Source organism: Vulpes vulpes, chromosome 15 (assembly GCF_048418805.1).
Source record: "Vulpes vulpes isolate BD-2025 chromosome 15, VulVul3, whole genome shotgun sequence".
Taxonomy (NCBI): domain Eukaryota; kingdom Metazoa; phylum Chordata; class Mammalia; order Carnivora; family Canidae; genus Vulpes; species Vulpes vulpes.
Window position 1 is genome coordinate 73,596,038 of NC_132794.1, and position 70,139 is coordinate 73,666,176.

Here is a 70,139-nt window from a genome sequence, read left to right on the forward strand (position 1 = left end):
CGCTCTGCATGGAGGGGCAGCCTCTGTGTGTTCGGACTCCGGCCCATGGGCTCCCAGGCTCCCCCTTTCCTCTCTCACTCTCAGTACCTGAGCTCCTGCACACCCCTCAGGGGAGACCCTAGAGGTTCTCCAAGGAGTAGCCTCTGGCCCCAGCACAAAGACTTGCAAAATATTCAGTCATCTGGGAGCAAACTAGCTCAGCACTGCAGAGAGGCGGGCAACTCACAGACCAGTGTGTCCAAAATGCCTTTCCTTTTCTCAACCTACAACTCCTATGCAACCTTAAACACCCGGGACAAACATGATTTCTGAAAGCCTTCACGGATACCCCCGTTTCTGGGCCCTTGTAAAAGTCGCCATATCCCCCCTTCTCATGACCCCACAGTGTGCTCTCTAGGCCACTATTTATTAATAACATTGTTTTATAATTGTTCCCATCATTTGTTTTCCCCACTTGAGTGCATTGCTTGAGGGCACAGACCGTTTATCTCTATATCCTTTGTCTCTAGCCTTGGACACTGGGTATGTCCTGTTTCTATTGAATTTGTGGATGGGTGAATAGTTGGCTTAAATTTCAGAGCTAATTTTCAGATTCCGTTCACTCTACTTTTCTATTTAGGGAGAGGAAAGTTTTCCTTGAAAGCATCACTCTTTTAGGTATTCAATAACTATTTATTAAGCACCTAGCAGTGACAGTTACTTTGTTAGGAGCCAGGAATACAAAATGAATCAAACTTGATCTCTGCCCTCAGGAAGTTCACAGTTTGGAGAATAAGGCAAAGCAGCAAATCGATAACAAGGTAAGGTGTTGAACCTGGTTGTCACAGAGTTGTAGGCCACCCAGAATTTAACCCACTTTGTAAGAAAATTCAGATAGAAGATCAATGAGGTGAAGGAAAAACATGCAACCTTGAATTTGAAGTATCAGTAGATTTCATGATGTATTTTGTCTTTTAACAAACACACACCCAACTTCTTAGCTCTGCTACTGAAGGGATCTAAACACAATAACTAAAGCATTAGGACTAAGCACCCGAAGCCTCCAGATTATGGTCTCTAAAGAACACTTCCCTCTAAAAAGAACTAGGGCTCTTTGGAGTAATGGATGACTCCAGATTTAGGAAAGAAAATGTACAAGGTGAGTCAGGAACATTGTCTTATATCATGAGAAAGCAAAAGAGGGGCACCTGGGTGGCTCAGTGGTTGACCATCTGCCTTTGGCTCAGGTCATGATCCCAGGGTCCTGGGATCGAGTCCCGCATCAGACTACCCCCAGGGAGCCTGATTCTCCCTCTGCCTATGTCTCTGCCTCTCTCTGTGTGTCTCTCATGAATAAATAAATAAAATCTTTAAAAAATATATGTTTAAGCCCAAGTTTACAACAATATTTTTTAAAAAGGAAGACCTTATTTGTCTTCTACCTTATTGGTAGATACTAATTTTACTTTAAAAACTGGTAAGTAAAGTGAATGAATCAAACATTTATCCTGCAATCAAATTATACTTCAGGATAATCGTATGGTTGATGAGGGGCAGTTTCTCTTTATAGGAGCATTCAAGCAAATAGATGAAGGTGTGACAAAATTAAAGTATCACCATTTTCTAGCCCCTAATGAAATTCATGAGTCTAAACAATGATCATCAGTGACTGCTAACATACAAAAGGAGAAACATCTAGACAGTATGTGCTTCCTCCTGGATCAGTGAAATATTCTTGACCCCCCCCCCCAAAAAAAAATCAAGTGTTGAGTTAATCAAGCTCCAAGATCTAACAATTTAGCAATCAGCAAAATCCAGACTGTGAGAAGCTCTAAGGAAAAATAATTTTCTTAATAAATAAATAAATGTGTGTGTGGGTGTGGAGGGAGAGAGAGAGAGAGAGAATAAGACATGAAAGAGCAACCTAATGGATCTTTTTTGGATCCTAATTCAACAATTTTTTTAAAAAATTATGAGACAATTGAGGAAAGTTGAGTACAGATTGGGTATTTGATGACATTGGAAATTACTGTTCATTTTTAGGTGGGGATTTTAGTATTGGTTAATTAAATGATGAGGTATCTGGAATGTGCTGCATAATACCCCACTGGTGGTGGTGGCCGAGTAGAAATGAGTGGGGTAAGATAAAACAAGATTAGCCCTAAATTGGTAACTGCTGAAGCTTGATAATGGGCACATGGAGATTCTCTATACTGTTTGGTCCACTTTGTATCTGTTTGGCATGTCTCACGATGAAAAGTTAAACCAATTTAATTCATGTTGTCTCCGCATGAGATAGTTGCCCTTGCACCCCTAAAAATCATTAGAATCACAAACATCCAGGCTGGAAAGGAGCCAGGGATCATCTATCCAGCCTTCAAGCATCAGTCCATAGATGAGAAGACCGAGTTCTGGAGAGGCCCAGTGACATGGCTAAGATGATGTGGTGACATGAGGGCTTTGCTTCTCTGCCCCTGGGCATGTGAATCCCGAACCCAGTCTCATCCCCCCTGCTGCACCCAATGAAAGGTGGTTTCACATCAGGTCCTGAGTTGTCTGGCCTTCTTCATTTGATCTCTAATTATAAAATATTCCAAACACATAGAAAAGATCAGAAAATAATATGACATGACTAAAGTCACTATCCATGTTTTTGAAATGTGAACATTTTCATATTTTTTCAGATTTTTTTAAAGGTAGTAAAATGTGATAGGTATAGCTGGACTCTCACCTGACCCTCATCTCCCTCCCTCCCTCCCTTCCTTCCCTTCCTACTCCACAGATAACCATTGTCCTCATGGCATGGTGTGTTCTTTCCACTCATGTTTTTATATTTTGGCATATCTTTACTTGAATTTAGAATTGTTTTATATTTATATTTGACATAAGTAGTATCATATCATGTATTTCCTTTTGCAACTTGCTCTTTTCACACAACATTGTGTTTTTGAGACTTATCCAAGCTGATACATAAAGATCCAGCTCATGTATTTTAATGCCCACATATAATTTCATTATAAGAAAATGCATAGATGTTTTTTCTTTATCCATTCCCCCAATAATGGACAGGTTATTTCCAGTTATTTCTGCCACTCCAAATAACGGGACAATGAAAATCTCCATATACATCTCTTGGTACTTGTCTAAGAATTTCTCTACGGTATATACCTGGAAGTCTAATGACCAGGTCATAGGGTTGTGTTGCGCCTATTTTACTAACTATTGCCAAATGCTCTGCCAAGTAGGTGACACAAGTATGCTCCCACAAGCGGTATTTGACAGTGCTACACAGACATGGGCTGAGGCCCTTCTAGCTACGGATATGAGCCTAAGTGAGCTCCTTTTTCTTAAGGAGAGCACCAAGTAGGGGATGGGATTGGTCCTTGGAGGTTGACAAGACTCTGAGTACAGTGTTTGCTCTCATGCACTGACTTGCAAGCATTGGTTACGTATTCAAGATACCACTCCTTTGTCATACATCCTGCATTTATGACATGTCTTTTATTTTTTCATGTCTTATAACTTTATGGCATCTCTTGATATACAGGTATGTACTGATTTATTTTTTTTAAGATTTTATTTACACATGAGAGATACCAGAGAGAGAGAGGCAGAGACATAGGCACTGGGGGAAGCAGGCTCCCTGCAGGGAGCCCGATGTGGGACTTGATCCAGGACCCTGGGATTACACCCTGAGCTAAAGGCAGACACTCAACCGCTGAGCCACCCTGGTGTCCCTATATAGGTGCTTAAAATTTTAACATAATCAAGTTGACCTTTCTTTTTCTTCATTATAGCTTTCACTTCGTGTGTCCTGTTCTATAATCCTTTCCCTCCTCATGCCCCTAAGGCTGTTCTCCAATATTTTATCCTACAAGTTTAAAGACTTTAACCCCACTAGAGTTTATTTTTGTGGAGGATATGAGGTAGGGATCCATCTACTCTCCATAAAGATGGCCTGTTGTCCTAGAACTACCCGCAAATGCTTTTCTCCACTGACACAAAATGCCACGTGGGTCATAGTTGGATTCTTATTTATACGGGGGTCTATTTATGGGATTCATTATTTTCCATTGGTCTGTTTGTCTCCGCACCCACCAACTGCTGACTGTAGCTTTACAATGTCTTAATCTCTGGAGGACAAGTCCTCCTTTCTTATTCCTCTTCAAAATTATACTTGCTATTTTTCAGACCTTTACTCTTCAGACAAATTTTAGTGTCGGTGTATCCATTATGTAGAAAACATCCTAGTTGGATTTTGTTCAATGTTGCATTATAGGTTTCTGGGAAAGACAGCATTTGAAATAAAATTGGATTTTCTCATCAATGAATATGGTATAACAAATGATCCATGTAGGTCTTTTCAAAAATATTTCCTTCAATAAAAATTTACATTTTTCTTCATAAAGGTCTTGTGCAGCTTTGCTAAGATCTATTCATGAGTAGGTTTTGTTGCTATTGTAAATACATTCTTTTATCTTACTTTTTCTAATTGGTTATTGCTTATGAATAGGAATGCAGTTGATTAATGAATATTTATCTTGGATCCAGCAACTTGGCTAAACTCTCTTATTTAATTGTTTGGATATGTTTTATGTATACATCCATATTATCTGTAAATAATTACAGCTTTTTAAAAGTTATTTCACTCATTTTACCTTGTTTACTCTTTTATTTTTGTCTTATTACGCTGGCTAGAGCTTCCAGAACGATGTTGAATAGAAGCAGTAATGATTATTCTGGGTTTTTTTTTTTTTTCTTTCTGACTTTAAACCAATACTTTTAAAACATAACCACTATTATTGGGCCACTGGTCTGGTTTAGCTATCCATTGTCAGATTAAAGACACTTTCTTTCATTCCTAGTTTGGTGCTTTAGGAAGAGTCATGGATGGGGATTGAATTTTGTAAAATGCCTCATCTGCTCCTTTGATTGATAAAACTAAGTCTTCTGGGTGTGCAGGAAAATAATCCAAGTTCTTCAATAGTTGTAGGGTTTGATGGCTCAAGCTTGCAAATTATGCTGTTCGCCTCTTCTACATCCTTATACATTACTCTTGGCTTGATCTACCAGTTTCTGTTAGTGGGATGTCAAAGGCTCCTGTTCCTCCTTGTAATTTTGTCAATTTTTGCTCTATGTAATTTTAGGGAATAGTTCTGAGCTTGGGAGCTCCCTACCCTGCCTTTAAAGCTTTTAAATTTATGACATTAAAGGATTCCCCTTCCCTCCTTTCTTCCATCGTTTCTTCTTTTCTTTCTTCTTTTTAGGTTAAGCTAGTAAAATTGTTTCAGTTTAATTTTATCCATCATGTCTCTGTGTCCCCAAAGTTAAAGGGAATCCTTATTAGCCTGCTGTTTCATTTGCTGGAATTGAAAATTCCAGGCCTGCTTTTATCAAACCATGTAACCTGTTGTCAGCAAACGTTTGCACCAGGCAGCTATAATATCAAGGAGAAACGAAGCCCCGGTCCCATCTGACTTTCATCTGGCATCTACAGTCCAGAAGGTCCCCAGAGCCCACTTCTGAGCCATCAACCTTGCCCTCTTTGATCTGCCTGGGAGAGAACGGAGTTGGAGTCAGGGTGAGCACACCATGTTTTCTGGGCCCTGAGTGAGGTCACCGATCTCTTCCTCTGCCCCTGGTATTGCTTCTTTTCTACCTCTGGCTGAGAAAGTTCTGTGAGGGTAAGCATTAGGTCTTACCAATCTTTGCATTCCATCACCTTGAACCATGCCTATTATATTAGATTCTCACTACAAATATGTTGGTTGGATGGATGAGTGGAGACAAGGATAGCTTGACAGACGGGTGGATAAATGGAGGAGTTCTAGGTTCTCAAGGGAGGAGGCTGGTTTCCATTTTTCTTGGCTATCTCTTTCCATGAAAAATTTTTTCACCCATACTGTTGAAGGAGCAGCAGCCCTCACCCTCTGGATTCTAATTCTCCAAACATCATTCAGTTCTGCCCTCCCCAAGAGTACGCTAGGGTTTTAAGGGTAGAGGGAGATGTGATTTGGGTCACTCATGGTCTCTTGCCCTTTCTGGACTTAATTGTCCCATTCACAAAATCGAGGGCTCAGTATAGATACCTCTTCAAATACCAAAGGTCCAATTTTTAGTGTAATGTTTAAAAATGCTGAATGAAGGTGACACCTGGGTGCCTCAGTCAGTTGAGCGTCTACCTTTGGTTCAGGTCATGATCCCAGGGGTCCTGGGATTGAGCCCCATTTTGGGCTCCCTGCTCATCAGGGAGACTGCTCCCTCTCTCTCTGCTCCTCACCCTACTAGTGCTGTCAAATAAACAAAATCTTTTTTAGGAAAAAATATTTCGTGGGTACTGGAATTTTTCTAGAGTGCATTTTACAGTTATCCTAAGAAAAATAAAATGGTGCATAACCATGTAAATTGTTAAAAGGTTTAATCATGTTTGCAATACTTTACCTTATAAATAATGTTCATTTTCAAGCATGGTGTTCTTGAAAAAACAAAAACAAAAAGTATACTCCATCATCATGAAATAATTTGGTGGCCAGGTTATAGTATTTAGCAGTCTTGCTAAGGATCTGTCCAGCTACACTATCCAGAGATCTGATCTCTATACCTTCTCAGACACCCTAAGATTAGGAGCGTCACTGCCTGTGCTGCAGTTGAGCAGCTTATAGGGAAAAGGGGACGGGCAGGGACTCAGAGAGGCCAGGAGGGGCGGCCTGGTCAGCTGTGGCCTGGAATGACCTGGACGCCTGTACCTAATCTGACAGGGACTTAAAGCATGAAAGCTGCCTTCTCACAACCATGCCCTCCCCATTTTGAAAAACAGATCTTCCTGCTTTGACCAAGGGCAGAGTTGAAAGAACTCGGTAAGTCTGTTCACTTCAGGGCTTCATTTATGAGCATCCAGATGCCCTGCTGCCAGAGAAACAGGATCAGCTGCAGCAGGGGAAAGCTCAGCATTTATTCACCAGGACCGCCCAGGGCCACCGATTTCCTGAGCGCTGCCCTCCCGGGAAGCTAGTCTAGCGAGGCAGATAGGCAGGTGTGGCGAAGTGTGGCCAATGCCAGGATTGATCGGGCCTGCGTTTCTGCAGGGAAAGGTTAGTGGGGACGTGGAGAATGCTGTCAAGGGGGTGAGGAGGAGACAGAAGTGACCCTGGGGGTCCTGCGGAAAGAGGCAGTCCCTTGGCTGTGAGCGGACCCCTCACCTTGGACTAGAAGAGCGCCTTACAAGTGTGAAAGTGCCCAAGTGCTGAGGGATCAGCAGAGGGACCCGTGAAATGCAGATTCACCTGCAGTGGGATGGAGATATGGGGTTTCTCACCAACTGGGTGAGAGGCAGAGGAGGATGCACGCAGGACAACCTGCCTGGAGAGGCTTGGCGAGTTGTTATAAGGGACAGTGGTGGTGACAACAGGCAGCAGGCGAGGCGCTTGGGGCTGGTGCCCAGGGTTGTGTTGCCACCAGCGCTCACACAGACAAACGAGGGGCTGTGTGGTCTCCCCACCCTCGACTGTGAGCATCTATGATCGAGACCAATTCTTGGCCGACTCTACCTCCTTGACCGTGCCCGGGAATTCTGGGTACCGCTTTCCAGAAGTTACCCCCTCTTCTCAGAAATGGTCGTAGCCACCTCTGCGGGACAAGACTGGAGGTGAGCGTTCTGATAGGTTCCTATTCCTCTCATCGAGGCCTGCAAGCCCAACTCCTATCTCAGCACCGGTGGGCAATCCCCGGGCGGGTCCTGGGCACACACAGAATTTTCTGGCCAGAGCCCCCCCATCTGGCCCTCTAGCCCTCGGCTTCAATGCATAAATGTGGAGAGGAGTGTGATGTTTTACTGAAGTCCACGCAATCAATACAGAGCTGTTAGCCACACTGCGGTCTCAGATCAGCATTCTTCTACCTGCTGGAAGCTTCTCCTCTAGAAGCCTGAGTGGACATCTCCGCCAGGACAACCCCTCTGTGCATGCGGTCCAGCTGTCTCCCTAGACTAACAAAGACTGTGCTTTTTTTCCAACTGTAATTCCTTTTTTAAAATGTTAAGTTATCCCTTTTGTGTGTGTGTGTGTGTGTGTGTGTAATTGTGATTTAGAAGGACTTTGACCAAATAAGGAGCTGGAAACCATGTCAGTCTCCAGCTTTAGGAGACAATTCTCTTAAGGGGTGCAGGAAATCCCAGAGCCTAGGGAGCGCCCTAGCCCAGCCCTGCCTCCCCGGGGGCACTGGCCTGCATCTCCTACCGTACCCCTTCTGCAAACCCCTTTGTGAACTAGAGGTTGAAGTTCTCCTTACAACATCTAACTTTAAATTTAAGATGGTGTAGGCTTCCGGAGTCCAGATGTTCACAGACACTTGAAGTTCTTTCCATCTCATATTTTGCCAACAGATTTTGCACTGATGGCTGTCTTAAGACTTTGGTGGACACCTGCGGTCCTCGCCTCTGGGAACGTTGTCCTGCCCACATGTCCAGAGGAAATCCCAACTCCTAACCGCCACTCCTCGGAGTTTGGGGAGGCATGGAGCACAGTCCCCGCTCACCATCCTGCAAGATCACACCTTCAGGGGTCTTGATCAGACTTTTAGGGGTTGGGGGCAGCACGGGAAGTGCTTTGAAATGAGAAGAACTCCTGTTTAGGGAGGACACAGGACATCACCCAGAATCCAGGCAGGGCATGAGGGTGACTGACAGTGGCCCCAGGCCTCTTCTTGGGGAGGACTGACTGACCAATGGGTGTGTGTGTGTGGGGGGGGGGGGGGTGGAGGCAATTAAAACACAACAATCAAACCAACCTTTAAATAGCAACTTTTAAAAATATAAAAACAGCTCATTACAATGACTTTTCATTTTCTTTTTTTCTTCAGGAATCAACTTTCTTCTACCCTCACCCTCCCTTGTGGCTAGAGCCTTAACAAGACACGGCAGATGAACATCTGAGACCCAGAGAAAGACAGAGAAATACTCTAGAGGGCCCCTCCCCAACCTCGGAAAGGTACACGGTGCCCGGGCCAGTCTCGGTGGCCTCTGGGTCACGACGGGGGAGCTGCTCGCCTGGAGCAAGATCACTGAAGACCAGCAGTTTCCACTGGGGCCCCTTCCTTCCTTCTCACCAGAAAGAATCACACATTATAAAATAATCCATAAAAATGCAGTATCAAAATTATCTTCCATATGCTACATCCATGGAGAGCCCACCACCAGGACTCACACCGGCCTTTAGCTTTTCCTTAAAAGAAGAAGAAGAAAAAAAAAAAGACCGAGAAAACGGGGGTGGGGGGGGCACGGGGGGGAAACAAACCAAACCCAAATCCTAATACCTCGGAACATTTTGGTACCAAAAGAGACAAAGCACAAGGAGTGGCCACAGTGTCAGGATCGGTGTCCCCACCCGACCCCCCGGGTCCCCTCGGCCCCACTGTGCTGCCCAGGGCCGGGCCAGGGGAGACCATCCCTCGGGACTCACAACCCAAGTGGGATGATGACACTCGTCCCCTCCGGGGAGAGAGGAGGATGGGGATCAGAGGCAGGAAGGGGGGAGAAGGCATTTTATAAAGGACAGCGATTCTAATTCTTTTTATTCAAATTAAAAAAAAAAAAAAAAAGCACCCACATCAGTTGCTAGTTTGCTCTGGTAGCTCCCTGAGCTGAGTCGCTAGGCTTTCCGCTAACTTTTTTGTCCTTTTCAGGTTGTGTCCGAAGATCAAGAAGGGCCAGAGGTGGAGCTCCTTTGCACCTCCACCTCTCATCACCGTGACCAAGTGCGCACCAAAGAGAGAGAGAGAGGCCAGAAGGAAAGAGAGAGAGAGAGCGGGACCCCTGAGAGAGAGCGAGGGGAGTGCAGGAGGCCGCAGAGGATCCAACCTTCGTCAGCCAGGGCTGGCCCCGCACATGCACTGCCCGGCCGTGGGTGCAGCCCCCGCGGGTCCCGACAGGCCCTGGGCAGCCCCCCCAAGTCCGCGGGGAGCACAGGTGCCGGGGGGGGGGGGCCCTCCCGCTCAGTCTGGTCACCTGCAGTAGCTCCCTTCCTCTGCTCCTCCCCCCCTCCATTGGGCTCGCCCTCCCCGGCCTCCCCTTCTCAGATGGGGATGTCCCTTAAAAAAAAAAAAAAAAGCCACCACCACGAGTGGGTTACAAATACAGCAGGCGAAGTACACGGCTAGCGCTTCCCGCTAGCGTTCTCGGTGGGAAGGGGCCTCCTCCCCCACTGACCAGTCCGAGATAGACAAGTCTGTTATTTACATTTTTCACAAATGTTGTGCGCCGCACAATCGGGGAAAATGAGGTCCCCCCCCTCCCCCAGCACAAACACGTGGTCTGCTCCGGTGTCCCCGACCCAGGGCGGGGTAGGGGGGGCCAGAGCCCAAGAAACGGGAAGGAAAGACGGGAGATTCACGAGGGGGGCGTCCGTGGGGGGCTGCGGCCCCAAGCCTCCAAAGAAATCTACTTGTAGCATCTGCCAGGGTTGTGGACGGGGGAGGAGAGCCATCCCTTGGAGTCCGTGCCCGGGGGCGGGGGTCCAGGGCGTGGAGGGCACGCCCTCTCGGCCTGCCGGAGCGCAGCCCTGGACCGCCCAGCCGCCCGCCGCCAGCCTCCGCCACCTCGGGCCCCCTCGCGGGGTGGCCCTGTCACCGCCGAGTCCGTTTCTCCCGGAGTCTGACAGCCCTGTGAGAGTCCTGCTTTAGTAGATGACCTCATAAACCGTGGCCTTCTTGTCACCAGAGCCTGTTACAATATATTTGTCATCCGCCGAAATGTCACAACTCAAGACAGACGAGGATTCCTTGGACTGGATGGTGGAGGCGGCGAGGACAGGCAGGAGGGTGGGGGGCGGGGGGGAGAGAAAAAGGCAGGAATTCACTTTCTTGGAACTCAGCACGATTCCCGAGCTATCTGCGTTTCACCCCCTCCTCTGTAGCTGGCCCTGGAGCTCCAGCCCCCAGCGCACCCAGCAGGGCCTCCCAATGCAGCCTGCGGAGGCACTTTCAGGGACAGATGCCCTGTCCTCCTGCCCTTCCACCAGGGAAAGCTCATTAACGGGACCCTGGGTATCTCAGAGTGGTATGGCTGGAAAGAGGACACCGGAACACGGCCTTCTCCTTGGCGTTTACCTACAGACAGGTAGGAGCACTCGCGAGCGGAGCGCGGGCATCAGTGGGACCGAGCCTCAGCCTGCCGAGCCAGGGAGAGACCTACACCCGACCCGAAGCATCCAGTGTAACTATGGAGACTCTGATGGCTACACGTGACACACTAGACGCCACACACACTCCCACCCAGTGTGGACCCCGAAAGCGGCTTGTCTGCTGGGAGCACACGAGCACGTTGTGTGTGCACTGTGTGTGCGGTGTGTGTGCGTGCAGTCAAGACTGTGTCTGCGCGAGACAGAGCGTTATGTGGGGACCCAGATCCTGAAAAATCATGAAAAGCCTCTTCCCGCTCTCCCACCTCTTTCCAGACCCTTCCTCTCCTGCCCCTCCCTCACTCCTTACATTGAGGTGTTGAGATGAAGCACAAACTTACTTGAACATCAGGTAACACTGCTCTGAAAAGAGCTGACCAATGCACCTATGAGTGCTCAGCGCACAGGCCAGAGCCAAGAGCATGACTCCCCCTTGCTCTAGAAATCCTACAAGCAGCACCCCTCTACCCACTTAAAAGCTCTTGCCCTATGTGTCAGACGCCACGGGCAGCAGCGTGTGTCCCACTGTGTGTCCAAGGCCTTGGCTCTGGGGAACCCCTTCTGGACCCCCCATGAGGTAGGGGCTGGAAGGGCCCAGGGCAAGTCCTGCTTTGCCTCCCACCACCCCCATCCCCATGGGCAGAGCTCTGGGGCGCCCGGGTGGTGTGTGGTACCTGGAATATGCTGGCTCCGTACGGCGTCCTCCAGGCATTGAGGAGATTGTCTTTCCCAGTGCTCACGAACCACTTGCCTACAGGCGGGAGGCAAAGGGAGGCAAAGGGAGCGTCAGCTTTGTGGCTCGCTGCCCTGGAGATGTGGTGTGAACTGCCAACCAGCGCTGAGCTGGACTCTCGGCTGGCAGGGGGCATTTCGCAAGCGACACCCCTGACTCACAGACACCCACAGGACGCCTTTCTCTGTAATCACGGGGGAGGGGAGGCAAGGGCGCGGCTGGGATGGGGAGAGGGAGGATGTACAGCTAATCACAGACATCACGCTTCCCCACAAGGTGCATTTTCGAGCCATCAGTCCACTGACCCTTCTCGGTTTTGCTACGGGAAGGCGGCAGAGGCACTAGAAACAGCAGCACCCTGAGGCCTGGAGAGTGAGCTGCAGCTGGGGGTCGGCAGGCACGCTGCCAGGGCTCGGCTTGTGCTAATGCGCGCTGCCCCCTCAGAGCCACGGAGGGGCCCGTGCCCGGGGTTGCACAGCCGGTCAGCGGAGGAGAGAGCCGAGCCTCCCAGCAGCCTCAGCGCCTGGAGGAAGGGCCGGGAGGCTGAGCGCTCGCTGTTCCTCTGCCCCAGGCCAGCAACCACTGGCTCTGACCTGGCCCCCTGGGCGTTTGGTATCCCCTGGATGCAGACAGGGGGGCAGGGCGGGGGGCATGACAGCGGTCGGTTGGGGTCAGGAGGCTGGATTCCATCCAAGCCACGGCTCCCCCGGGTCCCTCCTCCACAGAGCGGGCAGGCCAGGCTGCCTGGGCTCCGGGCTCTGGGGCTCACCGCAGTAGGCGAACTTGAGGGACAGCACGCAGCTCTCATGCAGGTGTAGCTGGTACTTGTCAGGCTTGGTGTGGTGCAGCACCTCCACGTTGCTACTCTCCATGCCCACGGCCAGCCACTCCCCGGTGGGGCAGTAGCCCAGTGAGAAGATCTGCAAGGGGCGGCGCAGGCTCAGCTCCTCGGCCCCACACCCTGCCCCCCACTGGGGCCCCAGGGGCCTCTCCTCTCAAAGACCCCCAGAGCGCAGGGGCCCCTTGCCCCCCCATCACCTCCCCACGTGCCCTTTTCAAGGCCAAGCCCCCCCTTCTCCGTCATCCCCAGAATGCCTCTTAGGGGTGAGGAATTAGAGGTTCAGAGATTGCTGACTAGAATATAAGCGGCAGAGCCAGCCTTCCAACTCAGAGATGCCACAGGCATTTCTCTTTCAAAGTTACTGTGACTTTTGCCTTTCTTAAAAAAAAAAAACTGAAAAAACACTGAAATATTACACACGTACAGCTAAAATATTTAAATGAGTAACACAAACGATGACGGAGAATCAGGCTCCCTAATGCTCATAAGACATTTTCTGAGCCAGGCTATGGCTAAGGCTTCGAGAGGGACCACCTTAGGCGCTCACGCCAGACGTACAAGGGAGCTACTACTATGCCCATCCCACGAGGGAGAAAACCAAGGCCACAGTGCTCAACAACAGAGCCGAGAATCAGATCTGAGCAGCTGGGTCGAGTGCGCCCAACTCCAGGGCCTTGTCAGTTCTACTTTATTGCTGCTTCCTCCAGGAAGCCCTCCAAGCTGGCTGAGGTTGGTCTTAGGTCCATCTGCAATGTCCAGCTGTGAGGGCCCCCTGTCCCCTGACCCAGCCATCGGGACCCCCAAAGGGAAGGGAACAACACGCTGCCCTGGGGGAGGGGAGGGGAGCGCTCACCTGGGACGTGAAGTCATGCTGCTGCAGCTGCCGACCCTCCCGCAGGTCCCAGGAGCGCACGGTGTTGTCCAGGCCTCCAGTCCACAGCTTGGTGCCATCATGGGAGATATCTATGCAGCTGGCCCCATCCGTGTGGCCCTGGAACTGCCTACAAAGGCCAAGCAGGGAGACGGGGTGAATCCCATGGAACCAAATGCCAAGCTGGCAGCCATCCAAGGGAGCTGTGTCTGAGCAGAAGAGAAAACTGAGGCCCAGAACGGGGTGGACCATGGTGAGCCTGCAGCGGAGCCGGGCCTGGGTCTCCTCCCACAGGCAGGCCCTCTCCCCCTGCCCGGGCCGTGGGGCCGAGGCCACACACAAGCGGGATGCTACTACGAGCCACAAAGACAGCCAGCGTGTACCGACGGCCGACTCGGGGGCAGGCACACTGCCCTGCACGGCGCGCTAACTCTGAGGACGGCCTTCACCATGCCCGCTTCACACACGGGAAACGGAGACCCGGGAGCTGAGTGACTTGCACGAGGCTGTAACGGGGGCAGAGTCACACTGGGCCGCTGCTTCCAAGGCCCCACGATAACCACCACGTGACACTGCTCCGACCTGGTCCCGATGCCTTCCCTCCTTCCTCAGTCCTCCCCCTCTGCTTGTCTCCACTGCTCTGAATTCCACGCTCCCCTCTTCCCAGAACCTTCTGCAGCTCTCCTCCATCCTCTGCCCAGGCCGAGCACCCGACAGGTGGCCGCCCCCTCGCACAAGGCAGGCCAGGCTGTCTCTTCACCTAGGTGTCCTGGCCCACCCCGTTGTGGCCACCCCACAGCCATCAGCCCCTCGGATAGGCCGGTCCCCATTACGACCAGCGCAACCTTCCTGAGCACGAGCACCCTCTGCTCCTCATCGCAGCCTCACCTGACCAGGGTCTGGTTGTGCAGGTCCCAGACGGCAATGTTCCCGTCACTGCAGCAGGAGAAGCAGACTTTGGCGTCGGGGCTGATGGCCAGGGCGTAGCAGGCGGGAGCCGAGGACGTCAGCTCGGCCTTGATGCGGGGTGTGGGCGAGGCCAGGTCCCAGATGGTGAGCGTGCTGGCCTCGCCGCCCACGATGAGCGTGCGCCCGTCGGGGAGCAGCTTACAGGAGCGGATGTAGTTGTCCCTGTTCTGGAGGGAGAAGGGGGCAACGTTGAGTTCGGCCCACCCAGCGGCACCAAGCACTCTCCCCACCCCGGCTCACATCCGGCCCTCACTCACGGCAGGTGTCAGGCCGACCCCTCCCTCATCCACAACCCTTCGATCTTTCGTGCATTTCGTCACAAACCCCAGGAAGTTCGGAATCATCTTCACTTAAGGATGGTAAACCCAGGCCCGAAGAGGTCAGCCGGCTTGCTCTGCGGCCCAGCCAGGGCTGCCCCTCCGCCAGCCAGGGAGGCCTGTAGTCCTGGGTCCTCACCAGGCAGTCCAGCTGGGAGATGGGGCTCTTGCTGCCCGGCTGGCTGATGTCCCAGATCTTCACGCAGCCCTTGCCACCAGTGTAGACGTGCCGTGTGGGGTTGCTGATGGTCACGGCGCACACCACCTCCCCGTGGCTCAGCGTGTTGATCTGCCGGGCATGCCGTGGGATGCCGGGGCCGGCCAGGGCGTCGTGGGGGAAGGGCACGGGCTGCATCTGCCCATCGGCACTCACGTGGAAAGAGTACGCTCTGAAAGGGCGAACGTCCCTTGTGTCACCTCCGATCCGCTCAGCCGCCAGAGTCCTGCCCAGGTCAGACAGCACCATCCCGACTGGCCCACCTCCAGGCCCCAGTCCCCAAATCTTAGGGAACCCAGTAACCCCAACCTTCTTGGCCTGACTCTACCAGGGTAGGGGACTTGCTTATGATCCCAGGCTTGACTTCTGCTCCTGTTCACACACCCTCGGCTCCAGACCATGTGATTAGCCTCACATGTGCCCTGGAGTGTCCTTTCTTACCATCTACGAATCCCCCTGGGAAGGGTTCAGCTTGAAGGTGACCCTTTCCTTTACGAGCCCAGGGGTAAGAGGGAGGGAAATATGTCTGCTCCCCAAGGGTGAATCACGGAGCCTGGGGTGAACCAGCACCGTCTTCCCACTGTTTAGGGCACCGTGGGTGCCAGCTGGGGGTGTTTCCAGCAGCTGAAACCCAGAGGAGCTCCCGAGGCCAGGGCAGCTCACATCACTTGGCTATGGAGGCCCCATCCGATGCAGCGTTCCCCAACACCCTCGCCTCCCATTCAGCAGGAGCCCCAGGGCTGATGGGGAGTGTGGCCAGGCAGCCGTTTCCTGGGGCTACCACCTGGTCTGTGAGCACCTCTAGAGGGCAGACAGCTTCTCAGGTAGTGGGGACGGGGGTGGGGGATTGTGTGCTTTCCCCAGGCAGCATGCAGTGAACACAGACAGAACTTACGGTTTTCCACCAGGAATGGAGGCGAGGCTTGAGGGCAGGCCGGTGGCCCGCATGGGAGGATGAGGGTCAAAGCCAACCTGTAAGTCAAGACAAGGCCAGGCTTTAGTGAGGAAGGCCACCATGCGTCCCGCCCCCGGCCTCTTCCCTCACCACATCCTAGGTCCTGCCCACACAGAGCTGCCTCTTCAAGACCCGAAGACAGCCAAGCAGAGGAGGGCCTGTTTTCCCTCTTGCCCCGGGCAGCGGGTGTCTGGCCCAGGACAGGTGGCAGAGACAGGGGGCAGTCCAGACCCACCAACTCTGAGCCAGTATTCTTGATCCCCACACCCTCAGCTCTCTGGGGCAACCCCACTTCATTCCTGCCCTGGCGTTCAGTAGGCCCATCACATGGGGAGGAGGCGGCCCAGGAGAGAAACCGTCTCCTGGAAAAGAGCCCCTCTCTGCTGACCCAAAACTGAACTCATTCTTGGTATGCGAGCAGCCTCTTTTACCAAACCCAGGCTATGTGGAAGTCACTGGACTCATTTTGGGGTTCCCATCCCCATAGAGCCCAGAAAAAGAGGGAGCAGCCCCATTTCTCAGATGGAAAAAGACACCCCCCACCGGGTAGGCAGAGTGGGAGGGCTGAGTTGTGTGATGTCACAAGACGACTACCGGGGTGAGCAGGGGGTGGGGATCCAGGTCTACTGACCCCAAAGTCTACGTTCCTTTTCTTTTCCTAATAAACAGTCTACCCCAGAGGCAGCTGCCTAACAACCTCCACCAACTCCCCGCTTCTTGCCCAGTCCCCCCAAAAGGAGCCAAAAGGTCTACGTACAGCTCCAAAGCTCACCATTGGCGATCGGCCATAGGCAGCGGCGGCGGCGGCGGCGGCCGCGCTCATCTGCGGCGGGATGTTGTGCAGGCTGGCGTAGGCGCTCGGGCTGGTGAGCGAGCCGTTCATCTCGTGGTGGCTCATCATGGCAAAGGGGGCCGCGTAGGAGCTGGTGATGGAGATGGGCGTGCGCAAGGCCGAGGCTGCAAGGAGGCGGGCGTCAACCGGGGGGAGATCCTCAGGGGGAGCGTGCCCGCCCCTCCCGACCCGGACAAAGCTCGGGCCACCACGATGCCTCCCAGCCCAGCTGCAGGTCTTCTGCACTCGAAAGCTGCCTGTTCCAGGCAGTTGGACTGAACCCATCAACCTGGGACCCAGGTCCTCACAGTCCAAGAAGGTTCAAGCTGAGGGTGGTGCCCATCTCTTTTTACAGAGCAGGACACGGAGGCCCAGAGAAGGGTGTTGGCTCAGAGTCCTACGGAACTAATGATGCAGATGGGGTCAGACCATGGGGGTCCTGGCCCATCTGAAGCTCCTGCCACACGCCGAGTCCAACAGCGCCCCGGAAGGCCCTGCCACCAGTGTTGACACACCAGGTGTCCACGTCCTCCTCAAACCTGACCACGGAGTCCCCCTGGAGGCGGGCCCTGGGAGAGCCCCAACTCCCACACACTGCCTGGTGCTCCGGCCCGTCCATGCAGCTCCGGTCCAACCCGGGGCACACCCCCGCCCCCCCAGCACGGCGACCCAGCCCCATCGTGCCTACCCATTATACCTATCGGGTCCATGCCTGGAGGTTTGCCCGGCATTGACCGGAGCCCTGGGGTCGTGCTGGTGCCTGGAGTCGGGGCATCGTTCCTCGGAGTAGGTGTATTGGACTTGAGCCCAGGGGTAGAGGATTTGTCATTCTGAAGAGAGAAGACCAGAAGATTCCTTTCTCTCAAGAGCTGGGCACTTGGGAGCTGGCCACAACACCCAGTGCCAGCTCCAGTTTGCAATCTCCTGCCCAAAAGCCCCTCAATTCTCACCCAACTTTACGTGGCAGGGACTACGGTGATGGTTCCCATTTTACAGATGCGGTAACCGAGGCTTGGAAACATGAACTGGTACCACAGGGCCCAGCCAGTGAGTGGGGAAAGCCAGTATCTAAACAGGGGGGGTGGGGGGGGGGACACACCCCAATCCGTGTTCTCTGTACTCCACCCCTCTGCCCTCTAATTACGACCACTCCAGTTTGTCCCTTTTCTAGAACCTTCTTCCTCCACCCCACCTGCCCTAGCCCTCTGCTTCTGCGGTGCCAGAGGCAACCCCCACATACATGACCAAGGTCTTTGGTCTTGGAGGAAGGTGTGCTGCTGGAGGAGGCTACTGAGGCAGGGCTGGTGGGGGCATCCTTTTTCAGGCCTCGGGCCTTGTCCAGCCCATTTTCAGGAGGGGAGTGTGCCGGGCTGACCCGGGGCGTCGCTGGGTCCTAAAAGCACAAAGGGTGCAGAGATGCAGTAAAGGCAACAACCAGCCGGGAGCCTTCCCTGCGCTGGGGACGGGAAGGGAGTGCACACACTGATGGGGAGAGCAGTATGGCTGAGAGGGATGAGGGCCCCAAAGCGGGACGACTAGTTCTCACAAATCTGGTCTCACCCCTTCATCCCACAGATGGGAGACCGGGGCCTGGTGGGGGTGGGGGACGGTGACCAGCCCAGGATCAAACCCAAGTTCAGGACTCCAATCTGGGCAGTGGGGCCTCAGGACCCCTACACCCTCAAGGTCCCAGGGGGTGGTGGGAGAGTGGAGTGGACCTGGAGGACCACGGGGAGCAGGAGCTGGCCCTCGCCGGAGATCTTTGGGGCATGGTTGCGCTCTCCCCCCGGGTTTTCCATCCCAGGAACCCCAGCCACCATGCGGCCAAGCCCTGCCCTCCTCCTCCTGACCAGCCTGATGCCCCGACACCAGAGGCCTCGCCACCCTGCTCAGGCTGCCAACTGTTGGTACAGCAGCCGGGACCCAGCAGCTCTCAGTCAGGGGAGGAACCGCTTGAAACCACCCCAAACCGAGCATGCTGTAGCCTGGGCCCGTCCGTGCTCACCTCGTTGGAAACGTCCACCACCAGATCGTCACTCTTGTCTCCGTCACTGTCCTGCACCCCGAGAGAGGAGCTGGTCAGGGGGCCACCCTCACCACACCCCAGACTGAGCCTGAAGCACCCCCTGCTCCCACCAGCTGGAATCGGAAGCCAGAGCCAAGCCCCACAGTCCACGCCTTCTCCTCTCTGGTCTGGTCTATCAATATGGGCCTTCTGCTCGCCGAGCCCCCGGCCCTGTTCCAGGTCACCTCTCACACCTCCTGGCTGCCTCACCCACACCTGCCCCGTTATGGTACTTCTGAGCCCCTTTAACTTGGCTCCTTCCAGAAGCTTCACAGCCACCATTGCTGACAAGGAAATGTGCTAGCCTCGTGTCAGGGCTTCCACCACTCCGTGCAAGAGGCGTGATCAGCCTCGTCTCCCAGAAATGCAGCCGAGGCACTTGGGGAACCCATCTAGAGCCACAAGCGGCAACGTGGCTGGACGGGGCCTGGCATCACATGGCCCCCTTCCCTCGGTCTCAGCTCTCATGCTGCACAGGCTGACCCACTGTGGGGTCAAAGTGTGGGGGCACCAGGGACGGCCCACTGGAGCAGACCAGGGTCTGGGAGGGCCATGAGGGGAGCACGGGGCCGCCCTGCCTGCCTGTGCCCTGGCCCACAGCTCTTCCCTCAGCTGCTCCCCATCCTGGCTGTGGCCCCGGGGCTCACAGCCCGTCCTCCCCTGGGCCTCTGACTTGCACCCACGAGTCAGGCCTGTGGGTTGTCCCACATCCCAGCTCCCTCAGACCCAGCAGTGGCCACGGTGCCCCTACACGTACGTATCGGCTCAGACTATCCTTCTCCTCTGCTTTCCGCTTCTTGGCTTCCATGCTGTAGTCTGCAGAGCCCCGGTGCTTCTCACTGGCCCGGAGGCTTTCTGAGGGCGACACGGAGTTATTCTGGAAACAAGAAGGAGATTCAGCGTGAGCACTTCGTGCACATCGTCCCATGAGGTCAGTGGAGGTGTGTGTGTCCTGCTACGCTCCCCTCCATCGGAGCCTCGCCAGAGCAGCCTTCCCAGCTCTCCAGAATGGGCCTCCCTGGAAGGGTGGGCGCCCTGGGAGCAGCACAATTCTCTTCTGTAGCTATGATGCTGCCACGAAGTGAATGGACCTGCACCGAGCTCTCTGCCTTCTGGCCTGTGAGACTGTCTGTTCTGTGGGGGCCGGATCACAACTCCCTCACCGCCCACCTTGGGCTGGCCACGTATATCTGCTCAAAGAAGGGACAAACAAAATTTGCACCGAGTCGTGAAAGATGGGCCTCTGCGGACACACAGGGGCCACATGCCATCCTTCATCGGCTGGACCCTACTGGAATGGGGAGCTTGACGGGGAGCGGGGACAGTGGGCCTTCTACATGCAGGTGGGCAATTTGGCATTTTGCATGCACGTCCTACTGTTCCACTGCCCGACCTCCAGCCACTTCAGTGAAGCAGCAGGGTTATAAAGAAACAAAACCTGCAACTTCGTGAAGCCTCTCCCTCTGAAAGGTGGGAAAAGGCATAAAGGCAGGCAGGAGAACACCCCACAGAGGAGGCGGTCGGCTGGCTCGGGGTGCCAGGAACGGCGCATGTTGCACGGGGCTGCGGGGCCAGGGAGGGAGGAGCCGCCACTAGGGGTACCTGCCAGCAAACCCGTGCCCCGCAGGGCTGCAGAGCATCAGAAGCAATGCCTCTCTAGGTGCCTGCTGGGGGTTGCTTCTTTCTAAGAAACCACACTCTACTTCCACCCCCTTTTCCTGATCACCTCCCCTAGATCGGGCCTGGCGCTGGGGGCCAGGGATGGAGGAACGAGCCAGACCTAGTCTCCGCTCTGGGGGCTTACGATACCCAGACCGCAGGGCACGGGCAGGCTGGTCCAGCCACATCCCCACGCACACAGATGTGCAGGACATGGCCACGGCGGGGACGCAGCGGGACGTGGGTAGAGAAGGGCACCCCGAGGCCCCTCCCGTCTCCCCCACTTTCCTGGAGGCCAGAGCCGGGGTTTGGGGGGCCAGGGTGGGTGGAAGGGGAGGCGGTGTGGGAGCCAGCCGTACAACTTCATTTCCTTTCCTAAGCCGGTTTCTGGGCAGCCCTTCCCTGCCAGGTTTCTGCCCGAAGCAAATTAAAATGGCAGAGTTATCAAGCCTTGAAGAAAAAATGGAGCTTCTAATGGAAGCGCGGCCCGGCCTTCCCCGCAGCCGCGCAGGAGCGCTCGGCCGCGATTCAATTAGCCGCTGCGAGCCCGGCGGAAAAATCACCGCATTTCATTTCCTCCGATGGTGGCCACTGCGCTAAGCAGCAGGCTGGGCCCTCTCCCCTCTCCCCCTTCCCCTCTCCTCCCCTCTCCCCTGTCTTCTCTCCCCTCTCCCCCTTCCCCTCCCCTCCCCTCCCCTCCTCTCCCCTCTCCCTGGCAGGGGGGAGCTGCTCGGGTTTCTCCTGGCGACCCGGTACGTGGCTGGGAGAACAGCGAGCCCTTTCTTCTCCTGCAGTCAGGCTGAAAACCCTCGCTGCTACCGGAGAGAGTCATGTCAGGCATTTAGCGGCATCGATCCAGCCCGCCTCTGGCTGGCAGGCGGCCAAAAAACTAAGTATTTTTTATTGCTTCGGCGAGGCAAGGAAATATGAATGAAGCTACCTCTAATTGGACTCCAGACTAACCCCTCTGGGACCGCTTCCAGCCCGTCCAGCCGTCGCCCCCCCGCCCCCAACCCTGCCTGCCACCCCCTGCTCTGCGCGGCCGCAGCAGCCCTGTCCTTCTTGCGGGGGCCTCATCTGTTGACAACCTGGTTTGCAGAGGGCTGCTTACTGCAGGCTGCACGGCCTCCGCCACCAGGGCCACAGGCACACAGGCCCGCCGCTGCCTCACTTGCCCCGGGGCCCCGGGATGGATGGGGTCTGGACTCACTCTCACAGGGCTCTCCAGGGACCCCAGGGTGCCCTCCTCGGCTCCCAGCCCGCCCTGCATGGGTGTGGACCAGCGCTGCTGAGTGAGGAGCTCGGCTCTTGGGGGCTCCCCGGGAGGACTGGGGTACAAAGCTAAATGCAAACAGCAATGTGGAGGACGACAATGTGAAGACAGAGGGTGTCGGGCCTCAAACCCCAGTGTCACTCGGCAGCGGCTACTTGTTAACCGGGTCACCTCCTGATGCTGGGTTCTGCTACAAGGCTGGCTGGGCAGGAATATGCACGTGTCCCAGATACAGACACTGAAGCTCCGAGACCGGGCATCCCATGAAGTGGGTCCCCCTGGGTGACTAGACCCCAGGCCTGGAGGGGGTCCAGTCCAGCCCCCACTCCCACCGAGGCCGAACACCTCCCCAAAAATGCCACCTCCTGAGGATCAACATTTACTTAAAAGCAATCAAAATGGATTTTCAGCTTCAGTTTTTCCCTTCCCAACGTACCTAGCCATCGCCGGGCCCAAACGTGCACCCAGATTCCTGAGCACGTGGGCAGGTGGAGAGGGGAAGAGAGAGCACTGCTGCTAATTGGCAGGTTAAAAAAGTCAGCCTGGTGGAGGGCCGGGAGGGAAGGGGGTCGGGAGGGAGCTGCCCGAGGAAGCTGCCGTCTAGATGGTTAGTTAACTGCCCGACCTTCCAAGTCCTACTTAACACGAGGTAATAACCAAAGCCATCCTAACAGATTAGATGGCCCCAGATACAAGGACAGCGATGAGGAATAAAATAGCTTTGCTAATCGCTGGAGGATTTTTTTTATCCAGACTCCACTGTGCTTATTCAGAAGGCTTATTCACTTGAAACAGAACCTCTGAGCCTCAGTGTGATCAGAAAGATTTACAACAAATCTCAAAGCTGGCAGACACGCAGACAGCCTGGCCTTAATGCTTGCTCGCTAGCACTTTCTTAAACCAAGTTAAAGCCCAGAGCAAGGAGAAACCTCAGGCGTTTGGAGGAAGTGGGGAGTTACAGGATCATAGGGGGGGCGGCTGCCCACTTGGGAGGAGGGAAGCAACCCTGCCCAGGACACAGGGCCCTGGGCCACCCGGGGACTCCACGGACTGGCCAGCTGCCCTCTCTGGTTAATCACCTCTCCTAAAAAAGAGGGTTAGAGCTCACTTAAAGCTACCCATTTGCCAAATGATGGAAGGGAAGCCTGGAGAGATGACAGGTTCCCCCCAACCGAAGGTCACTCCCAGCAGGTGGCAACTCCTGTTTCATGACAACCACCACCCCACCCGCCAGGACCCCACGCGGTCCCCCCCCCCCCTCCTCCTCCCAGCACCCCAAACACACTCCAAGGCTCCCAAGTGCTGACACTTACCGCGCTGGATTCTCTTTCTTCAGGGACCGAAGGCCCGGACAGGAGGAGGGACAGGCCCCCCCAAGACAAAAAAAAAGACAAAAAAAGGGAAAAAGATCAGTCTCATGCAGCTGGCTTCTATGCTTTGCTAGTTCATGCATTTTAAAATGGGCAGCAGTCCTAGCCCTCTGAGTCATTGTGGGCCAGCCAAGGCAGGGCCATTAGGTGACGTTTCCCACTTTGAAAATTAACCCCCCCCATTCCCAATGCTCCCCCCTTGGCCAGCAGTCCCGGGTGGGGTGGGGGCCTGTGGCCTGGCTCTCCCTGACATGCCAAGAAGGGCATGGAGATTATCGGTCAGCCCTTTTTGCAAGCCACAAGTTTGGAAAGGGTAATGCTACGCAGAACACCTAGCGGATCTGGGGATTGGGATCTGGGGATTGAGAAAGAAACAAAGAAAGGAACCGTGGGAGGCGTTTTTGTTTTTTAACTAACACCATGCTGTAGGTCTTTGCAGAGAAGCCCCGGATTATTCTGCGCAGCCGAGCACGAGCTCCCCGATTCCCCTCTCTGTTGTGTGGAGACCCTCTTCCTCCGCCAAGTGGACATACAGCATGGTATGCTTCCCAGGTTCTGCTACCACCCTAGTGCACCCTGGCCTGGGCCGGATGGGGTGGCACCCGGGGGTCCTGGAAGGCACTGGCCCTCTGCCCTGGTAAATAGCTACGGGCCAACCAAATCATGGTGTACACCTGCAACTTACACAATTTTGTAGGTCTACTATATCTCGATAAAACTGGGAAACAGGGATCCCTGGGTGGCTCAGCAGTTTAGCGCCTGCCTTTGGCCCAGGGGCTGATCCTGGAGTCCTGGGATCGAGTCCCGCGTCGGGCTCCCTGCATGGAGCCCGCTTCTCCCTCTGCCTGTGTCTCTGCCTCTCTCTCTCTCTATGTCTATCATGAATAAATAAATAAAATCTTAAAAAAAAAAACTGGGAAACAATATCTAAGGGCAGGCCACATGAAGTGGCAAGTTTTGAAATCGGCCTGCGAGGGAGCCATGACGGTGTCCTTCCCCAACAAACCAAGCCCTCCTGGGCCCCCCAGGGTCCACATGGCGAGGGCCTGGTGAAGGAGGCTGGGGTCCCACTTCCAAGTCTTTCCAACCACCTCCCTGCAATAGCGTGATCACTACTTCTGCTCAAAGACCGTCGACTTGCAGCTTTCTACCCGAAGGCCAACTGTGTACCTTTCCCAAGGCACCCGCGTTGGTGGGACACATACGCTAAGTTAAAAGCCAGGATCTTGGCCCCTGTTCTTTGAGGACTAATGATCTCAAGGAGGATGAAACCTCCTCCAGGGGTAGGATATGGGAGGATGGCAACCAAGGGCTCATTCTGGGGAATTCTCGCTCTTCAACGCTGATGGGAATTGGAAAAAGGCCCCCAGCACAGACTGGAAGGTGTCCTGAAGGAACGGGATTGGGCTGGCCCTTTAAGGATGGGCAGCATGTAGCTAGGTGATGGGAGGGTGCTGGAGAGTTCTTCCGGAACAGAGACCGCCTGCCACGGAGCAGGGATTGGAGGGTGGGGCCCTGGTTTCCATGTTCTAGGCATTCAACAGATGGCACCTAATCTTTTGCTAACTCCTGGCCCCAGGCTGACAACACTTGCTGTGTCCCCTGGCAGGAGGACCGACCGGAGACCCCACCCCACCCCGAGCCCCAGCCCCGCCCTCTGCCCCAGCTCTGGGCCGCACCTCTGTGGTCTAGTTCATGGTGATTCTTCTCGTCCTTCACCGTCAGGTGGGCCTGGCTGCCCAGGGCACCGAGCGCCAGCAGCCCGGAGCTGCTCCCCGTCACCGGGGGGATCCCTGGAGGCTGGAGACCTGATGGGTGGGGTGGTAACTGGACCGGGGGGCCGTGCGTGGCGTGGGAGAGGTGCTGTGCCTGGAGCTGCTGTTGCTGCAATGAAGTGGGTGGTGAGCACAGCTGAGCAGGGACAGCGGGGGAGGCTGCTGGAGGTGGGGGCGGGGGGGCGGGGATGCCCTCCCAAACCTCTGCCCCCCAGCTCAGTCCACATGCTTTCTGGCTGAAGGAAGTCCGTTAACTGAGGGCAATTAAGGCACAAGATGTTGGTCTTCAAACTCTCCACCCATCCCCCCTCACCCCCCTCTCCCCAGTTTTGGATGAATTCCTCAGGGTGCATTTCCAAGCCTGAGATAAATACAGCATGCATTTAAAAACCAAAGAGTCATCAGGGCTCCCTCTCTGGGGAGGGGGGGGGTCCAATTTTAAGTCAGCCGTCACACTTGCTCATGCTTGCATGCCTTTGAACATTCACAGCCAGTGACTCCCAACCCTGAGCCCGTATCCTGGGAAGCCTCCCTAATTCTCAGGAACTCCAGACTGGCTAGCCGAAGCCAGCGCCAGGCCATAGAAGAAAATTTCCGAGGTCAAGGGGAGCATGGGGCCAGCAGAATGACAGCTATCTCGCCGGACATCAGAGTGGAGAACGGAGGAACAGGAGTGGAGGTTTGGATCTAGACAGCCCAGGATTCAAATCCCAGCTTTGGTAGTTCTTAGCTGTGTGACCTCAGGCAGGCTACTCAGTAAGTGATCTCCTAACAGCAGCTACCATTCACCAGAGGCCTTACAACGGGCCCTGCACTGTTCTAAAATCCCTACACCTGCATCAAGCTCTGTACAGTCATCATCACGGACATTAACGGTAACAATCCCCAGGCCAGGTTTCTGCTCCGCGGCTCCCTGAGCCCCCAGGTACCCCTAGTCACACTAGCCCTAGGGTATTTCTCTTTCCCCTCCGCATTCCACACCCAACAGACTGGCATGGGCAGCCTGGTTCCCTCCCCAGCGGCCGCTACAAAACGACCTTTATCTTATCGTTCTTAATTTTGTGCCAAGAACCACAGGAATTGTGGGGCAGGTTACACCGCAGCCAAATACTTCTGAGGAGTGGCTGGGGCCTTGGGTATGCTGATATTTACCTCAGTGAGCACAAGAGAAGGGAACCAACATTTACTGGATGCCCGAGTGAATGTGTGGCACTTCCCAAATATTCTGACCCTTGCACCCCAGGTGGCAAAGGAGGGTTTGTGCCCATTTTACAGATGGCAAACCGACACAGAGAGGGCTGGAACCAGCCAGGTTCAACCACTAGCGCGAGAGATCTGGACTCAAATCTGTCAACCGCCCCTCTTATCCAAAGCGTGTTCTTAAGGAGACCCCCCAAAGTAAGAAGAGCTGGTAGGGATGACAAAGAGTAAAAATCTGATAAGCTTGCCTGTCAGTATAAACTTGGCTCGGAGGCCACAGCTGGCAGACAGGAGAACACGGGGGAAGGTCTACAGTTCTGGTTGGAGGGGAGGCCCTAAAACGCAGTTAAGTTTTACAGTCAGGGGGTCCTAAGAACCTTACTCTCCCCTCAACTATGCTGCAAACTGCAAACCTGGGCTCACCTGCAAGCTAAAGCCAACCATGGCCACCACCACCCCCTGGCCCCCCAAGGGCTTTTCTTGCAACTCTGGGTAAAAGGCCAGGACCAGTGGCCATTGCTCAGAGCTGGGACAGCTACTGTTGGATGATTTATGGAAGCAGCTGGTGGGCACTGACCCCAGATCTGCCCCGAAATGCCAGCACAGAAACAAAGCCCAGCCAGGGGACCCCAGGCAGAGACCCAACCCAGCCCAGCCCAGCCCAGTGACTCAGGCTCTTCTTGGGACCCGAAGGCTTACATCTGAGCTCCCCTACCTTTTCTCTTTAAACAAATTATAATTGTTAGGTCTTACTACAAGAAGGAAAAAATGTGTAGTCAGAATATATCAAATATAATATGGATCAAAATATCGCTCTTAAAAAATTACCCTTCCATCCCACTCTCTAGAATTTTCCTTTACGAAAATCTACAAATGGTAAACGTATTCCTAAATAAATAGGCTCTTGCCAACCTTACTACTACTACTACACAACCGGATTTTCATTTGAGGCTGTTCTGTACAGATCAACACGTCCTTCCCAATGGCTACCCATCATTCCCCGGTGTGGGCCAACCATCCAACTCTATCTACACGCCCAGTCTTAAAAAATGGGTCTCCGCCAGCAGCACTGTGGTTTTAGACCAGTTGCTGACAGGCCCTTTAATTTTGCCAGTGTTAACTATTTCATACAATCTCAGAAAGCAAGGAGTGAGGTATTTAATCCACTTTTTACAGTACACAACCGGTAAGACCACTGGAGGGAGACGGGAGGAGGGGAGCTTCAGGGAAAGCAGCTGCAAGGGTAGAAGGCTGGCTCCCTCCACGAATAAATCTGATGCTCCCAATTTGTGCCCAGGGAAAGACGCAGTTGAACCATTCCAAATACCCCAATTCCTACCTTACCGGGGAAGCTCTGCTCTTACCCAACCTTCTGGACGCCCTGCCCAGTTCAAATGCCTCCTCCTCTGGAAGCCCTTGCCATCCTCCTGGTCAGCACCGATGTCTCCCTGCTGAGTCCTAACAGCCCAGACACTGGGGCCAGACAGGCTAAGGCAGGCGTCCAGCTCTACCCTTTATCAGCTGCGAGACCTTAGAGGAAGGAGTCAGTGGACCGAGTCTCCGGGCCTTGGTTTTCTCATCGTGCGAGGACCACATGCATTATGCTGCATGTCAAGGCCGAGTAGGTACTCAGTTAACGTTAGCAAAAACCGATGCATGAATCACAAATATAACCATTTCTTTCATCTTTATGGGATGCTTGCCAATTTGTGAGTTCCAGGAAGATGGGAACCTTGTATTTTCTGTCCTGGCACCTCCAGTGGCGGCTGGCTTGTTTGCTCACAGCACTTCCACTGGGTAAGTACGTGATAATGTCGGAAAAGGCAGACAAGGGAGAGAGGCTGGAAGTTAAGTCGGCAGAGCAGCTCTGTCCAACAGTGACCATCCACCTCCCAGATCTGTGCCTCTTATCCAAGGCCTGCTGAGACACAGCTAGAACAGCTCATGGGGACAAGGAGCACAGCGGAGTGTCCTGCTTCCTGGAAATGTGATCCTGCAAACCGGCATGAGAAACTCAGAACAAAGGCTATATTGGCCGTTTGGAGAACCGTGGCTTTCAAAGCTGCGGAGCTTCCAAGCCTGGGGTCGAGGGGGTAGTTTACTGCTGTAGTATGTCAGACATCAGTGTCTTCTTTGCAACAGAGGAAAAGGAAATTTCCATATACTTCTCATCTTCAAGTACAAAAGCACAACCAGAAAGAGGCGTCCTTTGTATGGTTTGAAGGCACAGTCAGGAGGGGCCGGCAGGCTCCAGGGAGTAGGGACATAAGAGCCAACCTCCAAGGCTTATCTCTTCTTGAGGCTAGGGCAGATGCCAGCGCTTGCTGGGCGTGGCGTCTGCTCATCACAGTCTCGGATGCAAGAGAGTGAAACAAAATTTTCTCCCCGGCAGGGCAGGGGGAGTTGGCTGGCAACGATGCACCTGCCTTGCTGTCCCATGTCATGGCCCCTGCCTCTCTGCGGGCAGGCAGGCGGTGCACGACCAGCTGTCTCCAGGCTGCACTTCAATCCCCTGTGGCACGTCCCTGACTTCAGAGGATGATGGGCTGAAATACAGCACCATGTGAGTGGGGGGGTGACAAGTGGGGAGAAATGGAATCAAATCCACCCTCCAAGAAGGGACTGAGCTAACCACTCTGCTGCAGCCCATCTCTGGTTTCCATGACTCCTTCCAATACACTCCTCCATCCGATGCGTGATGTGAAAGGAAGTCAACAATCTCCCCTTCTACCTCCAACCCCCAAAGAGGGGGCTGAGTGCCTGGAACCGAGCCCACCCGGGAGTACTGGTCCCTCCTGTAATATTTCAGGCCAGACCACAAGCATGGTCAAAGAATGTGTCCCACGGGCTCTAAGTGTATCCCCGTCTTCCACGCGTGTGTCAAGTGCCCGTGCCCTGTGCTCAGAAGGTAGGGCCTCTTACAGGAGAGGCTGATGGGGAGGATCTTCCTCCCAGAGTACGTGTAATTGGATTATGCACATCACGCTTTAATGCCTTTGCTGGCTGATTCAATGCTTCACTTATCAGGTTCATGATTTGGGTTAAACTTAGCGAAGTTGCCTAAGCATTTCCAGAGCCAAGCCTGAGGACTGAGGACACCCACCAGAGGAAGCACAGAGTTCTGAATGCATAAAATGAACAGTTCCTGCCCTCCCAGGAGCCCTGGGCCTTCCCTGTTCCTTCTACCTATGTGGCTGGTGGGCCCCACAGCCCCGCGCTGAACTGAGCTCTTGTGCTTTCTAATAGCTTTTAGAGCTCCCAACAACCCTTGCTACTCTATTTCGGACACGGGGATGCGCTCGAGGAGCCAAGCAGAGCCAGGACCCTGAGCCAGCATGCCCTCTCCCCAGTACGCTGCCGGGCTGAAAGAACCTGATGTATTCTGGAACATGCTCTCTCTGCCTTCTTCCTCGTGGAAAACTCAGTCAAGTGAATCCCGTGCATCTACATCCCAGAGTGAATGCAAAGCCCTCAGGCATGGCTTCAAAATACCATGTTGTCTGTGACAAGCTACAATCTCCCTCTTCCTCCTCCTCCTCACTCCACCCCCTAGCTCAAAAAAAAAAAAAAAAAAAAAATCAAGTCAACACTGTTACGTCTCCCACTAATAAATCTCCAAGAGAATGCAAACCAAACTGTCTGGGGGCAAAAAGGGTAAGAGTCCCTCCATCCATCAGGTTCAACGACCCTGGACCAACACAGAGGGATGTAAAAGAAGGTTCTGGAAGTGGTTGCTAGGTCGGCTCACAGGATCTACAATCTGCCTAGGAATGCCTTCTGCAAGATGCTGCTCTAGGGACGAAACCCACCTCATGCACAGGGATCTTCACCCTCTGCGGATTCCTTTCCCAACAACAAAAGGCCTAAAAGAGGACGGGGCCTGCAATAACTAGGGTCTGTCTGCCAGGCCCCGGCCGGCACAGAGGCATCTTCAGACCCGCCTTCCTCTGGGGGATACCTGAGTTCCCCAGTGGCAGGTGGGGGGTGGCGCTGGCCAGGAAGCCTGGGCTCCCCCCAACTGCCACTCTCCCTTCACACCGACCTGATGCTGGATCGCGTCCTCCTCCCCAGGAGGCCCTAGAAGCACTCTACTCCATGGGATAAATAAGCCACGACAGGTGCCCGCACCAGATACACCGAACTGTCGAGCCAAGCGGCGACCTCAGAGTCCTTCCACCCCGGGCCCAAGTCAGCCATCAACACCAGATGAAGCAGGCATGCCGCAGGGACTTACCGAGCCCTCCTCCGTCTTTTCACAACTGGAGAGACTGAGGCCTGGAGGAACAGAGTGCCTCGCCCAAAGCCTCATTCCCGGACCAGGGGGCCGGGCTGCTTCTCCCCCCAGATGGGCAAACCCAACAGCAGCACCACGGGGCCAGGGGGACGGACCACCAGCCGCTACCGAGAGCCCCCCCCCCCCTTCCCTCTGTCACCCTTTCCTGCTGGGCCCAGGCCCTGCCCTGCCCTGCCGCCCCCAGCCTCCACCCACCTTCCCCAGCCTGCTCTGCTCGCTCCTCCCCTGCAAGCCAGGCCGCCCCTTCGCTGGGTGCAGTGAGGCCTGGCTCCCCAGCCGAGCCTGCCTCAGCTGTCCGTATGTAATTCCTGCCTTGTGAGGCTCCGTCAGGCGCGGCGATTAGACGGCCGCCTGCTTAATGACAGGGCGACGGCTGCATTCACTCAGAGCCCGAGAAGCAATTACCTTGGAAATGGGGGTCACAGGCCCCACTCGTTGGCTTTAATTGAATTCCAATATCTGCCTCGAGCTGCCTTGACCTAACTTGTAGCTTCCTAAATACTACTTAAAGGAAGTGGAGCTAATCCAAGCAGCACTTCTTCCCCAATCTCACTCTTTTCTTTGAATTCAGAGAAAAAAAAAGTTATTTTCCTAAGAGGATTTTAATTCCAAAGAGGGAGGCAGAGCGGGAGAGGGGACCCGCTGTGGCCACTGCGTGGATGGGAGGGCTCGCCCTGGACAGGGGGGTAGGACGAGGAGCTGGGAGGGGTGACGTTTCAGAGGACAGAACTCTCGGTGCACTTCCCACCCCCGTGTCTCCCCTCCACCGCTCTCAGAGAGCCACCAAGCCAGCGGCGGACAGGTCCCTGAGGCTGAGGTCCCGGGCAGGCTGCCGGGGGTGCGCGGGGAAGGGCCCTGGGCTGGGTGGGAGTCAGCCCCCGGGCCTCTGGCTGAGTTTGCTCCCGGACACTACGTGACCGTCCCTCGAATCACTTGCCCTCTCTGTAAATCGAGGGCATTGGCAAGATCAGGGTTTCTCCAGCAGAGGCCATCCCGCCACCTCTGGGGACATCCGGCATGTCTGGAGACACTTTGGGGAGTCACAGCAGTGTGTGGGGGCTGCCACTGGCATCCAGTGGGTAGAGGCCAGGGTTGCTGGGGACATCCTACCATGCACAGGACAGGCCCCACGACAAAGTGGCCCCAAACTTCGCAGCGTCTAAGCTGAAGAACTCCGGGGCTGGCTGACCTCAGGAGGACAGTAGACGTCACGAGACTATGGTTTCCCTGTTGGGGTGCTGCCTCCCCACTCAACAGCTAAAGACACTGACCACTAACTCATGTTCCCCTTTCCGGACTCTGCTCCTCCCCAGCACTGCCCGGCTTCAGACCCGGCGAAGCTCCCACGCCCTCCCGAGGCAGCGTTCAGCAGCTGTCACTGGACAGAGACGGGGACAGAGCCACGTACCCGCCACAGGTCCCAACAGCGGGATGGAGCAGTGGGAACCACCAGCCCTGTGCCACCCTGACCCCAGCCTCCTAGCACTGCTGGGCCAGCGACATGAACTGGTGCATTCCCTCTTTTATTAGATACAGAAACTGAGGCCGGCGAAGAGGCAGGTCCTGCCAAGGTCACACAGGAAAAGAACCATAACTAGAATGCGTGTCTCATGGTTTCTGCCCCAGACCAAAAACCCAACTGTCATCATTCATCCCACCCACGCGCAACACTCTGGGACCTCTGGTTCCACCTTGGGAAAAAAAAAAAAAACCATCTCACATGAGAACAAAAGAGAAATGAGGGTCCCAGAATGTTAGGGCTGATGGGACCTTAGCCATTTGGGCCACTGCTTCCCAAGCCTGACTACCCTTCGGAATGACCTGAACAACTTCAGAAACACAGACTCCTAGTTCCACCCTCAGACCTAATGGAAAAGAATTTCGGAGCAAGAGCCCCGGAATCTACATTGTTCAGAAGCCCCTGCTGGGGGGCCCTGACCTAGCTGTCTGTGGATGGGAAGTGGGAAGAAGTGATCTTACCTACTCCCTTCATTTTAGGGACAAAAGGTGGATGGATATACCTGAGGCTAGGAGCCTTGCCCAAAGTCACATGAAAAAACGGTTTCTCCTCAGCTGCTGATCTTAAATGTCCTTAGCCTCACACCAAAGCAGGAGAAAGACGCTACGTGAATCCAAGAAGTGCATTAAAGATGTGAGCCAGATTGGGATGCAGAAGAGGAGAGATCGGGCTTCCTCCTTTCACTGGGCGGGGGGGGGTCCTACCACATGTGGACCTCACAAAGCCCCCCCCTTGGGCATTTTTCCTGCTCCCAGTGAGACAGGACTCCTACAATATCCCCAGCTGGAATTCACAAGGGCGCATGATCAATTCTCAGCCAGGCAGCTCTGTGCATGGCACGAGACCCAAACCCAAATTCCACAGCACATTTCAGATCAACAGTACAGCAGAGACAGTTCTGATCCCAGGTGGCCAAAGAAGGGCAGACCTTTGCCAGGGAGGGGACGCAGGGCAGACAGGCCCCCCCGGGAGGCTTGAGGAGGAGGCTGGGTGTGAGGGTTACCTCAGGGCCCGCCTCCCTCAATGGTGGGGACATCAAAAGCAGGGGGAGGTTGGGGCTGATGAGTTTAGAGATGGATTTGGGGCATGTCGGACAACCCTTCAATTTGGGGGAGCAGGAGGCAGTTGGGGAGCTAATGGGGAGAGAGAGCCCCAAATGGGTCCAAGCCCATGGGAAGCCGGAGCCCTGGGGCCGCCCTTCTTTGAGGCCAGCTAAGGTCAGGGTCGATCTCTGGTTATGGTAAATGAGAGGAATAAAAGGGCTATACACACGGTGAGAGGCAGATTGGGGAGTCCACGTACCCCGATGATGGCATTTAGCTCCGTCATGGTGACCTGCTTGGCACGTTCTACTGCCTGCGCCACCTGCTGCTGGTGCTGGAGGGAAGAGGGAGTTTGGGTTAGATGCACTGCCTTCCCACCTAAAGGGGCACAGGGAGGGCAGCTCGCGACAGGCAGCGACGCAGCCCCCGCCTGAGGCAGAGGACGTCCTCCAAACAGGTGGGACACTTTTCAGTGAGCATGTATTACTTCCCAGACACCTGTTTTAAGGTAAAATAGAAATGAGCCCCCGGATGGCCAACAGTCACCCACCTCCCTCTACACATACAAAAAACCTCCCTCCTGCGCCTCTAAATACGAGCTGGCTATGAGAGGATGTTCCTCATTATTAATTTCCTAAATGCGGCGATGGTACTCATCCCTTAGAAGGGGCGTTCCCGTTTTTAGGAGACGCAGCTAGACGAGTGAGTGGGGAGTCAGGATTTATGTGCAAGGAGTTCAGAAGAAAAGTGTGTAAATCTATAGAATCCCAATCCCTAGCTAAGTAAAGAGAAAGATGAAAATGTCTAGAAAGATAAAGAAAAAGTGGCACGAGGAACCCTAATATAAACCAAGGACTGAGTGTGATACGATGTGTCAATGCAGGTTCATCACTGCAACACATACACCACGCAGGTGCGAGAGGCTGGTAACAGGGGAGATCTCTGTACCTTCTACTCATGGGTTGCTGTAAACCTAAACCCGCTCTAAAAAATAAAGTTGATTTTAAAAGAAGGTATTTTTTTGGTGCGTTCATTCCCTTTGGCCTTGGGATAGCACCTACTTCGTATGTAGCTATTCCCCCTACTAGGCCATAAGCTCGAGGACGTCACTATATCGTGTTTTCACACGGACTCAATCATTTATTGGTTGCCCCTCTGACTCAGAGACCTAGGAGTCCGGGAGGGAGTGGAGGTGGTCACAGCGCCTGAGGGGGCAGAGGAAGCAGGGCCTGCCCCAGCTGGAGTGAGCTCTGCTAGCCAGGATCAGGCCCTTCTCAGGCAGCTCACCTGTCTGACCTACACTAAAGGACGTCCTTGGAGATGCCGCCCTTGTCTCACCATCCACTGGCCTGGTCCAGGCCTCAGGTCAGGGGGAGTCCCTCGGAAGGTATTAGTATTGACTGCTCATGCCTCTAGGGAGGATGCTCTGTCCTAGAGGCTAGGATCCCCCTTGGGTACTTGTTCCATTTATAGGCTCTGCCCCTTAGCACCATCTGGCCAAGCTTCTTGCTCCTAGACGTTTCCAGGTGTGGGAGATGGTCACAGGGAAGCAGAGGCTGGGAATGCTGGTTTGAATGGGAATGGGGGTGGGAGGCAAAGGGGGCACCTGCTGCCCATTGCTCCCCTCCTCCGTGGTCTCAGACAGCGGCAGAGAACTAGTTCTACCGCAGTAGAACACCCAAATGCTCCCTCTGACGTGCTGGAGAAGTTTCTACAAATCCCCAAGTTGTCAGCTTCAGTCCATATGAACGGAGAGGGGCTGGGGCTCCAGGGAGACCCCGCCAGCCCCGGGTTGCACGCACTGGAAAGACAAGGAGGACATGGTTAAAGAAGGTCTTACCTCTTGCGACAGAAAAGGCATGATCTGTGCTAGAATCGTGTTCAATCTCTTCGCAATCTCTGTCTGCAAAAGAAGAGGAGACCGCGTGAAGCTCAGGCAAATAAATCAAATCGCCGAAATGTCACACAGGTAGAAGCGCAAACTCCCCCGAAACTGCAGGCCCCGGGAGGGGCTCCATGCTCTCCCCCCTTGGTTGGCCGCCTGCCAGGAGCCTTGCTAAATAATCCCCAGCCCTCCCCCTGCCAGGCTGCCTACACTTTGTGGTGCTCCAATTTCCTATCAGAGGTGGTCTACGTGTTTGGTTCAGAATATACAGTCGGCTCTTGATGGAAGCCCTAATTAAAAACAAAGCAAAACAAAACAAGAACAACCCCTGCCCCCTGCTCCCCGCCCCCCCCGGCACACCCCAGGAAAATCTATTATGGGACTGAAGTACATGGCGGTGCTGCCCAATGGCACCAGCAAGACAGACAAAGCAGGAGGTGACACGAAGCCCCCAAAGCCACATGTGCCACAGGGCTCCCTGGGATCAGCATCAGACCTGGCCACAGGTGCCTTAGAGGGCCTCCTGCCCCGCTCCACGTTTCACTTTGCCTCTCCCCAACCAGGCTGATCTCTCCCCCACCCGGCCCGACATCCCATCATTAACGTTTCATTTTTTAGGGTAAAGCACTGCCTTCTTGAAAAAGCTGTTCAGGAGGTAATTCGTTGGAACCCTAATCCTTCGGAGAGGTTGATCATGAGCTGACCAATTCTCTGCTCCACCCCCAATATTCCAGCCAACGTCACATTTAGATAAAGATCAACCTGTCTGATCTGCTGCCCTGTCCTATGTGAACCCTCACTCTCAGATCAAGAGCGGTTTTAAAAGAAAAAGAGGGGACACCTGGGTGGCTCAGTGGTTGAGCATCTGCCTTTGGTGTAGGTTGTGATCCCGGGGTCCTGGGATCGAGTCCTGCATCAGGCTCCCTGCATGGAGCCTGCCTCTCCCTCTGCCTGTGTCTCTGCCTCTCTCTCTCTGTTTCTCATGAATAAATAAATAAAGTCTTTAAAAATAAAGAAAAGAAGGAAAGGATAAGAAAAAGAGGGGTGCCAAATGGTTAACTGTGTCCAGACAGGAAGGCCCAGGCCCCCTGACAGACACGGCTCAGGATTGTTTTCCTTATCTCCTGCTGAATCCTCAGGCCACCAGGACTGAGGTCCCAACTCAACTCCGGCTTCAAGGCTCTCATCAGCACACAGCAATCTCCCAGAGACAAAACCATGACAACAGCCTTTAAAAATCTGTGATCATCTGCATGTCAAATGATGCTCGATGAGAAATCCTTGTGCATTTAAAATACAAACAATGCCGTCTGAAGGCTTACAAACAGAACCCGGACCTTGGGAGAATTTCTGGGGCTAGCACCCCCATCTCCCTCGGACCCGTAGGCACTAATGGGGATGCCTCGGGGTGGTGAAGAGATAGGCCATCAACCAAACCGATGGGCTTTGTGTGGCCCTACATCCCGGGGCTGCTGGTCAGTGGCAGGCTCTCATACAGACAGGCCCCACTAGGTGAGGGCCTCCTGCATGGGGACCAGGGATTGCTACTCCCTCCTGAACACTCCGATCCTCAGGAGAGGGTCAGGGTTGTCCTCTGTCATCTAGGGTGGAATAATTCTTCGTTGCAAAGGACCAGAAAACCCACTGACTGCCAATAATGGATCCCACTTCCAAATTCCAGGGTGGAGAGGGAGTATTCCCCTAGGTGAGCCCTCTGGGCCTTAGTGCCAGATTTGCACATGCTGGGTATGCTCCGGTAAGGACACTGGACACCAGGGTTTCTCAGCCTCAGTGCTGTTGATATCGACGCCCAATACTTCCTTGTTGTATTGTAGGGTTTTTAGCACCATCCCCGGGCTTCACCCACTACATGCCCAGCATGTACACTGTAAGGGATCTAGAAGATTACTAAGTTAATTACTGCATAAATTATTAGTCTACGAAAGTGGAAAGAGTTCTTCTCCAATACAGGATCCTTTCTCATTTCTGTTCATCTTCCCTCAACTGATAGTGGGGAAGGGGTCATATATGGCAGGAGCTCTAGGACAATCCGCTAGTCTGCATCTCAGTCCAAACCTACACAGGGCAACACCGTCATTCGAATGTCACATGTTGATGTGCCCCATCAGAACAGGATATATGAAAAACAAAACACAGACATAAACTGGGAGGCCTGGGTGGCTCAGCAGTAGAGCGCCTGCCTTCAGCCCAGAGCATGGTCCCGGGGTCCTGGGATCGAGTCCCACAGGGAGCCTGCTTCTCCCTCTGCCTATGTCTCTGTGTCTCTCATAAAATAAATAAATAAATCTTTAAAAACAAAACAAAACAAAATAGAACTAGGAGGTGGGCGGGCAGTGGCCCTTCACCAACTGGGTGAGGTAGTGCCAATGGAGCCAAACCAACTGCAAGGCCATTTGGTGGGTCTCTGGTTGCTGCTCCCACCCCTGAGCCAGGAAGGCAGACCGGCCCTGGACCTTCCCATTATTTTGGCCAACGCAGCAACTATACTTGCACAACCTCTGGGGTGGGTGGTTATAAAAGGGTTCCCATCTGTCGCTTACTTCCTCCAGCAAACAGGTCATGTGTCAGGGTCTTGGCGATTCCAGGCAAAACATGAAAAGTAGCTGGCCTTGCCCCTCCTCGTACCCTTTAGCAAACATGTGGCCACAGGCTTCCCACAGGTGGGATCTTCCTACAGGGCTTGGTCGGGCGCCCAGCATCCTCTGGCCATGAGGAAAAGAGACCTGCTGAGATTTTCCCATGGATGTGCCCAGTTCCAGGCTTGGCGTCCAGGCCACCAGGTGACCACCACTGGCCCTCAGACGCCACGTGGGTGGCTCAGAGCAAGTTCCTAGTCTCCCCTCATCCACTCCACTGGAAGCAGTTCCTGCCTCCTTCACCCACCTCCCAACACCACAAACATCCAACAAGGGCATGAGAACAACCCCACGCAGACAGGGAACCTTCTGGAGGCCGGGGATATCCTGGGCCAGAACTCAAGGAAGGCCTGGCTGCATAAGACAGCATGACACAGGGCAAGGAGGCGGGCAGGACGGGGGTGGGGGCTGTGTACTTGGAGAGTGCGTACAGTGAACCAGGGCTCCCCTGCCCCTGGGTTTGGGGGGGTGGAAAGCAGGCACATTCCTTCCCCTCCCAGCTGTCACTGTATGGCTAAGGCCTGCTGAGGAGTGCCACTCCCCAGCTGGTCTCCCAGGGGGCAGGAGGCACAAGCAGGGAGTGAGCCCCACCCATCTCTCCATGGGCCACCCCCACCCTGGGAACGGCTTGGCACACTGCTGCATCAAGGAATGAATGGGAAGACTAGGCCCTCATCAATGACTTTTCTTTAACGTTGATTTTTTTTTGGAGGCCATGAAGGGGAAGCTCCTGGAAATCCAAGCTGGCCAGACAGAGCCACTCTTAACAACAACAACAACAAGGGTCGCTGCCATGCACCTCCCCAGCTGTTCCCAAGCACCTCCCAGGTGTGCGCTCAGGGTAACTCTCCGCGCAAGGACCTGGCCACGACCATCTCCACACCTCAGATGGGGAAATGACGCCTGCCCCGCAATGTGGCAACCTCACCAACGACTTCCTACCAGGGAACCCAATTTCGACATTTTGAGAGAGCTCAGAGAAGTATTTCTGAAAGGAAAGCTACCATCAGGGTTAATCATTGACAGCATTTCCGATGAGAACAGCTGTTAAAACAGCATTTGGTCCAACTCAAACAAGCCCTAAACATCCACTTCCAAGGGGGGAGGGGGGAGGGGGATCAAGACATGGGACTTCCACAATTGGGACAGGTCACAAATCACAAACTGGGACTGGATGGCACGCGGGAAGGCGCCCCTTGGCAATGCTGGGCACCGTGTTCTCCGGCCTCCTCCCCAGCCTGCCCTCCACGTGGGGCGCGCAAAGCCACCACCTGGGAGCCAGGTCCTCAGATGGGAACCTGGGAGAAGGTAGGTGCCAGGTGCCGGTGGCGGGAAGACCACAGCCTTTGCAAAGAGGTGTCTGGGGAGGCGGGTGCGGCCTTTGAAAGTTTCTTTTCAAGTGCGGTTCAAAGAAGGTAGCTTGGCTGGTGGCAAAACATCTAGAAGGAGCTTGTCTAGCAGACGCAGACGAAGCGGTTCGGGGAGGAACGTGCCCAGAGACCCTGTGAAGATTCGGAATCTGTGCTCCCAACTGGGCGCAGAGAGTAACATCTGCCCCGCGTCTCCGGCGGGGTTGTTAGGCTAATAAATGACGAACACAAGATAGTGGGGGGCAAGTGTAATTTCCCAAAGAACAATCTGCTCAGCGCGCCTTAGCAGCTCCTGTTTGCGTGATGATCGTCGCATGAAAGCAGGACCGGCGAACATTTTGCTGTAAAACCGAGGGGGCTTGAACATTCTGGAACTTCGAGTCTGACCACACTCCCACGTGCGTGGTGCAGTCCAGCGGCTCACCAGCCCTGGGCCCCGGACCAAGGACACAAAGGGGGGGAGCTGGACTCTGTGCTTGGTCCTAGCCCCACAGCATCCTGCCAGTTTTTGATCCCTTTTTTTTTTTTTGGAAAATGTAGCTGACTACTCAACACAGTCCTTGGCCACTTCCACCCAATGGTTTCCCTGCTATTTTTTTTTAAGATTTTATTTATTCATTCATGAGAGACACACAGAGAGACAGAGAGGCAGAGACCCAGGCAGAGGGAGAAGCAGGCTCCACGCAGGGAGCCCGACGTGGGACTCGATCCCGGGTCTCCAGGATCACGCCCTGGGCCGAAGGCAGCGCTAAACCACTGCGCCACCAGGGCTGCCCCCTGCTATTTATTTTAAATGGCCCCGTGGTCTATACATCTCATTTTAACCTCAGCCAAATGAAAACAAGGAGAGGGAAAACCCTGCCACTGCAAAGAGCATGATAGGACCCAAAGCCTCGCAGAACAAACCTGGCTTCTCCCCCCAGCTCTGCCTCCCTCTAGCTGTGTGGCTTTGAGGAAATTGCTTCCCTCCTCTGGGTCTCAATCCCCTTGTGTGCAAAACAGAGTGGCCACGCGGCGACTTTGTAAGATCCAGGAGCTGTCATTTAGAGTTGTAGCCTGCTACCCCTCCCTGCATGGCTCTGTGACCTATCGTTCATCGATAAAGCTCAGTAAAACAGAGGTGGCCTGGCAAGAGCAGAAGGGATGATGAGAAAGAGAGACAGCCACCTCAAGATGTGGCTGGGGTGCCACTGGCCTGGGCTCCATCCCCAGGACCGGTCTTCACAGCACAAACCATTCAAAAGCAGGTGCATCTCATGGGTCAGTGTCAAGCAGGCCACTGTAGGAAGGGCTCGTCCTGCCCGCTGGGGCCATGGGTTGGGTTGCTCCTCTAGAAACCCATGGGTATTTGGGGTGGGGCCTTGGTCCACTCCGGGGTTCTCGAATTTTAATCAGGTTTTACCCAGTTATCTGACTCAAGTCCTGGCATGTGCACGGTGAGTCTGCTTCATCTTGAATTAAAATCAGAGGGACACAAGGGCAAGTTGGGGGCTGTGCAGCAGGCGGCTATGGAAGCCGGGTGCCATGACCACAAAGCAATCAAATGTTGGAAGATTCTGGAACAATGCGCCAGAGTAATTTTAACTTAAAATACCCCATTGCATGTCCCAGGCAATTCTAAATTGATAGATCCTCAATTATTCGACTATAACATGAAATTCCCTGCCAGGCAGTTTCTCCCCACACTGAGCTTGGACAGCTCTGAAATAAAGCAAGTGGGAAGGCAGGCCAGGGACAAAGACGAGGGCAACCTCCTGGCAAAAGGCAGGCTCCCGACCCCGCTCCATCCCCGCCGCGGGCTCTAGAGGAAGCCAGTACCAGCGTCTTTAAGGAGGGGCAAATAAATGATCCACTTAGCAGCCCAGGGAGATAATGGCCCCTGCTTCTGGAGGGGCTGGGAGGGTTTACATCACAGATCACTCAATGACAGGTGAGCCTCCATAAAGGCCCTTTTAGCACTGACATATTGATCAAATTATATATAACTACAATGCCATTAAATATTTATGCCTTCTGAGGAAGCCTGCTGAATTCTTTATGCCAGGAGGGCTTGATACAAGCAAAGGCCTAGCCCAGTGTGACCCTGAGGATCTGGCTCCTGAGGGAGGGCACGGGATGTTGGCACTCTGTGCCCTAGCCCAGGAGCCCTTCACACGATGAGGCAGGCGGTGAACCTATGACGTGCTTGCCCCCACCCAGCTAAGACAGGTGAAAGGTAAGAGCTGGGGTCTCGGGGCTTGGGCTGTGACCCTCTTCCACGTGCCCCCCTGGAATCCCACCTTCCTTTTTCTCTGCCTACCAGAAATCTCTGGCCCTTTCTTCCAAGAGTCTAGGGAGCAGGGAATTGGGAATGATGAAGCTGAGCAAGGGGGAAGAGCGTGGGGGCGGGGGAGGCGAGAGAGGAGGCATCTAGGCCGCAGACCCTGCAAAGAGCTGGCAAGACAAAGTCTAGAGCCCTGCACTCTGGTCCCAGATCTGTCCTGCACTCTGGCCGCAGTTCCCACTGCATGAAGGAGGCAGATTTGGGTGCAGTATAAGCATCAGAGCTCTCAAAGATGCATCAGGTGCTGTGTGAGAGCGAGCACTCCGTCCTTAGGAGCATTTCAGTGACCCAACAGGGACACAGGGTTAGACACCACTCCATGGGAGAGACCTGGGCCTAGGTGACGGCAAAGTCCCTCCCTGGCTCTCAGACTCTATGACTTTCATTTCTCAGACTCTCAATTTCCATCCACCGGGCTTCCTGTTAACAAGATCCAATAATCTTTAAATATTTGTTCACTTTAATTTCTTGGTTCCCAAACACATTAAACTCTGCTTGCCTCCCACCCCCACTCCAGGGGATGGCCCTCAAAGAGCTTGCTTGTGTAGACAGAACAGGGAAAGCCTTTGCAGATTAGACCTTCCCCCAACACTGCCCATTCATCCCAGGCGCCACTCCCCCACCATCCATCCCTGGGCCCTCCGTCCTCTCGGTCCCCTCCCACCCCTCCCTCCCCTCAGATAACCCTCTGCCTCCCTCCCCCACCTTCCCAGACTCCATTGGCCAACTCCCTGCCAGGAGGAAAAATTCTCAATTCATCCCCGTGGGGTTGCCATAGCAACCCCCAGCCACCTAATCCCCCTTGGAACATTATGCAAATCTCCCCTTGCCCCTCAACAGGCTGTAAAAGTCACATTACCCTTGCCGAGGCAGCTCGTTAAATTTTGGGGGTCTCCCCGTAAGGTCACCGCTACAAATAAAACGCTGGCTATGACTTTTTAAGGCCAAAGGCTCGCTGGGAAATCCGGGTGGCAGGAAAGGAAAATGAGGTGTCGGGGGGAGGGGACAGGCTGACTGCAGGAACAGAGCCCCATTCTATCCACCCACTGCGGAGTTCACTACCTAAAAGCACGGCCCTCTTAGACTGAAAGGGTCATAGGGTCCTCTCTCTCTCCAGACAAGGATGGCAGGAGTGGTGGCATTTCATAGGCCATAAAAAATCAAGATCGGTTATTCTGAAACTTGTTTATGGGTCGGTGTGGGACCTCCTCCCAAATCACCACCACATTCAACATCTCAGAGGCCCAGAGAAGGCAAGGAGCTGCCCTAGGTCACAAAGCCAGATCTTGGAGCCAGACCTTCGAGCAAGAATTTTCCCCCTTAGAGGAAGGGTTCATACCGAGTGGGGTGGGGGGTGGGGCATTTTTGCTCCCCAGGGGACATGTGACAAAGTCTGGAGACAGTTAGGGTTGTCGCGACTGACAAACAGTGGGTAGAGGCCAGGGATGCTGCTAATCCTAGGGAACATAGGACAGCCTTGCCCCAAAGAATTATCCAGCCTCCAATGTCAATAATGCCCAGACTGAGAAACCCTGATGTGCACGTGGCTGACACACATTTTACCGAATTCTTAAAGGCCTTGACTGGGACCCTAGGATCAAAGTCCTGACATACAGGTGGGTCTTGGGGTGGGACATGTAGGAAGACCACAGAAGACCACACCTTGATAGGGCCTATGGAGCAAATGGGTGGTTCGTGAGTGAAAGAGACCCGGTTTCTAATTCTGAACCTGCCTCCAGGTCCACTGGAGACCACGAGCCAGTCACTTACCCCAGCGAGGTCAGTGCTGCTGGAAGCCACTGCTCATGAGGCCTCTGCTGCAAGGCTGGCAGGCAGACCCAACAAACAGCACAAGGGAAGGGCCTCTGGGAAGTCCTACAAACCTCTGCGACCCCAAGGATCTTGGCCTCAACTCTTTGAGGCCTTTGAGGACTCTACCCTCCCACCCCCCACCGGAAAAATACCTTGCCGAGGCCTTCCTACACGCAAGGGACCTTGCTAAGCAGTTACCATGCATCACCTTACACACTCCTGGTAACGCTGCCTGTAACCACACGGTCCAACAAATGAGGCCATGTGTGCCTCGTGAACGTTAATTAGAACTCAACGTACAGCTCAGCAGCCACGTCTTGAGTGCTCAGGAATCACAGGTGGCTGCTGGCTACCCTACTGGACTTTCCGCTGTTGCAGAAAGTTCTACTGGACAGCACTGCTCTGGTATGCAGGGGTCACGATTCTCCCCAGTACAGACAACTTTGCAGAGGTCACACAGTCAGCCCATGCCACACGGCCAGGAAGTCCTGATGTAGGCCTCAAACCCAAGGTTGTCTGACTTCCAAGCTGGTCACTTAGCCACCAGGACCTGCCACTTCCCAGCTCCTGGTGCTCCGTACAAGATGGCCCAGGATGCCCGTTGAAAACGAATGACTTCTGACGGAGAAACTCAAGAATCCACCGGCACAAAGGTGCCAGGAAAAAGTCTTATCCGGGACCCATCCCACTCCCCACTGATGGATGGTCTGGGCAAGGGGGAAGGTGAGGGAGGGCCAGGTAGAGGTAGGTCCCTGCAGAAGTGGGATCAGACTCCGGTGAGAGACTAGAGAAACTCAAACAGGTGAAGAGACAAAAGCATCTAGAGGGCACCTGCAGGCGCCCCCTGTAAGAAGTTCCTACGGGCTGGGTGCCCACACGAGTGCTGGGTGACATGGGAGCCAGCATCAAGCCAACAGTGAGAGAACTCTGGCAGGGGCAAAGCTGCTCTCCGAGGAGCTGCTGCGTCTCCCCATTTCAGGCTGGCTTGGAGGAGATTCCTCGTGCCTCTGAGATGAAGTGTGAGGGCCTGAGGATTGAGGAGGGTGGGACACAGGGCAGTGCCAACTGCCAACCTCAGTGGTTCCAGTCTTTTCCTAGGATTTCTGCCCTGAGGCAAAGTCAGGCAAGAAAAAAACTGCTGAGATGCCTGGGTGGCTCAGCCTTGAGCATCTACCCTTAGCTCAGGGTGTGATCCCGGGGTCCTGGGATCGAGTCCCGTATCGGGCTCCCCGCAGGGAGCGTGCTTCCCCCTCTGCCTGTGTCTTTGCCTCTCAGTCTGTGTCTCTCATTAATAAATAAAATCATTCATTTAAAGAAGAAGAAGAAGAAGAAGAAGAAGAAGAAGAAGAAGAAGAAGAAAAAGAAGAAAAAGAAGGAAAAGAAAAAGAAGAAGAAAAAGAAGAAGGGGAGGAGGACTGCTCTGCTCTCTCTAGTGGTGAGGGGGCTCAGAGGAAGTGGTGCCCCCTTCCAGGAAAAGCGACAGAACGGTGCAAGAGGAAGCTAAAGCTCCCCTGGGCCCGCAGTCCTGGCCGACTCACGGCCTCCACCTGCTGGATCTCAGGCTCACTCTGCTCCCATCGGGCCTCGGCCCCTCACTCTAGACCCTGTGGGATCAGCCGTGGCTGCTCCGGGGCCCACTGAGTCCGCCCTACCTCCCCCTGGACAGGAAGTTGGATAGTTCCTGTCCCCCACCCCAGGCCAGCGCCTGGTCTCCCCTAGATCACCGTGCTTTTCCCAGCAGAAATCACCACTGGTTCACAAAGCACGTCCCTGATGGGGCAACCAGCTTCACACTTGGGGTCACGAGAGGCCTGTTGAGAGCACTCTCCGGGCTAGTTTTGGGGACTGGGTAGGAAGCCTTCCTTCCTCCAGCCTCTGGTCACAGACTAGCAGGGTGGTGCAGGAGCCCAGAACCAAAGCCTGCTCAGCCAACCAAGAAGCACTCCCTGCCCTGTTCCCCAAGATGCTCCTAGTATTCCCAGGGCTGCAGGCCTGGGGCCAGAACGTTTGCTCATCATTTGGGTCTCCTTAGGACAGAAGATGTAGCTATCCTGGGCAAACTGAAAAGGAACTCCTCCCATTGGGCTAGACTCGCTTTCATTCCATTTTTCTAAAATGACAACAAAAAAGCATCTGAAGAGCTGTGAACAGTGGTCACCAAGGATTTGAAAAAGGGCAATGGGGTAAGGCCATGGCCTGTGGAGCTCCACACCCAGACAGCCAAGGTGTGCCAAGCACCGCTTACCAATTTACCTCCAAGCCACTGACCCCCTCGCCTCCCTGCTACTCTGTTCCTTCTTGTAATCACAGCTCAGCCTGTTCTCTCTTCCCACCCCTTCCTCCCCCGTCTCTGCTTTTCCATCTTCCTCCGAGTGATCACTCTCCTCACCACGTCCCTTCTTCCCTTTGCACCTTGAAACTGTCCACGGTACAAAATGAAAAAACAAAACAAAACAGAACAAAAACTTCAAACTACACTAAACATGCTTTAAAAAAAACGCTCACGACGACACTTGTACGTTTCTTTCTCCAATCACAACTTGGCGGCCAACAGATCTCTCTCAGAAGCCCAAGAAAACCCGTATCCTTCCCCTACAAAGTCCACAATGCTCCACAGAGTCGAGGAGAACCCCAGACTAGAATATTTCCCTCCGTGAGTCCTTGCCGTCCCCCCCCCCCCCCCCCCCCGCCACAGAAAACATACACTGTGCACCCAGTATGGGCCCAGCACCAGGTGGCGCGCAGGGGCCTTGGTGAATACAAAATGGTCCTGTCCCTTAGGGAACTCAGACAGTCAGAATTCCACGTGCACACCCGGGGCCTGCTGCCACGTGCAGGTTAAGGACGCAGCCCTCTGGTGCCCTTGATGCACCCAGGACATCTTCACGCCCCGTGCTCTGATGCTTTCCTCCTGGGGTGGGTTTGTCCTGCACTCGAATGCCTGTTATTTTTAGGTTCCTACAATGAAAATGTCTACCGTGCTTTGCAAACAAGTGCTACGGAAATACCAAAGGTCGATATTATTATAACAGTTCGAAGATCAAAGCTTTCAAATTCTTTGTCCTCAGTAAAGGCCTTCTACTGGGATACTTTAGTGGTGGTGGCAGCGGCGGCAGCTGCCCCAGGGCCCCGGGCCCCTGGAGGGGGTCACTCATGTGGTCGGTGAGAGGAGTGACCCCATCCACACTGAGCCGTTGCCACGGCCCCACAGCCCCACAGCCCCACTTTTGCTTTCCCACTGCTGGGAGCCTGGTTCTTTCTCCACCCTTCAAAGGATGCCATCGGTGAAGGGAAGCTTTGGTGGCAGTGGGGTGAGGGCAACCTCTTCCCCAAAGCCTGTGCTGCATCTTCAGAGTAATGAAGTTGGTTGGGGTGAAGGGGGAGGGAGGTTTTGTTCTCAGGCAAAATCTCCAGAGCTGAGTAGACGGAACCCCAGGTTAAACCCCAAGTCCTGCAGGAACCTCCACTTAAGAGGAATAAACGCCTGCCCTATGGACCATGCTTTCTCGAGGGGCCTCTGCAGGATGAAGAGCCTCCCAGAATCTGCTTAGAAAGGAGCCAGGGGCTTCGAAGTTCCCTGATACGCCCTCTCGGAGTACGTGGAGCTTTCCCCGACAGCCCCCGGCCCCCCAGAGGTGGCCTTCCCAGAAACAGAGGGCTCACTGGAAGCCAGCGCTGCCCCCCCCCCCCAGGTGGTGACATCCTTGGCCAACAGAAGATCTCAAAATCAATACACCGGGAGAACGGCACTCCCAGTCCCTCCCCCAGAAACGCCAGGGCCGGGCCGGGGCGGCCCACCATCAGCAGTGGATAAGGCCTCATGGCCACCAGCCCACCCAAGGGTCCTTGCTTAGTGTGGGCAGGAAATCTGCCCCCCACCCCCGGCCCCTTCCCTAAGTCTGTCCCCAGCCCCAGCCCGAGGGGGAACACGCGGCGTGAGAAGCAAGAGGGAGGAAAAGAAAAAGCCAGGGCAGGAAAGCAGAGCGCAAGGGAAGCCAGCATCTTGGCCGTGAGTCTCAGAGAGCATTTGTTGAAAACAAGATATTGTCCCTTTAAGCATATAAAAACAAGGCCCTCGAGCACGCAGTTCTCACTCTGGTACACAATTATGGGTGCTTTCAGCTGTCTAGCACTCCTTCAAGTGCTCTCTTAAACCAGACTGTCAATGGCATGTTGAAAGCTATTTTGCTGGCTGCTATCATTAATAGCAAAGTGGAGAGAGCTGGCTGATGAGAATTAAATATGGGGGAGGGGCGGGTCAGAACCAGTCATTACGGAATTACCCGTGCGGAGAGGCGGCAAGGCCACTTTGGGGAGGAAAGTGCCAAGCGGCACGCTGGGGCGGAGAGGCAGACGTGGGAGGCCTCCGCCCGCGCCCACCCCCCGGAACCCCCCAGCCGCCCGGGGTGGACGCGGGCCAGCCCTGCAGAGCCAGGAGGGGACAGAGGGAGCCCCGGAGCCGGCAGTGCGAGAGCAGAGGCCCTGGCCATCGCTTGGCTGCAAAATGTCACCACCTCGCCTCAGCCCCCAGTGGCGCCCCACCCCCTGCCATTCCAACTTGTGGCCAGAGAGAGAGAGAGAGAGAGGGAGGGAGAGGGAGAGAGAGAGAGGACCGTCCGCTCCTCCTCCGCTCCTCCTCCTGCTGCCCGGCTTCGCCTCATCAACCCCTGCCCTCCCTCCAAGACTGGGCTCAGGTAACAGCCCTTCGGTGTAGTCTTCTCTGACCCGACTCCCCTTTCCGGGGAAGAATAAGCTGTCCTGTCCTGGGTGCTCCTCCTGTGACACTGGGCCACATTAGCACTTACCTCACTGCACTGCCATGACTTATTTAGATGCCAGCTCCCCAGCGGAGGGAATGGTGTCTTATTCGGCTGTGTAACCAGCCCCAGCCCACACCCAGCACATCCCAGGCCCCTAATAACCGTTTTGGAAGGAATCCAACCCCCTCATTTCACTGATGAAGAAACTGGATGCCAAGCCGTAGGAGGAAGCCTGCAGAGCTGGTGGCCAACCCACAATTAAAACCCTCACTTCCTACTGTCAGAGCTCAGGGAATCAGAATCCCACCCTCTGACAACCTGACTACTTCTACGTAAAGGGGGAAAAATAAAAAAAAAAAATTTAAAAACCAGAGTGTTTACTGAGCACCTGTTTTGTGCTAAGTGCACAGAAGAGACCCCAGTAGAGGGGCCTCCTCCTTCGCTTACAAAAGCGAGACGATCAAGTGTGAGCAAGGACATCACGCGAGGGAGCCAGGTCACAGGGGGAGCCCCATGGAGATTTGGCCTTGACTACCTTTCTGCCTCAGTGTTCCAGTATTTTGTGCAAACAGATCCAGATAAAATACACTTTCCCGGGCAGCCCGGGTGGCTCAGCGGTTGAGCACCTGCCTTCAGCCCATGGCGTGATCCTGGAGACCCGGGATCGAGTCCCACGTCTGGCTCCCTGCAAGGAGCCTGCTCTGTCTCTGCCTGTGTCTCTGCCTCTCTCTCTCTCTCTCTCTCTCTCTCATGAGTAAATACATAAAATCTTAAAAAAAAAAAATACACTTTTCCATGCAGGAGGGGAAAGGGAACTCGTTCCTTGAGTGACTCACTCCTAGGACAAAATGGAAATAAAGGGCTTCTGACATAGACCAGACCCGTCCTATCCTACATGGAGAAGGAGAAATCCAGAGAGAAAGAAGAGCTCTGTGCCCTCTGGGGGATCCTATTCCTGGAAGAGTTCATGAAAAGAGTCTTATTAAGGGCACGTGGGTGGCTCAGTGGTTGAGCATCTGCCTTCGGCTCAGGTCGTGATCTTGGGGTCCTGGGATAGAGTCCTACAAAGGGCTGCAGGAAGCCTGCTTCTCCCTCTGTCTATGTCTCTGCCTCTCTCTGTATCTTTCATGAATAAATAAAATCTTTTAAAAAAATTAAAAAGTCTTATTAAGAAGCCAGGTTTCCCACCCAGGCTCAGTTTCCTTGAGTAAGGGCTGGAGACATTTGCCCATCTCCTAGGTCACCCCAGTGATCAAGCGTATGAGAAGGGAAAGAGCCAGAGCACCACACAAAGCCCGCTCTGTACGGCTCATAGAGGGTGAACAGGGGTCCAGAGAAGGCTGGGGTAGAAGGCAATCTGGGGAAGGGGACTTTGAGCTCGGGAGACCATGGCAGGCCCCCAGGGCAGTGAGAGGAGCTGGGTTTCTGGAGGAAGACTGTCCAGGACAAGAGTGACCATGTAGGAAAGGTTAGGTAGAAACCAGGTCCCAGGCGGGGTGCTTAGAAGCCAGCAAAAAACACTACTCTGGATCTCTTCTTTGCTCAACCCGGATGCCACACCAACAGGCATCCTGGGCACAGCCTTTGTAACCTCGCCACCTGCTGGTTCCCTCTGGCTACCCGCACTTCCAGAAGTGATGGTCACAGAACTTCACCTTGTTCCTGGAGATCTTCCAGCCAAACCCTTAATTACTTAGCCGATGAGAGGGGAGGGACCAACAGAGATTTCCCATCTCTTTCTTTCGCCCCGTGTTCGTGGCCACCTGCACGGCTTTCTGTATCCTCCGGGGGTGGGGGGTGGGGGTGGGGTGGGGAAGTTCACAGGTTTTACCACTTTTACCTCATCGGTGAACCTTACCTCTGGGGTTGCTAGCTATGCGTTCTGTTTATTATGACACACATCAAATCATTGGTTGTGCAAATAGCTGGCAATTCAAAGGGGACTGTGGGCAAAAAAGTATTCAGCTGATATGGTTATACAACCTGAAATGGGGTACTTTGTACTTTGGTATAGTCAGGTCCATAGCCTTAGCCTCTTGAGATGATAACGCAGAAAGAAGCAATGATAAAGCCACAGAGTGCCATTGGTTAGTAAACAAGTAATGCTTCATTTCTTGAGTCTTGCTCAACAGAGACCCGGCACTAATGTGGGACTCGGTGAGCCGGTAAGCTCAGCTCCCCTCCCGGGCCTCAGTTTCCTCATCTGTGACTTGGATGAGAAGCCAAAGGGCATCCCAGTTGCAGGATGCCAAAAGAAAGTTGGAGGAAGGGGTTGCTCCTCTGGGTTTACAGCAAAAAGGGGACTGTAAGGCATTGGCATGATGCTGCCCCAAAGTCCAAATACCCCAAAAGTCCTCTTTTGAAACCTCTGCACTGATGGTGGGGGGAGGGAGGGGGAAAGGGTGGAGACAGGCTGACCCAGCTTCCCCTGCCTCAAACCCAATGCCCAACAGGTGCTCTGGGGTGCTCCTTTCTAAGCTGGCTTTGTGACTGGTGGCCGATGGGTGGCTGACACTGGCCAGCCTCAGCAGGAACAGGTCACCACCATTGCCTCCCTGGCCTCGCTGAATCACCCTTGATACTCTGCCTTGGAAGCAGGGGCCTGGGGGGAGGTGGGTGACCCACTGAAGGCTGAAGCCTGGCCCGTGATTCTGTAATCTCTGCTCTGCCATAATTAGGGAGGTAGGCAGAGGAGTAGGAGGAGAAACCATTTATTACTTCTCTGGGATTTGACGGCCTGGAAAGAGAACGAGGAGGAGACAGAGAAACAGCCAGGAAAGGAGCCAGCCACAGTGAGTTGAACCTCTCGGGAAAATAAAAATGGGCTGGAAGCACCTCATCAGCTGCCCTCTTTCAATACTCGGGGCCCATCTGGCTGAACCTGAGGTTCCCAACTAATAGGCATTTCCCATAGCGACGGCAAAGGAGAGCTTAAAAAAAAAAAAAAAACACACACACACAACAAAAAACAGTGGTGGCGGTTGCTGTTAAGAGGGGGTGTGGTGTGAGCCCGCAGGCTGAGGACCCCCACGCTTCCCAAGATGCTGGCTCTGGAGATCACCTCTTACATAAAGGTAGAGCCAGTCCCCACCCCCACCCCTGAGCTTAAAGATGAAGAATCCAGCCTGTTTGTTCCAGGCAGATGTAATCACACGAACAGTCAAGTCTAGAGGGCAGGACACTGCATGAATAATTCAAGCACTCCAGTCACTTGATTGTGTGTGCAGATAAAACACCAGTCAACCGCTAAACAGGTCAGCTGATAAACTTGTTTGCTCAGGCCTAACCACCATCCGCCAAATGCACCCAAGACCCACACTACAATTAGTGGCTAGGTTCTCTTCTGCAGAACCCTCGCAAGCCTAGGGAGTGGCCGGCCCCATTAGGTCAGGGTTGCATTTCTCAGTTCGGGTTTCTTCACCTCCTTGCCTCTCTGTTTCTCCACAGCCACAGGGCGATTTCACCCAACTCAAAGAGATTGCCATAAACCCTGCAAAGGACTGGGCGCTCAGAGCACGCACCTTCATGCTGGGAAGCAAAGGGGAACTGGCTGGAAGGCCAAAGTGAGTGGGTAAAAGCAGGGTAAAATGCCCCGCCTGGGAATCCAAATGCCTGGCCTGGGGTCCCAGCTCTGCCCCACTGGCCTCCCTAAAGCCTCAGTTTCCTGGCCTATACAAAGGGCGCAAAGAATCCATCTGTCTGCCTCTAGCAGCTGAGAGGATTAAATGAGACCATGTCGCCAAACCTCAGGCATTCTCCCCCTAAGAACCCCCGTCTGGGGCAGAGCCAGAAGTCCCAGATGCACACAGCTGCCCGGATGCAAACCCCACCACCAAGTGCGGTAAGACGGTTAACTCTTCCAGAGTTCAGAGTCTCCCCCTAGACTCCGGGAACACCTTCGCTCCACCAGCCAAGGTGGATTCTTTGTGCCAAAGAACCATCCACTCACAGACGTGGGGAACACCACCCATGCAGACCTCAACATGCAACGACATATTACACCTTAATTACGAAGCTCTTAGAATAACTGCTGCTATAAATTTTAAACCTGGGTGCAATTACCCTCTTTAAACACACCCAAGATACTAAGCACTGAGGGGGAAAAAAAAAGAAAAAAAAGAGGGGGTGGAGAAAGGAGAGACGGTGGCAGCTGGCATAATACCCCAAGGTCCTTGAACACCTGAGACCCCAGGTCTGTGGCATGCGTTCTGACCCGATGGGTCAGGCCTGGTCAGTCCCACCTAAAGATGAGCAGAACCAGTCCCCGGTCCATTCTTCCAAAGAGAAACACCTCTTGGTACAAAGCCGTGCCTGCTTAGGATTTCTGTGGGTCAAGAGGCAAAAACCTAGTAGCCTCCCTATGCCTTCCTGAGGAGCTAATCCCTCAGAAAGCCACAGACTGCCTTCCCACACTGCTCAATAAACTCAGGCCCTTCCCTAGGGCTCATCCAGGAGAGAAAGCAAAACCACAAACTCAAAAGGCTGGCTAGGAAGCCACTGGAGCAGGTGGCAATCTACAAGCATTCCAGGGTCACCTGCCCAGGACCCTGCCCCCCTGAAATAACAAAATTTAGACCTTGTAAACGACTGTTAACGTAAAGTAGAAAATCCATTCAAGTCACGGTCACCAGAGGCTCGAATGAGTCAACAACCTTCTGAGATTTCAAGAACACCAATTGTTAAAAAGAACAACCGGCCTGCGCCATTTATTCGTGCCAAGTCACTTCTAATCGCTGGCCAAGCCAAATTACGGGCAGCCTCTCCTTGGAACACAAATACACAAACAGGCCTCTCCCTACAGCCCAGCCTAGCACCGGGGACTAGTTACTGATATGCACGGAGATAAAGGGTGTTTGTATTTGCTCGGGTTGAGGTATACTGTTATTAGAAGAGTGACAATACGAGGTAGTTTACATATCCATCAAACAACATCGCACTAGCTAAACTGGTTTGACTTCAGGATTTCAAAGCCGAGCTCAACTACCAGCCCAGCCGTCTCAGAAGTCCTGGCGAGGCTGCCCCTGGGCAAGTTCACCTCTCCTTTCAGCTTCCTTCTCCGTAAAATGGGAACCCAGCCGCCTTCAAATTAAGATAGAGAGGAGAAAGCGGCCTCGGAACTGTAAGACGTTAGGGGTTTAGTTGATGTTGGCTTCATGTTTTTCAGCAGTCAGTGGCCTGTTCCCTTAAATTCTGATGGCTCAGCCTGGCTTTTTAGGTTCTTGAAGTTTAATCTTACCAAGGAAGAAAGAACATCACATTTCTGCATGTGGGGACACACACGCACGCACACACCCCTCCTACATTAAAACATGTAAAAGCAGCCAGCCAGCCCCCTCCGGGTTTCAGGAGTTTGTAAAGCAGATCCTGAAGGTATAACTTTCCCTTTGCTCCTTTATCTTCCACCGAGATCCAAGACCAGGGCTAATTTCACAAGCTCGATTGCTAAAAGCTCAACATGTCCAAGAAATCAGCAATGCCTCAGACCCTGCATTTCGGAGCCTGGATCCAGTCACTCTTTGAGGAGGAGGAGGCGGCGGAGGAGGAACAGAAGGACTCATTTCACACAGGAGGGGTGATCAGAAACCCACGTATTATGTGTTTGCAACCATTAAATAGATTTTTTGAAAAAGAAAAGCACTTACCTGCTTGTGCATTTCAATGTTCAAGCCATAGGACATCTCATAGTACTACAAGGAAAAAGAACGGCCATTAACGGGCAACACACTGATCTGTTTCCCCTTGCAAAAATCAGCTTTTCGGGAAGGTTTCTGGCCAAATCCTACTTTCAAAATACATCTGCTAAAGAAGTTCAAAGCAAACCCCACATCCAGGTACCGAGAGAGGGGTTTGAGAGCTGACAAGGGAAGGGGCGAGTGCTGTTCTCATCTGCACAGAACATTATATATGCAGTAGTATCAGGAGCCGAGCCCTCCCTCCCACAAGCACCGCATGTGCCATATATCCTGTTTATACAAGGTTCGGGTTCAACAGGGAATCGTGTGTATACTGGGACCCTCTTGTCCTCTGAGAGTTATTTAGCAACGTGTGGAAGGCCTCTTATGTGGAAAGCAGTGCAGGGAGGGTGCTTAAGTGCCTTCCATGTCCTCTCACAGATAGAGGATTGAAACTCCCTGGAACAGACACTGGGAGAGGGGTGAGAGTCTACCTACCGCCCCAAGGCGGGCCAGACTCTCAGCTGGGGTATCCCTGCGGAGGGAGGGGGGGGAACGGAGGCAGAGGGCTTCAGAAGGCCCCTCCACTGTCACAAAACCCGGGGGGGGGGGGGGGGGGCGGCAGAGGGGAGGAAGGGAGGGCTTCTGTCCCACTCTGGCTAGATCCCGGGCTGCAGAGCAGCAAAGTTTCCAAACACTCCCAGGAGGTCTGGGGAGGGAGATTTCATCCAACCCTGACGTGGGCTGATCCAATCCCATCTTGCTAGCCAAGGCAGGGCAAGCAGCCCTCTGGGAAGCCATGAGCACCCACGAGCACCCACGAGCACCCACGAGCACCCAGGAGCACCCAGGCCCAAGGGGCGCCCCGCCTGGCCCCGGGCGGCCCGGCCTGCCGCTGCTCTCCGCCTCCCTCCTGCCAGCGGCCCGGGCTCCGGGGGGCGCTGGCGGGGGTCGGGGCGCACTCGGGGGACCCGGGGCCGCCGCCTCTCACCATCACGTAATGGCGCTGCATCTCCGTCTTCTCGTTCGCCAGCTTGTCGTACTCCACTTTGAGGCTGCGAGGGCAGGAGGACCGGCTCAGGCCCGGCACCCGCGGAGCCACCTCCTCGGGGGCTCCCGCGCCGCGGCCACTTTCCCACGTCGCGGCTCCCCCCTCCTCCTCCCGGGGCCCCCCGCCCTCCCACAGCCCCGGGGCGCGGGGGGCTCGGGTCCCCACCGCGGGGAACGGGGGAAGCAACTTGCAACTTCCCGCGGCCGAGCGCCCGGACCTCCCGGGGCCGCGGGGGGCCGGGCCGGGGTGCGGAGGGGAGGGGGCGCGGGCGGCCGGGCTGGCCTCCCTCCGACGGCGGCGCGCCCCGGCCTCGCACCCCGCGGGCGGCCGGGGCGCCGGGAGGCGGCGGGCAGCGGAGGGTTAAGGCGCCGCGCTCGGGAAGGGGAAACAAAAGGCGGAGGCCCCCGCCGCCCGCCGCCCCGGGTCGGGAGCCCCTCGGTCCCCACGGGGGCCGCCCCTCCCCGCCGCCCCGGGCGCGCCCCCCCCCCCCCCCACCGGCCTTACCTGTGATACTGAGCTTGCAGGAACTGGAATTCGTCTTTGATCCTGTCACAGGACTCAGCCACCGTGAATTTAAATCCCGGCTGCCCGGGCTGATGGGGAGCCTGGAGCGCGCGAGGACAGACGGGGGAGGGGGCGCGGGCGTCAGCCGGGGGCCCCGGCCGCCCCCGCCCAGGCCCGGAGGCCACCCTCGCGGCCCAGAACCTTCGCAGCAAGTTTCTCGGCCGCCCGACGGGGCGGGTGGGGGGGTGTGGGTGGAGGGGGGCGCCCCAATCCCTCCCCATTGGCGGCCGGGGCTCGCATCCCTCGCTCGAGCGGGGCTCCCGTTCCCAAGTAAGCCCGGGACTGGGAGACGCGGCCCGGCGAGTTGGGGGGGGGGGGGCGGAGGGGGCGGAGGGCGGCGAGGAAACGCGAGCAGTCGGGCTGGAGCTCGGGCGGCCCCCACGCCCCTCGGGCGGGACTGACCTCGCCTCCCAACGGCGCCCCCCGTCCCCATCCCCTTTGTGTGAGCGCGCGCGCACTCACTCACGCGCACTCACTCACGCGCACTCACTCACGCGCACTCACGCGCACTCACTCACGCGCACTCACTCACGCGCACTCACGCGCACACACCCCATAAAGGTAGCAACCAGCAAAATGGAGGTGCCAGATCAACTGCCTCGTTCGCCCTGCCACGATAGATGCTTAAATAAACCGAGTTGCGATTACTCACCGGATGTCTGCCTTGCGGATACATGGCAGGGAGGGGTCGTGATTCCGCGAGCGTGGAAGCGCCGAGGGCTCGGGCCGGGGAGCTGCGGGGGAGGGGGGAGCCGAGCCCGAGCGGGGGGCGGCCGGGACACCGAGAGCTCGCCCCCGGCCCCCCCAGCCCGCTCTCGCAGCGGAATCCCAGAGTCGGCGGCCGCCCCAAGTGGAGACAAAGACCGCGGGGCCGGCGGCAAAGTCGTCGGCGGGCGCCGAGGCCGGGGGCGGGCGCGGGCGCGGGCTTTGTGCGCCTAGGGCTCGGCGGGCTGCGGCCGGCCGCCTTCCCCCCGCTGCGTGGGGCGCGTCAGGGCCCGGGGCTGCGCGGACATCGTCGTCCTCCCGGTGGCTCCGGCGCGGGGTCCCGAGGCGCGGGCCCCCTCCGGATCACTCGGCGCGTCGCGCCGCGCGGGGGCCGCGCCGAAGCCGCCCCAGCATCGGGGGCGCGCGGGGCTGATCCCGGAGGCGGCGCTCGGGGCGACGAGGAAGGCGGCGAGCTCCGAGGTGGCGGCTGGGGGCCGCGGGAGCGCCGGAGGGTGCGGGCGGGAGCCCGGCGCGGGCGCTTCGACGCCCCCCCTCGGAGAGCAGAGCCTGCTGTTCCGTCTGCTGCTGCCGCCGCCGCCGCCGCCGCCGCCGCCGCAAGCCCGAGCCCTTCCCGGGGCCGAGGAGGAAAGTCCACGCTCAGCAGCTGCACAGCGGCCGCCCTTGCATCCCAACTCCGGCGGGCACGGGAAGCCTCCGCGCGGGGGTCCTCGCTGTCCCCGGCTCCAGCGCCGCGTCCCCGGCGAGGAGCGCTCGGCGCCGCCGCCGCCGCCGCCGCCGCCGCCGCCGACCCGGAGCGCACGGGCAGGAGAGCGCAGCCGAGACCGGGGAGCTCTGCGGCTTGCTTCCTTCCTTCCTTCCTTCCTTCCTTCCTTCCTTCCTTTCCTCGGCCCGGCTCTCTTCTCCGCGCCCCGACAGACCCCCCTCCCCAAACACACACACACACACACACACACACCCCAAACACACACACACACACCCAAAAAAGTGCCCCGGACCTGCGGATACCACACACAGACAGGCGAGGGGGACGAGCACGAGGTCTGAACTGCCGCGAGAGCAGTTCCAAATAGGGACTGAAAAGTAACAAAATAATGTGGCAGCTTCGCCCCGCGCCGGCCAATGGGAGCGCGGGGCCCCCACGTGGGGCGCCCGGGCTCGGCCTGCGACTGGGCGCCGCTGGGCGCGACGTCACAATGCCCTCTTGTGTCTAAAACTATGCATGAAAAGTAGCAATCAGGCCCTACCCGCTGGTGACTTTCGCATGGGAGTGAAAAACAGCGCTCCTCAGATCAGGAATTAACCGAAAGACATATAATAAATAGATATATATTATAGTCCTGGGCTGCTAGACTTCCCCCCCCGCCCCTGCTCCCCCCATCACCACCACCACGATCCACTAGCAAATGATTATTTGGCGGGAGGTGGGGGGGGGGGGAGAAACAGAGGAAACTGAAGACTTAACAACAAAAGAAAAAAAGACGAGCTGCACGGTCCTCAAAACCTGTGGCTGGTAGTAATGTATCAGTTGATCCTGCAGTGGCGGCGAGTCCTCCCTCGGATCTCATTAGGTCTGCAAAGCAGCCCAATTAGATACTATAAAACAAACAGGATCACTTTGTCACTTGAATGTTTTCCCTTTGCAAGATGTAGGACCGATGAAAATGGGGAGGGGGGGTTCCCAAAGTTGCGTGCCACCTTTCAAAAAAAAAAAAGAAAAGAAAATTTTGCTGGGAATCGAGAAGGGGAGGGGGGGGCTTGGTTTTTTTTTTTTTTTTTTTTTTTACTCCTTCTCCGGCGCGGGGTCCCGAGCGCGCCCCCCCACACACACACTCAGTGCCCCCCCCCCAGCTTTGCTTCTTTGTTCATTCGTCCTCCTTTGCAGAAAGCCAAATAAACAGCGTCTTTGATGTGCGGCGGGTGCCCGCGACAAGTCCGGGGAACTCTGGCTGGGCGGGCGGCGAGATGGAAGGGCCGGAGGGCCGCCGCGGTCCCCGCTCGCCGCGCGCTGGGGCCGGGCAGCGGCGGAGGGGACGGCGTGGGGACGCGGCCCTGCCCGGCCCCGCCCCGGGCGCTCCCGCCGCTCCCCCCGCCCCCCGGGCCCGCTCCCCGCGTCCGAGGGGCGCGCGTGCCGGCCCGCGGGTGCCCCCTCGCCCCCGTGCGCTCCCCGCGCGCGCCCCCCGCCGCCGCGCCCCCGGGGCGCCCCGCGCGGCGGCACCGGCCGCTCGACTCCGGGGCCCAGCCGGCCCGCAGCCTCGGGGTCACGCCGGGGCAGGCGGGCCCGGGAGCGGGGGGCAGGAGCGGCCGCGGACGCCGCGGGCTGCACGGGCGCCCGGGGGTGGGGGCGGGGGCGGGGGCGGGGGTGGGGGGGCGCGGCGGGAGCGCACGCACCCCGGGGCCGCGGCGGGCGCGCGCAGGCGGGCCGCGCGCCCCCGGATCTATATTTTCCCCTCATTAGGATCCGGAGTCGGCTCTTGCATCTTAATGAGGAGCCGCGAGCGAGCGGGCGCTCGGAGGCCGGTGCGCAGGGAGTTCCACGTGAGCGCCCGCCTCGGAGTTGAGCCTCGCAGCAGCGCCCGCTCCGGCCGCCAGCCCTGAACCGCGCTCCTCTCTTCATTTATTTATTTTCCTAAATAAAAACATAAATCGTGCGCGGCGCGCACCGAAGGAGGGGGCGGGGAGGAGGAGAAGCCCAGCTCGACAGATGCGAGCATCTGGCCGCAGCATTCATTAGACACAAAATGGCTCCTCTTCGGAGCTTCCTTCCCCCTCCCCCTCCTCTGCCCTCCCCCTTACGTCACGGGTGGGCGCACCCGCTTCCTCCCCGCCCCGCCCCTTTCTCGCCCCTGCGCCCCACGTGGGAGCCGCCGACCACGCCCCCGAGCGCGGCCCGGAAGACCAATCAGAGACCGCCGAGGGGGCCCTCCGCGCCTGATTGGCCGAGCCGCAGGGAGCTGTCAGTCCGCGGCCAGAGCTGTCAGTCAAAACCACGAGGGGTGGGGGAGCGCTGACAAATGCCGAGGCTTCTGAGCCTCCCGCTTGCAAATAGTGCTTGGAATGGCTGCTTAATTAGCTTTGAATGGCTTTTCCTTCCAGCTCAAACAATCTGTCACTACCATGTGGTATAAAGGAGCCATGCATAAAAAAGTAAGCAGAGGCTAAATATCAATTTGATTTTGTGTATCAAAGGAATATTTTATTTTTCTCCCTAGTAATGAAACGTATCAATTTAAATAATAAAAGGTAAAAAACACACACACACACACGCAAACCAAAAAAGAAAAAAAAAAAAAAAGAAAGAAAGGAAAAAAAAAAAAAAGGAAGAGAAAGAAAGGGGGGGAAAAATTCCCCTAAACTCCACGGTTCTCTGACTCCTGCGCACGCCTGAAACAGGTAATTTCTACGGCCCACGTTTAGGAGGAAACCTGAAGATTTCTCGCTCCCCTGCCCGCCCCAAACTTGCGTCGTGTTTTGTTGTCGTCCAGAAGTCTAGAAGGAGAGATGGGGGAGGGGTGGCCTGTAAAAGGGAAGGTGGGGGCAGGGAGGGGGCAAACTTTAAAGGGAGCCCTTTGAAGCTGCTAATCAAAGTGGAGGGGGTTTTAAGACCCCCGTAAAGTGGGGATCCCACAGCAGGTCTCGATTTGGGAGCCGGGAGGAGGGGGGGAGTAGCGGGTGTGCGTCTCGCCTGGATTTATTAAGCACAATGCCTTCAAGATGCGCTTCGTCCGGCCTCCCCTTTCTCGATCTCATTCCGGACTGGCTCCGACGGCGCCCGCCCGCAGTCGGCCGACTAGTCCCGGGCCCCGGGTCGGGTCTCCGCGGATTGCAGACGGGAGAGCTCAGCAGCTCTGTCCCGGGCTTGGGCACGGCTCCTGCGCGGGGATCTGGGGTTCCCCAGCTGCCTGGACACTCCCCCCTAGGGCGCACGCACGTCCAGTGCACCTGCGAGCCCCAGGGCCTGCGCCCCGGGGCGCGGCGCGCCGCACCTTGCAGGAGGGAGCGGCTGCAGAGGTGGGCTAGGTGTTGCGGGGGCCGCCTCCTCTGCGGGGCAGGGATCCTTAGGGCGCCAGAGCGCTCACGACACAAGAGGCAGGACGAGAACTCTTCGTCCTCGGAAGCGTCCCAGCTGGTAGCCCCACTGTATAGAGTGAAAAAAAAAGACGGGCTGAGAGAGCTCAGTCATTTGCCCCCAAACTGCGCAGAAGGGTCAACATTCGAATCCAGGGCAGTCAGCTCAAGAGCCAACCTCGACGCCTCCTTTGCAGGCGGGAGGCGGATCCGTGCAAGCATTTGCTGGAGGAAAGGCATTGAGTCATTCCTATTCATTCACTCTTTCATTCATTAGCAGCCCTTTCTGGGGGTCAGGCTGTAGGGTCACGGGCCCAGCTCGCCTGGCCTCCGGAATCCTCCTCGCGGTGCACCCAGCGTCACTCCCGGCTCTCCGGAGCCCAGAACAGGAAGGCGGGCGGGAGGTAAGTCACCAGGCCAGCACCCCTTTAGGCTTGCCACCGCTCTACCCCCAGCCGCGCACATTCCCCCCCAAATTAGAAAAAAAAAAAAAAAGAGGAGAAAAATACATTTCTTTTACGCACCAGAAAGAGAAAAGAAAATTAAAAAACATGTATACAACACCATGTCCAAAGCGCTTGACAATTATTTTTAAAGAAGGAGGGGAGTGGAGAGAAAGAGTTCAAACGTCTCTGTCTCCAGTTCTAATTGGAAACGTTTCAACTGTTTATGTTACAAGAAGTGTCAGGGTCATTTGCTACCGGAGAGCTGACTTTTCATTGGCTGCTTAATTGAGTACCTCGGAGTCCACCCCACGTGGGAGAGGAATTCCTGGCACATTAAAAAAAAAAAAAAAAAAAGCACCCGGGTAAGACAGAAAGCCCGGCCTGGATTTACCGAACCGAGTCCCCCCCGCCCCACAAGCCCCTCATTTGGGGTGCAGGGTGGTTGGTGGGCAGCTGTTTGCCAGCTCCAAAAGCTGCTGCACTCTGGTTCTTTCAAAATAATTGTCAAACACTTCAGATGGAGTTTTAATAGATGTTTTCTCCCTCTCTCAGAAATTAAAGGGTCTGGCTCAGGTCAGCCACCAGGCTGTGGCCTCCTATTTGAGGAACTGATCCCAGTGCCTTGGGTGGAGTTTTGAACCTCTCCCTGTCATCCCTTCTCCTACAGCCTCCACTGACTTTGATGATTTTTTTTTTTTTAAGATCTCTCCTTGGGACTGCCCAAAGGGAAGAGAAATCTCCCCACCCATCTCCCTTTGGTTGATTCTGTAAGTCTCCTCTGATTATTGGCCTTTGGTTCCATTGCTGAGGCAATCCTGCCTGCCCCTCCCGTTATAGCCCCCACCCCCCTCCACCACCACTAGTCATCTCAGACCTTCCTCTGCAAGCAAGCACCTTGCCATAGAGCAAGAGGAAAGGGAATTTTTATTTATTTAACAAACTCTTACATAGTGCTTATGCTGTGCCAGACACTGTTCTAAGCACTTGACAAATATTAACACACTTAATCCTTTCACAGTGAATGAAGTGGGTGCTATCAGGGTTACTGCTATTGTACAGGGGGGCAGTTGACACACTGTGGTACAGTGACTTGCCCAAGGTCACTTCAGCGGCTGCCAGACTTGAACCTAGGCAATTCAGCTCCAGAGTCTTCACCACCACACCCCTCTGGCTCCAGGAATTTGGCTTTCCTGGGAATGCAAGATCAGGCCTTAGGATGCACCACAAGAGACTTGGAGGGCCCCCAGGAAGTCTCCCAGAGGGCGCATCTGGGACATCTGGGAGCCACTTCATTTCAGGGAAGGGGACTGAGCTCTGAGAGGTGGGGGGAGGGGGGACTTCCCAGGGTCTCCCAACCCCTCCTCCAGTTCTCTGGCTGGTCCAAGTTATGTGACCTTGGGGATTTATTTAATCTTGCTAAACCTCCATTTCCTCATCTGTAAAGTGGAGATTACAATCCTGTCTACCGCAGGATTGTTTTTGAGGATCGATGGAGATAATGCACGCGATGTACTTAGTACAGAACCTGGCACATTAAGTGATCAATAACAGTTAGCTATGGTGGCCATGATGATGATGTAGAACCATTGAGTGATTCAAGGCCTTGTGCATTTTCTGGGTGCCTGCAAAGACAGGAAGGTCCGATGTCAGGGCTCTTGGGGGGAGTAAACCAGGCAGTAACCACGCCCAAGTGGGAAGACCCAGTTCCCTTCCCCTGAGCTCCCCCAGTGCCCTCCTGACATCATCGGGTGGTCCCCTCCTTCTCTGGCATTCCCATTCTTCATCCTGGCCTTCAGGTGACTTTAGATATCTCTGTTGCCCAAGGTCCCCGGAGGTGTGTGTATGTGGGGGAAGGACAGGGGGGCAACTCAAAGCTAAGCCCTGGGGGGATATGCCTGGGGAAGGGGGAGTGCAGGCAGAGAAATCTGACTGCAACAGCAGTGGAGTTGGTAGCATTTCTGAGAAGACAAGCCATAGCAATGAACTGTATGCGTATAGCATGCAGCCTGGTTCTGTGGGAGAACAGAAGTTGGGGGGGGGGGTTCTCAGAGGATTTGCAGGAAGGGTGGAGCTCAACATCAGTCCAGAAGGATGGACAGAAGTTCCAGTGGGTAGAGGGGGCCAGGGTGAGCAAAGAGTTCTAACAGAACCTTCCCCTCCCCATCGGCCTGCATAGGGGTGCTTTCTCCTTCTTGGATCCTGTCTGTGTTTTGCCACCTGACAAGGTGTTTTGCTCCCTAAGGAAGGGAGCTAAGAGCTTGCTTCCCGAAGACTTCTGCCCTCATCCCCACTTCCATCTCAGCCTCCAATGACTCCTGTCTCTGAGGGCTCCAGCCTGTGTATAAGGAGTCCTAAGGATCTGCACTATCCTGGGCAAGACCCTGAAACTCTCAGGGTCTTGGTCTCCACATCTGTAAAATGGGAATAGTGGCATCTGATTGCTGACCTGGCGAGAACTTACAGAAAGCCTACCCTATGCAAGACCTCTTGGAGGTACCAAAATCTACGGGAAGTCCTTGCCTTTAGGACAAATGCAAGGCCAGACAGCTCCTACTTCCAGGCTGCATATAGGCTCTTAGAGCTAAATAGAGTCTCCGTAGGGAAGCAGTCCTGGGTAGAAGGATGGAGTTGACAATCAGGGAAGCTGCCTGTAGGGCATGGCCAAGTGGAGAAGAGGGGGAGAGTTCCAGATAGGGGCAAAGGTGCTCAGCCAGGACACTCTAGAGAATGCAGGGGGTGGTTTGGTTGGCTTGGTGGCGCAACTGGCAGAGGAAGCCACCACCTTTCTCCAGAGAACTGAGGAAGCCAAGCAATGATTTATAATGAACCCCCCATGTCCACTGGGGACTTTGTTGGAGGCAGGTGTGCAGAGTGGTTATGGAATGTGTTTGTTCACCTGTCGCTAATAGAGGCATCCTCCAAGCCTCCATCCAAAGCCAGGCTGGACTGCATCCCGCTGCTCCCAGAGTGCACTTTGCTGACCTCTATTGACTAATGGCACAGGGTTTCCATCCTTGTGCTGGAACCGGGTAAATATTTATCGAAGTGATTGGGCGTCCTAATTAAGAGATTTGTGCTGTTTCTTTCTTTCCTTTTTAAGGATTCAAAGCTGAGGCTTAGGAGATTAAGAAATATTTTGCTGGTATTAATGCATCCAACTTCACAAGGGTGAGGCCTACACTGCAAGAATTATCCAGGCCAGTGAAGAAGAGTGCTCCGGGTCAGCCAGGATGATTAAACTAGGACTTTCACCAAGAACACCTGGTCTTTACTGGTAGGGGGTGGGACTGGGGATGGGGGAGAGGGAGGGAGGTGAGGAGAGGAGAGAGGGATTTTGCTTGACAGCTTTGAGATTTTCAGTTCCAAGTCTGTTCTCAGCTTTATGTCCTTTCAGCAAATGGATTTATAAATGTGTGTTCATCACACACATGCCATAATAGTGAAGAATTTGTTTATCTGGTATATTCCAATCTACCAGTGGTTCTCAACTGGGAGCATTTTTGCTCCCAAGGGGACATTGGACACTATCTGGAGACACTTTTGGCTGTCACAACTCAGGGTAAGGATGCTACTAGCATCTAGTGGGTACAGGCCAGGGACGCCCCTCAACATCCCATAGTGCACACAACTGCTCTCCCATAGCAGAGAATTATCTGGTCCCACATGTCACCGGTGCTGAGGTTGAGGACGGCTAACGATGCTGTCTATCTCCTGAAATTTGAACAAGTATGGTAGTTCCCTATGTCCCTTTTTGCAAATGAACAAACTAAGATACAAGATGGAAAATATCTCAGGTGCAGGAAGGGAGAAGGTGGCTGTGGAGCTCTGCCCCTCTCTCTCCAACCCTTTTATCAGGATCTTCAGACCCTCTTCTTCTCTTTTCTCTGTTCTCAGTGCTCTCTCTACATGAAAGTCATCAAAACCAACCAGCTCTGGGATCCCACTGTGGGTAGGGTTTGAGCCATTTTAAAGGTTGCCCTACAAATTTGTCATTATATAGTCATTCAAATACAGTCTCTCCATGAGGGGCTGGCTCCAGGCGAGGTCCTGGGGTCCCCGGGTAGCTTCTACAAGCAGGGACAACAAGCCAGGGCCTGCTGAGTGTCTGTGTTACACTGGAAAAGAAAGAATCCCAGCTCTGAAAGACATCAGGGTAGAAGGAGAAGCTGCATTAGGTTACATAAGGTTTGAGGATCAGTGCCCCAGGACTGGCATGAGTATGGCTTCTTTGGGAGTGCTGTTTCTGGAATGGGGATTCTGCCAGAGGGGAGCGGGGGCGGGCTGGTCCAGGGAAGAGGGGGCAGAGTGAAGAGGGAGTTGCAGACTTAGAGGTCTCAAGGCTGTAGGTCCACCCTGGGGCTCTGGGAACATGGAGAGATGGGGGCAGAGGAAGAGGGAAGGGACTTCTGTTGTAAGAAAGGAGGAAGTAACACAGATAGACCATTACAGATTTTTTTAAAAAAAAAAGGATTTTATTCATTTATTCATGAGAGACACACACAGAGAGAGGCAGAGACATAGGCAGAGGAAGAAGCAGGCTCCCTGTGAGGAGCCCTATGTGGGACTCTATCCCAGGACCCGGGGATCATGACCTGAGCTGAAGGCAGGTGCTCAACCACTGAGCCACCCAGGCATCCCCACCATTTCAGATTTTTATGTTGGACTAGAATTACAAGAAATACTTGTTCTGAAAGCCTGGAAGTCCAACTTCTTCTGTCACTACTAAAGCACTGCAAAAGATCTACAAAACAAAGCCAGTTATAAACAAAACCACCACAACCTTACTTTTGCGTATTCAGCTCAAAACACTTTCCTATCTATGAACTCATAGACAGGACACAACAGGTTGAGCCAGGAAAGTATCCCCATTTGACAGATGAACGAACTGAGGGCCAGAGAGAGTTAAATGCCATGCATCCACTGCCATGCAAGCCAATAGCAGGGAGTTTGGGACAGAATTAGGCCTTTTGGCATTGGAATGATCCATTTCCATAGGCCCACAGGGATCCCCTCTGCCACTTTAATCAGACCGGTTCCAATTTTTTAAATCTGTTTTATAGGTTAGGTTCTACAAAATATTTTGTTTGTGGTAACAAAAGGGGGAGGTTCTCGGGCCAAAAAAGAAGCCTTGGAATTACTGAACTCCATAATAGCCATCCAGACGGTCTCAGCTGTGACTACAGAGTTTTCTCCTGCTCAGAGGGGAGGACTGCAGGAGCCCCATGTGCTGGGGGTTCCTGATGATCCCTGATAGCAGAGGACCTCTTTCGGTCTTCACACTCAAGGGGCCCTGTAGATTCGAGCCGGCATCCCATTTGTTCTTGAGAGATATTGCAGGCGGAAAGAGGAGTAAGAGGCCCAGGGCCACACTCACCTCCCAGAGCAGGTTGGCAGAGGAGGAGGACTTAAACTATCCCAGAGACAGAGGGTAAAAAGGAGATCTGGGAAGACTTAGTGACCTGCTCAAGTCACACAGCTCATGCCACACCAGCCCCATCCCACTGTGCAGAGTCGGTGCTCCTAGTCCTGGCGCCACCCTAGCCAATACCACCCTGCCTCATCAGCCCACTGTGCCTTCATGCCTGGAAGGTCGCAGTATATAATCAGGCTCCGCTGTCTGCTAAGTGGGAGCCTGGCACTTCCTGATACATCATCTAATTTATTACCTTGCCCCCCTCTTCTCCCCCGACCCTCATCATCCATTCCAACCTCCTTACTGGGCATCTGCCTTCAGTGCAGAGGCTGACAGCTCAACATCACCCTTTCAGACTCCTTCACTGCTAGGACCCTGAACAATAATATGGTTCCACAATTAGATGCTTCCAAGCAAGACTGGCAAGCAGACGTATGGCAGAGACTGTCTGCGGCCACCCCAGTTATTTCTCACTGGTGACGTGTCTATGGAGATGGGGGGGGGGGTGTCTCTGCAACGCATGTTCCAGTGTCTAGTCACTAGCTTCATAAATGTCAAGGGTAAATTGTGGTGGTCGGGGTAGGGAGGGGAGGTGGTGCAGTTTTCTGAGCTCTGAATCTTGATGACAGCAAGTATCCTTGATGTTAGTCATTTCTCCCCCCATCTTCCTAACTGTGCCAGGGAGGCAGCCCTCTCCCCAAGACTCCTAGAAGTAAACAGAGGGGAAAAGCTTCGTGACATTGGATCTGGCAGTGATTTGTTGGGTATGACACCAAAAATACAGGCCAGAAAAACAAAAATAGACAAATGGGATCATATCAAACTTAAAAACTCCTATGCTTCAAAGGAAACAATCAATGGAGTGAGAAGGCAGCCAATGGAATGGCAAAAAACATTTGCAGATCCTAAGTCTGGGGGCGCCTGGGTGGTGCTGTCGGTTAAGCATCCGACTCTGGGTTTTGGCTCTGGTCATGCTCTCGGGGTCCTGGGATGGAGCCCGTTGGGCTTGGCTCTCAGTGCAGAGTCTGCTTGTCTCTCTCCCTCTGCCCCTCCCCCTGCTCTCTCTCTCTCAAATTAATAAATAAAATCTTAAAAAAAAAACATCATACATCTGATAAGTGGATAATATCCAGGTGGTACAAACAACTCCTACAACTCAACAACAACAAAAAAGCAAATAACTGGATTTAAAAGTGGGCAAGGGACTTGAATAGATAGTTTTCCAAAGAAGATATACAAAGGGCCAACAAGCATGTAAGAAGACGCTCAAGGGGCGCCTGGGTGGCTCAGTTGGTTAAGGTCTGTCTTGGGCTCAGGTCATGATCTCCAGGTCCTGGGATCTAGCCCCCCAGTCAGGCTCTCTGCTCAGCGGGGAGCATGCTTCTCCCTCTCCCTTTGCTTCTTCCCCTGCTCATGCTCACTCACACACTCTCTCAAGTAAATAAATAAATAAATCTTTAAAGAAAAAGATGCTCAACATCATTAATCATTAAAGAAATGGAAATCAAGACCACAACAAGATATCACCTCAACCCCATTAGGATGCCCCTTATTTAAAAAAAAAAAAAAAAAAAAAGGAAGGAAGGAAATGAGTGTTGGTGGTGTTCTGAAAAAATCATCTTAAGGGTTCAGCCTTGTGCACTGTTGGTGAGAGTGCAAAATGGTGAAACCACCCTGGAAAACAGTATGGAGGTGGCTAAAAAAATTAAAAATAGAATTACCATAAGATCCAGCAATTCCATTTCTGGGTAAATACCTGAAAACATTAAAGGCAGGATCTCAAAGAGTTATTTGCACACCCATGTTCACTGCAGCATTATTCACAATAGCCAAGAGGTAGAAGCAACTCAAATATCTAATTGTGGATGAATTAAAAAAAAAAAAAAGTGGTCTTGAAGTATCTGGGTGGTTCAGTCCATTAAGCGTTCAACTTTTGGTTTCGGCTCAGGATACGATCTCAGGGTTATGTGATGGAGCCCTGGGTCGTGCTTCATGTTGGGCATAGAGTCGGCTTGAGTTTCTCTCCTTCTTCCTCTGCACCTCCCTCACATGCACCTTCTTTCTAAAATAAATTTAAAAATCCATTTTTATAAAAAGGAAAATAGGGATTATACATACAATGGAATATTACTCGGGTTTAAGAAAGAAGGAAATCCTGCGACACGCTACAATGTGGATGAAACCAGAGGACATTATGCTAAGTGAAATAAGTCAGTCACGAAAAGTCAAATACTGTATGATTACACTTACATGAGGTATGTGAAATAGTCAGAATTATAGAAATAGAAAGTAGAATGGGGACTGCCAAAGGCTGGGAGTGGGGAGGAAGGAATGAGGAACTGTTTGATGGATATAGAGTTTCAGGGTGTTTTTTTTTTTTTTTTTAAGATTTTATTTATTCATGAGAGATAGAGAGAGAAGCAGAGACATAAGTAGCAGGAGAAGCAGGCTCCCTCCGGGAGCCTGATGTGGGACTCGATCTCAGGACCCCAGGATCATGCCCTGAGCCGAAGGCAGATGCTCAACTGCTGAGCTACCCAGGCATCCCCACTTTTTTTAATTTAAGATTTTATTTATTTATTCATGAGAGACACAGAGAGAGGCAGGGACATAGGCCGAGGGAGAAGCAGGCTCCCTGCGGGGAGTCCAATACTGGACTTGACCCCAGGATCCCGGGATGATGACCTGTGCCGAAGGCAGACGCTCAACTGCTGAGCCACCCAAGTGTCCCTAGACACCTGTTTTTGCTAAGCTTCCTTTTCCTCATCTGTATAATGGGGCTATGAGCAGTGCCTCCTTGCATGGTGGTTGTGGAAATTAAGCAGGATAAGGCAGCTTGGCCAGCAAGCTTTCCCAGACGGTGAGTGATTCTCAGTGAATGAGGGTCCACGCACCACTTTGTCTCCATGTGTTCAGCCCCCCGACCTCACGGCCTCTTTATCTACATCCAAGCTTAGACGCTTTTCTTAGGAGAGCCAGATTCTCTGCTTCCACAACTGAAACATGTCTCATGCTCATGGGAGGCAGGGAGAGAAGGGCGGCTGGAGCCCCAGGGACCCGAATGCCAGAGGTCAGTGTTAATCAGACACCCCTCGGAATCCTTGGAAAGGGAGATTGCAGGCCAATGCTGTGGGTTGGAATCTACAGGATTGAGGGTAGGAGTGGATTTGGTCCTCAAACACAGCAGAGGGGCTGTGAACATGCCCCCCACCCCTGCCCAGATGCTAAATCAACAGACTGGATTTGGAAAGGCAATCCCTGAAAGGAGCGGAGGGAGATGGACAGAGCAGGAAATTTGGACAGGAATGGCTGGTTGGTTAATGGGCCTGCAGACCGGGCTAAGTGACCTGGCCTGTATTCAGAGGACGCCCAAGGTGTCAGGCTCAGGCTAAGCTGTTTACACAATTGTCTCATCAAACTGGGTAACAGCCAGGTCATGGTTGCTGTGATGGGCTGCTGCCCTGACACCCCTCAGGACTACAGCTCCGGTGCCCCCACTGCAAGGAGCATGGGGAGCTGAGTCCTCCTCCTGGAACTGCCCTCAGCAGCGCAGAGCCACCTTGTCCACAGAGTCACAGGCCTTCCAAGAAAGCCGGGATCCAGTGACAGGTGGGAAGTGGGACTGTAAAGGCTCAGAGCCCTACCTAGCTCAGTGTGGGGCAGCTCTGAAAGGCCAGGCCAGCTCCAGAGTGCCCTCCCCACTCCCCAGATCATCTGATACCTTTGTGTGACAGCATTACACCCCCGACATCGCCCTCTGCCCCATCCGGATCCCCCAACACTGAGAGAACTCCTCAACACCCACCCTTCCTGCACTGGAACATTCTCCCTTTTACAGTTGTCAGATTTCACAAGTAAACATGTGGAATACACATTTAAGTTTGCATTGGGGCTAAACAACAAATACCTTTTTTTTTAGTATAAGTATGTCCCAAATATTACATGGGACATACTTATCCTAAAAAAGAAAAAAAATCGTCATTGTTTAACCAAAATCCAAATTTAACTGGGTGTCCAATATCCTATCTGGTAGCCCCGCTCCATCTCAGAGTCTCTTTTTTGGGGGGGAATCTGACCTATAACAAACCCCATGAAGTGAGTACTATCATTGTTCTTTTTAGAAAGAAAACTGAGCCTCCAAGAAGTCACCATCACCTAAGTGGCCCTGGCTGTTAAGGGAAGATTGAAGGTGGCGCTGGGTTTAGGGGATCAGCTGGCCCCGGGAGGCATGCACAACCTCCCTAACCCTTTTCAAAGCACGACCTCTAACGGGGCCTGCTGCTCTGGCCCAGGAGGCTCCTTCCCGGGTTTT

At 54.4% G+C, this 70,139-nt stretch overlaps 1 protein-coding gene across 13 annotated transcripts; it reads right to left on the reverse strand.

Annotated features, from left to right (window-relative positions):
* Positions 1-10,192: 10,192 nt before the first annotated feature.
* Positions 10,193-56,123, reverse strand: TLE3 (TLE family member 3, transcriptional corepressor). Of its 13 annotated transcripts, none has more exons than XM_072739035.1 (20): positions 55,830-56,123; positions 55,118-55,218; positions 54,554-54,617; positions 53,533-53,577; positions 34,924-34,986; positions 33,343-33,417; positions 24,932-25,136; positions 23,196-23,212; positions 19,708-19,827; positions 18,891-18,941; positions 18,126-18,278; positions 17,583-17,715; positions 16,826-17,010; positions 15,994-16,070; positions 15,021-15,270; positions 14,484-14,731; positions 13,578-13,725; positions 12,653-12,803; positions 11,825-11,901; positions 10,193-10,757 (listed from the first exon to the last, which is right to left on the reverse strand). In XM_072739035.1, exons 1-20 carry the CDS (start codon positions 55,851-55,853, stop codon positions 10,650-10,652), a joined length of 2,295 nt encoding a protein of 764 aa, XP_072595136.1. In that variant the 5' UTR covers positions 55,854-56,123; the 3' UTR covers positions 10,193-10,649. The 13 variants fall into 13 exon arrangements, with proteins under 13 accessions (XP_072595136.1, XP_072595134.1, XP_072595135.1 ...); XM_072739033.1 differs by having other exon boundaries at positions 16,811-17,010; XM_072739034.1 differs by having other exon boundaries at positions 17,574-17,715.
* Positions 56,124-70,139: the final 14,016 nt, after the last annotated feature.

What these genes read in the sequence shown, in the direction of transcription:
- TLE3 (XM_072739022.1), bottom strand. Translation starts at nt 55,853, where the DNA reads ATGTATCCGCAAGGCAGACATCCG. An exon ending in AGGATAGTCTGAGCCGATAC is followed by an intron (nt 18,942 to 19,707) that starts GTACGTGTAGGG and finishes CTCGGGGTGCAG; the next exon opens with GACAGTGACGGAGACAAGAG. An exon ending in TCTCCCAGCTGGACTGCCTG is followed by an intron (nt 14,732 to 15,020) that starts GTGAGGACCCAG and finishes TTCTCCCTCCAG; the next exon opens with AACAGGGACAACTACATCCG.